This window comes from Olea europaea, chromosome 10 (assembly GCF_002742605.1).
Source record: "Olea europaea var. sylvestris chromosome 10, O_europaea_v1, whole genome shotgun sequence".
Taxonomy (NCBI): domain Eukaryota; kingdom Viridiplantae; phylum Streptophyta; class Magnoliopsida; order Lamiales; family Oleaceae; genus Olea; species Olea europaea.
Window position 1 is genome coordinate 31232189 of NC_036246.1, and position 72089 is coordinate 31304277.

The 72089-nt window shown below is 32.5% G+C and overlaps 6 protein-coding genes across 12 annotated transcripts in view; 3 read left to right on the forward strand and 3 right to left on the reverse strand.

Annotated features, from left to right (window-relative positions):
* Window positions 1-2035: 2035 nt before the first annotated feature.
* Window positions 2036-3671, forward strand: LOC111400541 (leucine-rich repeat extensin-like protein 3). The gene has a single exon (XM_023027946.1). It carries the CDS (start codon window positions 2266-2268, stop codon window positions 3652-3654), a length of 1389 nt encoding a protein of 462 aa, XP_022883714.1. The 5' UTR covers window positions 2036-2265; the 3' UTR covers window positions 3655-3671.
* Window positions 3672-21848: 18177 nt separating this feature from the next.
* Window positions 21849-30988, forward strand: LOC111401815. Of its 3 annotated transcripts, none has more exons than XM_023029730.1 (5): window positions 21849-22281; window positions 27543-27593; window positions 28400-28462; window positions 28557-28625; window positions 30384-30988. In XM_023029730.1, the coding sequence occupies exons 1-5, from the start codon at window positions 21979-21981 to the stop codon at window positions 30648-30650; spliced, it is 753 nt and encodes a 250-aa protein (XP_022885498.1). In that variant the 5' UTR covers window positions 21849-21978; the 3' UTR covers window positions 30651-30988. The 3 variants fall into 3 exon arrangements, with proteins under 3 accessions (XP_022885498.1, XP_022885499.1, XP_022885497.1); XM_023029729.1 differs by lacking the exon at window positions 21849-22281 and adding an exon at window positions 23559-23982; XM_023029731.1 differs by lacking the exons at window positions 21849-22281; window positions 27543-27593 and adding an exon at window positions 23558-23982.
* Window positions 30989-31723: 735 nt separating this feature from the next.
* Window positions 31724-34394, reverse strand: LOC111401816 (F-box/LRR-repeat protein 14). Its single transcript, XM_023029732.1, has 2 exons — window positions 34294-34394; window positions 31724-33376 (listed from the first exon to the last, which is right to left on the reverse strand). The coding sequence occupies exon 2, from the start codon at window positions 33322-33324 to the stop codon at window positions 31921-31923; it is 1404 nt and encodes a 467-aa protein (XP_022885500.1). The 5' UTR covers window positions 33325-33376; window positions 34294-34394; the 3' UTR covers window positions 31724-31920.
* An 8755-nt stretch (window positions 34395-43149) lies between these two features.
* LOC111401818 (protein FAR1-RELATED SEQUENCE 6) lies at window positions 43150-46590 on the reverse strand. 2 transcript variants are annotated; one of them, XM_023029733.1, is made up of 2 exons: window positions 46469-46590; window positions 43150-45444 (listed from the first exon to the last, which is right to left on the reverse strand). In XM_023029733.1, exon 2 carries the CDS (start codon window positions 45436-45438, stop codon window positions 43420-43422), a length of 2019 nt encoding a protein of 672 aa, XP_022885501.1. In that variant the 5' UTR covers window positions 45439-45444; window positions 46469-46590; the 3' UTR covers window positions 43150-43419. The 2 variants fall into 2 exon arrangements, with proteins under 2 accessions (XP_022885501.1, XP_022885502.1); XM_023029734.1 differs by lacking the exon at window positions 46469-46590 and adding an exon at window positions 45523-46448 and having other exon boundaries at window positions 43150-45460.
* A 9428-nt stretch (window positions 46591-56018) lies between these two features.
* Window positions 56019-60101, reverse strand: LOC111401819 (protein FAR1-RELATED SEQUENCE 6-like). Of its 2 annotated transcripts, XM_023029736.1 has the most exons (3): window positions 59941-60101; window positions 56826-58484; window positions 56539-56751 (listed from the first exon to the last, which is right to left on the reverse strand). In XM_023029736.1, exons 1-3 carry the CDS (start codon window positions 59959-59961, stop codon window positions 56668-56670), a joined length of 1764 nt encoding a protein of 587 aa, XP_022885504.1. In that variant the 5' UTR covers window positions 59962-60101; the 3' UTR covers window positions 56539-56667. The 2 variants fall into 2 exon arrangements, with proteins under 2 accessions (XP_022885503.1, XP_022885504.1); XM_023029735.1 differs by having other exon boundaries at window positions 56019-58484; window positions 59941-60099.
* A 10765-nt stretch (window positions 60102-70866) lies between these two features.
* LOC111401820 (factor of DNA methylation 1-like) overlaps window positions 70867-72089 on the forward strand; it is a 6393-nt gene continuing 5170 nt past the window's right edge. Inside the window, exon 1 of one of the 3 annotated variants that reach the window (XM_023029740.1) lies at window positions 70867-71014. The gene's annotated coding sequence lies outside the window, so the exon portion shown is untranslated. Of the gene's footprint in view, window positions 71049-72089 lie in introns of all 3 variants that reach the window. The other 2 variants (XM_023029739.1, XM_023029738.1) reach the window with 2 other exon arrangements.

Here is a 72089-nt window from a genome sequence, read left to right on the forward strand (position 1 = left end):
GATAGGTAAACAGTTGCAAAATTGAAGAGGATCCAATACTGATTTCAATTAAGATCCATTCGAGATTCTATACGTGTTGGGCAACTTAAATTTCTTCATTACAATACAAGTACAATCATACTATATGTACACTTTATTTGACATCAAACTTGACATTATTCCACGTGTCGCAACATGAGTGCCAAATTTTAAAATAACACACACTTTTCGGTCCGTTCACTTTTGAATTTCCAAGTGATGTAAAATTCCATGATTGTCACACAAGTAATCTTAATTTCATTGCAAGACATTACTCTAATCCACATGTTTGGAAACTATTTTAATTTCTATATTTAAAAAACTTATGCATATTAGATTCTACAATTTCAGTGTGTTAACTACATCAAAATATTACTTTATTCTTACCATTTGCGACTCCTTTCAATGTTTTTTTTATTAGTTTAGGAATTTAATACGATTTAAATTAAGTTACAATTGAAAAACAAAAATGAATATTGGGTGAGAGATGAAAGATTGTGAGAAAATTGTAGAAAAGAAATATGAATTCATAACCAGTTTTTTTTTTTTTTAATAAAATTTAGAATTTGGGGATTGGATTCGAAAATAAAAGAGAATTCAACAATTCTTTTACTTTTTTAATAATCAGGTCTATGAAGCCGGCACTTATAAGTTGGGGGACTAGAAAATAAACTTGGTTCAATTTATTCATTATGGCGGGTACCAGTGAGTTGAATTGACTATGGTTTTATCGTTCTGGCATGGATAGCCGACTAATTTTGATACCACTATTGTCCGACTAACCTGTTCATGTTTATATACTCCCTCTGTATTATAAAGATAATTCTTTTTTTTTTCATACAGATTAAAAAATTTTAATTAATGTAGTTAAAATTATAAATTTGATTATCATTTTTTCTAATATACTCCTACGTTAAAGCAATCAATATTCAAGATAATTAAATTATGCAAGAAATAATCAAGGTAATTAAACTAGTCTTGATACAAATCATTGTTTAATACAAGAATCAAAGCATTTAACATTACATAGTCATCCAATAAAAATACAACTGAAGAAATATCATGGAAGATGAATTTTTTTTTTTTTTTGGTTTTTCATTTATTGTTCCAACTACAACTGAATAATGTAGTGGTTTAATTTGTGATAACAAAGCACATTAAACTGGGACGTATTAGGAAACTAATATATTAACTACACTCTCAAACAAGAAAAAAGACTATAATTTGCGACATATGTAAAAAGAAGATAGGACTTTCTTTATAGGATGAAGTGAGTACTATTTACCATCATTGGTGTTAAATATTAGTTGAGGTTGCAATAATATGACATTAGCCTGTTTGATTCTCATTTTTTATCAAAATACTTTTTTTCTCTCTTCTTTTTAACCACACATTCTTCATTAAAATAATATTACATATAAATAAAAAAATTTCCTTATTTTTCATCCACAAATTCTCTATCAATCTACTATTCTAAAATTCATTATTTCATAAAAATAGGTGTCAAACACCCTCTTGATAAGAAATATAATTATATGAGTAGCTTAATTCTTTTTTTTATTCAACCTATCACATTTAAGGTGTCTAAATATGGAAAAGTAGCTTTTGTGTTTATTATTATTATTATTATTATTATTATTATTATTATTGTGCGCGCGCGCACGAATTGGATGAAGCATCAAACGCCCCCAGGGCACATCTCCAAGTGGTAAAAGAGGAGAGTGGAGAAATCCAGCTTTGCTTGAGACTGCTGCGTCAAGGGTTCGAATCCTGAAATATGGATTTGGCTCTTAGGTAAGTGCAAGTGTACAAGCAGCCTTCCACCCTGTACCCTTGGAGGCATAACCTGCGATTTACCTTCCTCACGATATTCCAGGACAGGGGTGATGGGGGACCCTTAAGGTTAGGGTTTAACCTTTTGGATGAAGCATCAAATACTAAAGCGAACTGTTACATTTAAGGTTTGTTGATGTCTAAATATGGCACATAAAACTAGGCCCCTGTTGAATTGAATTGTCCCCTCATCAAATGCAAAAAAATTTCTACACATACTTGAAAAACTAAAGTCTCCATTGAAATTCGCACCATTCAAGCTTAGCTGCAAATGTACTGGATGATCAATCGGTGCATTTATACACCACCATACCCTTCCATTCCAATTTATAACTCTGTGTGCATATATAAGGATTCATATAGAAAAAATGGAGCATAAAATTGGTAATTGTCGAAAGAGGAAGTAGAATAGGAATGAGAACAGATATAGTTATAGCGACTTTCTTAGCATTGCTTTTGATTAGTTCTAGCTTGGTAGAATCAACAACTTATCCAAAAGATAATCACAGTCAGACTAGGGAAGAAGAGGAAAAGAGAACGAGTCGAAGAAGTGGTAGCGCCAGCCGTGGAAGAGGGAGGACGAGGAGAGGCAGAGGTGGTGGTGGAAGATCGGGAGGTGGATCATCTAATTGTGATCCTTTGTTTCAATACTTATTTGGAAATTGTGGTCAATGGCCATTCCCACGTGAGGGGCCTAACAACCCGTTTCGGCCTAGGCCGAGGCCGTCGCCTCGCCGAACTCCGCCCCTACCACCGGGACTGCCGCCTCTAGTCCCTTCTCCTCCATCAATAGTGCTACCACCACCTTTGGTACCTTCACGACCACTTATACCTCTACCGCCACCTTTAGTAACTTCACCACCACCTATACCTCTACCGCCACCTTCACCGCCACTCATACCCCTCCCGCCACCTTCTTCACCACCTCCGGTGGCTGCCTCACCGCCACCGGTAGTGTCTTCACCTCCACCAGCCTCTCCTCCGCCTGCTTCTCCCCCACCAGCCTCTCCTCCACCTGCCTCTCCCCCACCAGCCTCTCCTCCACCATCTCCACCACCTACGCTATCACCTCCACCCCCTACACCACCTCCACCCCCATTAGTTCCCTCACCACCACCTCCGTCAGATTCCTCCCCACTTCCACCTGAAATTCCCATAGTATTCCCATCACCGCCGCCGCCGCTGGTTGCATCTCCACCACCTGACCAACCAGTCTTTCCATGGTTCTCACCTCCCGATTCAATCTCAAATTCTCCAGAACTGCCTATATTTTCTCCTCCACAAATACCTGACTTTCTTCTCACACCACCACCTCAGATAGACGTGCCACCATCTGAAGAAACTCCGGCACCACCGTTATTCCCCATTTTTCCCTCGCCACCAGATGAAACTACGCCGGAGCCACCTCTTTTCCCAATATTCACACCACCACAAGAGCCACCAGAAGTCTTCCTCCCGCCACCGAATGAATCTACGCCAGAGCCACCACTTTTTCCTATATTCACACCACCACAAGATCCGCCTGAATTGCCATTCACCTTCCCACCGATCACATTCAGTCCTCCACCAACTGATCCAGGTGCAATTACAACTCCAATAGTATTTCCGATCCCGCAAACACCGGATTTGTTCTTGCCACCACCCGTGATTGATAATCCCGATATACCGCAGACTCCGGTGCAGCCACTGCCATTTATAACTGCACCGCCATCACCGGAGGAGCAGCCAAAAGCGCCGTCGCTTCCATTCTTTCCTCCTGTTGAGTTTCCACCAAAACCCGAATCACCTCCATCCAAGGCATAAATTCTGTATTTCTAGCATGCAAGTGTTGTTATTTATTTATAGAATATTGTTTCATCTGTCCCCAATCTAATAGAAAAACTGCAACTTGACTCCGTGTTTTTATTTTTTCACCATTATTAAGCCCTTTGTTTTGTTTTGTGGGGATTAAAGTCAAAGTTAAAGTCAACAATTGATTTTAAATACATATATTCATGAAATTCGTAACTTTTCAATCACGCGTTTCATTCTCTTTTATAAAAATTTAATTTAATCCCCATTAAATAGGGTTCACACTTTTAAATTTGTAGCAAATCGACCAACTTTTAAGTTTGCTTCAAGTTGGATTGAAATTCTAAGGTGGCTGTTAAATATATATTTTATGATTAAAACCATGTTTAAGGATGAACTCATTAATTTTTTTATTCCCCATAATGAAAATTCGATACCAAATTCTCGTAAAAACAAGAACCTAATTTTTACCTTTTTAGTTTTCTCCCATGAGATCGAGAATTGATTATGAAATATTTTATTAATATTATGTTTTTATTTCTATTAATTTCTTTTATTTTGTTAATGTTGAGTTCAAAATCTATTGAAATCTAATATGTCACACCAGAATTTATAAGAAGTTCATTATATATATCTATAAGTTTGAAATCCATTCATATTCTTAATAGATACTTCTAATTGGCGAAATCTTTAAAAAGCACTAGTTATTAAAGACATAGATTAAATTGTTATAAAATCTGCAAAATCTAAGTTGAGGATACCTAGATTTTAATGAATTTTTAAAATTTAAGTTGATAACACAAGTTTATGCTAAGCAACAATAATATGATACGTCGATTCAATAAATATAATTAGCTTATAAAAATAATTTTAAAAAATTAACTAACATCAACCTTTGATTGTCGAATTTGGTGTCATATGGGCTTTGGAAATCTTAAGTTGGGTTCAATAAGAGCATCACTAGGCCCAATATGTTCATCAATGAAACAAACAACCCTAAAAGAAATTTCATCCGCCGATCAAACAAATATAAATTAATTAGTAGCCTATAATGGAAATTGGTCCCAACATATATCTCTCATAATAATAATGGGATGGCATGAACCCTATTTTTCTCAAAAAATCCGTTTTGAAATTGTAAAATATCAAATTATCGTTGAAAAATGTATTTTGATGGGAAAAATTTAGCTCAAACAAGGGCAATATGTTCTTTAAACGACAAACAAGAAAGAAGAATCAAGAATCTCATTATTTGACCCAAAAAAAAATTAATTAAAAAAATAATAAATAAAAGTCAAAGTTCCATTAAATTAAAAAAAATATATTAAGAAGTAGGGCATTCATGCATGCATCAAGGTGCCTAAATTCTTGTTGCATGCCACATTAATAATTACAACCTAAAAAGGTCAAAGGCTTGGATAAACAAAAAAGGCTCTTTGTTTGGTTATCATTTTATTTTGTTAAAATTTTTATTTTCAAAAAATATGTGATTAATAAGTATATAATGTTTATAGATCTTACAAAATGTATGATTGAAATTAATATTTTGAATGTGTTTGATTTCCATTTTTTTTAAAGTACATTTTTTTCTTTTCAACAGCACATTTTTTTAATAAAGTAATATTACACTTAAATCCAACTTTTTTTTAAATTTTTTAACTATACGTTTTCCATCAATCTACAATTCTAAAATACCTCATTTTTAAGAAATAGAATTTTAGAAGAAGAAAATGACACCCAAATGGAATCTATGATTCGATTCAATTAGGTCACTCAATTTAATTTGTTTGACATTTATGAATAAAATATCTAATTTTGATATTTTTGAGGGCATTAAGGTTTAGATAGTAAATTACGGCAAATTTGGATTCTTTCTTTTTTGTCCCTAACCTTTTACAAATAGGCCTATTCATGCATATTAATGAATTCCATGCATTTTTCCGTCAGTCAACTCAATTGAAACCGTGTGCTTTTGAAAATTAAGAAGGGCAAATTGTCATTTAAATAATGAAAAAATCCAAGGAAAATAAAATAATTAAAATTAGATTTTTAGTAGATTTTTGATAACAGTTAATTAAAAGTGTGGTGAAAAAGTTGTGCATCTTATTAAATATATAGTTAAAATAAATTGTTAACTTTAACTTAATGTTTTAATTTACTCTTTAGAATTTACTTTTTACCCTCTAAAAATCAGACAGAAATAGCCAATTAAATAAGTACATATCTACTACATTTATAATTTCAAATAATTTTGCCCACAATAATGTAGAAAAATAAAAATGATCGAAGCAAGAGTTTAACTCTTTCCCTTTGAAACGATAATGATCCACACTAGTGTTGACGATTCTTTGACACTCACCTCCTAAGATATAACGACCTCAAATTGTAATAGTAACACTTCAAATTACAAAACTCTACTAATGTTATGATCTTTTTGAACCGAAAGAGGACTTAAAATATGAAAGAAAATAATACTCGGATTGGAATGAGAACACAAAATAGTGCAAAAGATAAGAGAATAATAATTTTTTCATAGGAAGATTTGGAATGATTGAAATCCTTGATTTTTTGGGCTTCATATAGAAGTTGAAAAGTTGTGTGTCAAATGACACAACCCATGTCCAACAATTTAGACAGATAGGTTTGAAAAATTCCACCTTCTAGAAGCTAGACACATGTCAAGCACATAAACTTTAGGAGTTAATAAATAATATAAGTAAAGTATATTATTTAATTTAATAAAAATTATATAATTATATATACAGTCTAGGGCACACGACAAGTCCAATTCCAAGCCCAAATCTAAAACCACGACCAGGATCTTGCCTGACCCCTCCAACGGGTGCGGACTTGTTCAACCCACTAACATGTAACCTCTCTCCTTTTTGAAAATTATTGGTATCCATTGGATCAAAAAAATGTCAAACTCGACTTATATAAAGAAATCTTTTACCTTCTAGTTTTTTTTTTTCTGTGGGATTGGATACTTTTTTCAATTTTCCATCAATTTTAACTTTAACTTACTATAACTTTAAGTGATATTTTCGATCTTAATTTTTCATTCATCCGAAATTGATTTTGAAAAAAATAAATATACTATGTTAATCTACTTGTGGGGTAGAACACACTTGATCAAAGAAAATCTCGAGTCAATAATTGGAACCGACTCAAATAATTGGTTAAACCAACTCTAGAATTATCAATTTCGAACAACAAGACTCTAAGGGTTCGTTTGATTCCAGGAATGAAATTTAGGTGAAAATAAAAGGAATTTCAGGGAATTGAATTGTCCATAACTTGTTTTAATGGGAATTGTCAATTAAATGTATTTGATTAGTATAATTTTTTACTTGGAAAATATTGAAATTTTGGATTTTTTTTTATTTTCATTTGACTTTGTTTTTCATGAAAATTGTCTATTAAAAAGATAGAATTTGTTTCAATTATGTATAAAATTTATTTCAATTGTAAAAAAAAAAAAGGAAAATCAAAAACCACCAAACTCATGGGAAAAACAATTCCTCAAAAAGGTAGAAAAAGGGGTTACGTGAGGGTGTTGCCAAGAAAACCAATTGTCAAGAAAATTTGGTCAATCAAATATGTAAAAAGGTGAAAAATAAATTTCAATTTCCTAGGCCTAAATTATATTCATATTTAGGGCATTCTCTTCCTCATCGAAGCATTCAGATAGAGAATCAATGGATTTAAAAGTATTTGAATTGACTCAAATAAATAATTGGTACAAAGTTGAGGGACCATTATGATAAATAGTTACGGCACAGTCCACTTTGGAAAAGGAATCGACAATTAAGGAAAAAGAATATTTTGGCAATTAAAAGGTGGACTCCTAGTGGAATTAGGAAGAGGGTTGCGCCAATGCAATTAAAATTAGGACTTCTCATGCAATTAAAAATTTATTGGTAAATTGCGTATACACATTGCAAAGGGTCAACAAGACTAATGCTGGAAATTCTAGCAGCAAGAGAGAGAAAATTGGTCTCCAGAGAGAAGAAGTTTGGTTGGTCTAGTTTTTTAGGGAGATGTTGATAAGGTGAAATCCCCACCCCCCCCCCCCCCCACAAAAGCCAATCATAATAACTTAAGGCAAGAGATTTTAGGTCTACTTGCATAAACTTGATTGTGGGATTAGACATTGTCTCTTAACTAAGTTTATTGATTTCAAATGTTAGTAAATGAAAGGGATGTAGGACCTTACCTTCACGAATTTCACACTACTAAAACTTACCAATTGAGTTTGAATTATGAATAATATTATCTAGTATTAGTGATGTGAGTATACAATTATAGGTGACCACACTTGATAAATTCAATTAAATAAATCATATGATATTGTATTAGAGTGAATTTATCATATAATGTTACAGTAGCCATCTAAATTGATACCTGATATTAACGATGCTGAATAATTTTACTCTTCACATGTTATGGACTTAAACATTGAGGATATTCAATCAATTGATTTTATTTATGTCAAACAGCGCGTAGGTCATTTATTAATTGGGCTAAAAATCAAAATACAAGCTCATGAATTGAATGTGTCATCCCTTCCAAAATAAAATTATTTCCATTTAGATTTGAAATAATGTTACTAGCATATAATAGAGTTATATAATAATTTACCTATATATAACGTGTAAGAAAAAGAGTGGAGAAGTTATTTATTTATTTATTATTAATTTGGTTCAAGAAATTCTAACACAAATACATCTCACCACATCATGTGTATATAAATTATTATGTACATATAGTACATCATTAGATTAGTATTATCAAGTAAAAAGTGTATTTAGGAAATTTCAATCATATACTCATCTTAAATTATAATATATTTCAATGAATTTTTAGAATCAAATATGTCATTAATATTGATTGTTATATATCATCAATATATAAAAATACAAAGGACGTGTTTGATGTATCGAATGTGATTGAATGAATACGGTTAAAATAGAGGTCCGTATATTAAAATTATCTATTCAAATTCGTTGAACCCAAAATCCGTTAGTAAATGGCAAACGTTTACCCATACCCATTACATGATACAACATGCTTCTTTTTAAATCTCTCTTTCTTTGATCTCTTTGATGAGTATTGCTATTTATATAATTATATCGAGTGATTGCAGTAGTAATTATATGTAACATCTTACGTGGTATTGTATTATTAAAAGTTATTATTTTTTAAAATTATTAATATTATGCCACATAAGATGATGCACTATGAATAACATTATTGTAAATGATATTTACATATGCTATCAAAAAGGGAAAAAAAAATGTATTCCAATATCTTGTACATCGATTTGAGCCTCATTTTTATTTTTATTTTTTTGTTAAGAATGCATTAAATACTAGATTGACAAAGAATATGTGATTAAAATAATATAAGGAAAAGTTTGGGGTTGCATTTAATATTATTTTATTAAAAAATATGTGATTGAGAAGGAGATAAAGAAAAAAATATATTTTAAAAATAATGTGAATTAAACAAGAGTTGCGTCTAATAAATGAAAATAATTGATATATTTATTGTCCTTTAATGCATTAATTCCAAACCCATCAAATTCGCATCCAATCCCAAATGTCTTTCCTGTTCTATTCGAATGCATTTCACATTTGTAGTAGACAAGAATTGTGACGAAGTGGAAGAAACGCAGATTGGAGCTATCATGGAAAGAATTTTAGAGAGCTTTTGAAAAAGTTATGCAAACATAATAGGAAAGTTCATTAAAAGTAGTTCTGTTGAAGGTTACAATGTGGTACTCTCACGTGGAGAAAGTTGGATACCTACGAGAAAGAGTCAAAGATGAGTTTGGTAAATTCGGACACAAACGAAAGTTACCGAGCTTATGTCTTGAGTACTGACGTGGTAGGTCAAAGAAGTAAGATTCCGCCCTGTTTTACCTTCATTCTTTTCAAATTTTAATGTTGAAATAGTTTTTTTTTGAAGAATATATTGTTTTAAAAAGAATGAAAAAATTATAATTTTCATGTAATATTATTTTATGAAAAATTGTGTGATTGAAAATAAGAGAGAGGAAAAAATGAAAAAGAATGGAGGCCAAACAGGGGTGAAATAGCTTAAATAAGTCTCAATAACTTATAAATGTTAAGTTTGTAAAGTCCCGAGATCTTTTTTATCTTCATTATTTTATTCTTTTATAAAAATAGGCTCGAGATGTTATCAACATTTTCTTTGTCTAATTTAAGCAAAAATATCACTTTCATTAAGTATTGAAAATGCATAAAAATAGCAATTAAATAATGTGTACAAAATTCAATATGAAGATGTTCTTCAAATAAAAGTTTGACAATTATCTTTTCCAGAAATTTACTTGGCGATCCCATAAGTGTCACTCGGTCAATCTTCCACACATCCAAACGACCCGTTCTCATCTGAAATGTATTGTAATAGTGAGTATTTTGAAAACACTTAGTAAGAATACGTACACATTCTTATTCACATGATATAAATATAAAACTGACATAACATGTCGATATTTCTTAGACTTAGAGCTCAAGAAATTTCTTAAAAATTTTCATATCCCGTAGGATTTAACATCTTTGACCAAACGGTCCATCCCGTAGGATTTAACATTTTTTATCTAACGGTCCATCCAGAATAATTTAACATAGAGTTCGACCCGAAAACCTCATACCATTTTATGCAAAAAATTATATAAACATCAAGGAATAAAAATTTACTACTTTACACAATGTATTCTTATATCAATGACACCAAAAAAAAATCTGAAAATATGGCTTGTAGAATAAAAATATAAATTATTTCTAATAGATTGTGTGTAAGTGATTATATAGGGAGTGCACCCCTTTTTTTCTGGGAATTATAGTCTAGTTAGATCACCTATATCTAACATCTTATAAAAACGATAGTGAGAGATTACTGTAGATGCAACAATAAATTAATCCAATTTTACTGTGCGTGATGTCATTTTTCATTTTCGCATTTCTGAAGAATTTTGTTTATGATGATTTGACAAATGTTTTTTCACAAGCATCGTGCCATCACTTTTTAAAAAAAAATAATGATTCTAATATATATAAACTGCCATGAGAAAAAAAATCTCCGCACAGTACAGAGAGTTGGAGACTATCTCTCCGCACAGTGCGGAGCCATCTCTCCGCATTGGAGACTATCTCTCCGCACAGTGAGGAGCCATCTCTCCGCACTGTGCGGAGAGTTGGAGAGAACTCTCCGCACGATGCACTTCTCCAACTCTCCACACAGTGCAAAGAAATGGCTCCACACTCCTGCAAAGTGCGGAGAGACTTTTTTTTGGTAATTTTTTTCTTCTTTTTTTTTCTCCACGCTCTCTCGCTCTCTCTACTTTTCTTTATTTTTTAGGCAATATCTATTTTTCCCTACTTTTTCGACATAGTATATATAAACTACCATGAGCAAAAAAAAAAATTCGCCGCACAGTGTGAAGAGATTTTCTTTCTTTTTTGGGTAATTTTTTTCTTCTTTTTTTTTCCGCTCTCTCTCGCTCTCCCTACTTTTCTCAATATCTATTTTTCTCTACTTCTTCTTAATATATATAAACTGCCATGAGCAAAAATAAAAGGGCAATGAGGTAAAAAATTATGTTTATGAATGTTCTTCCACACGTATCGTGTCATTATCATTAAAAAAAATTTAATATATATAAACTGCCATAAAAAAAAAAAAAAAAAAAACTCCGCACTGTGGGGAGACCATCTCTCCATCTCTCCGCACAGTGCGGAGCCATTTTTTCATCTCTCCACACAGTTCGGAGAGATTTTATTTTTTACAGTAATTTTTTCTTTTTTTTTTTCACTCTCTTTCTCGCTTTCCCTACTTTTCTTCATTTCTTTAGGCAATATCTATTAATACAAACTGTCATGAGTGGAAAAAAAAAAAAAAGCTCTCCGCACTGTTTGGAGAGATTTTCTTTTTTTTTTTATCGGTAATTTTTTTCTTCTTTTTTCATTTTTTCCCACTCTCTCTCTCTCTCTCTCTCTCTCCCCCTACTTTTCTTCATTTCTTTACGCAATATCTATTTTTCCTTACTTCTTCACGTGACATCTATTTTCCCAACTTGTTTACGCAACATCCATTTATCTTTCTTCTCTCCTCCAATTTTCAACCCATTTCTTTTTCTCTCAAACTCCCCTCTTTCACCCAAATTGTAAATTTTTTGCTCAATTCATATTTTATCTCTTAACATGCCATGTATTGATAGTTTTACTATACTTTAGGTGTCGACGGCGATGAAGTAGTGGATCTTCGGTTTCTTGGATCCAAGAAGAGGTTTTGACCTAATTTTTTTTAAAACTTTTATGGTTTCATAGTAGAAAAAGCTTTTTGCTCGATGTTTGGTTTTCATTGATGATTATATAATTAAAATTTTGGGAATTTTATCATGCTCTTTTTACAGTTGTCGTAATAAATTTAATAAATTTCCTGAATGTTAAGCTTGATTTTTTGGCATCTTACAGTTTGGTGGTTGCCAGATGTATATTCCTTTACTAATGTGATTTTTCTGTTTTTAATGGTAGATTTCTTATATATTTTGGCTTTTCTTTTCCTTTTTCTACTATTTTTAATTATTTTTTAATCTTTCTTATCCTACCTCTTCTTTTAATCTTTCGTTTCTTTTTTTTTTTTTTTTTTTTTTTTATTTTTTTTTTAATCTTTCTTATCCTACCTCTTCTTTTAATCTTTCGTTTCTTTTTTTTTTTTTTTTTTTTTTTTTTTGTACTTTTACCTACAAGATTTTCTACTTTGTTTATCTAAGGTTAAATGTAGTCCTTCATTTGGGAGACGAGATATTTTTACTCTTAAGAATTTATTTTTACAGTTAAATGGATGAACACTTCTGCTGGAATAGCTTTCACATCACACACCTTAGATTTTGGAATTGTAAATGTATATTTTTTATTGCATTTTATTAATCATCTGCAATGCCTTTAAATTTCTCTGTTATGGGTGAATATTAGGTTTTTCATCAATATAACTCCATAGTACTTGTTTATTATCTGGACTAGCTATATGCTTTATGAGAAATATGAAAGAGTTGCATCAATACAGTTAAAAATTTTTGCTTCCCAAGGCAAGCATGTTGAACAATTATACAATTATCGGTTAGTTAAATTTACATTGCTATTCTGATATCATGTATTAGCAAGAATGAATTACTGCAGTCAGTAAAGAGAAGATGAAAGTTGTTTGATTTTTTGTTTCAAGGTACCTTAATATTTCATTGAATGACTATCCATATCTATAACAATTTTTTCAATTAAAAGTATTAAGAAGAGAACAAAAAAGTGAGTAAATGATATACTAAATGAAGTAAACTTGATATTTAATGCTGCGCAAAGTGGATGCTTCTATTTCATTTCTTGTCCACGTGCATTATGCTTCTCATTTAATTCAATTATTATAAGAATTCCTTTCTCATGAAGATTCGATAAGTTAATTTGTGTCTTTACGATGTTTTACTATGGATGAGTAACATATAACATAATTGCCTCCTAAAATTACATTTTCATTGTCGAATATGATGTCAGTGTTGAATATGTTGTTGCAATAACTGAGTAAAAAGATCCAGCATCTGCATTTGTTGAACTCTTTTACAAACATATCTCATACTCCCATACAACTAACTTGCAATTGAAAATTAATCTATCAAAATGTTTTTTCATATATCCTTGGATTCATTCACACGCAACTAACTTGCAATTGAGCAAAAATTATAATAGACCACTTGTTTCATTTTCAAGTTTGTTAGTTGAGATGATTTCTTGCAAGTTGTAGTTTTTGATCGATTGAGTTTGACCTTTTCATCAATTTTGCTAAAAATCATTGGACTAATCAGTGCTTAACTGGAATTATATTCCTATAATCTATGTACAATTGATGAGTCATTGTTTAGAATTCTTTTGTGATGCATCTGATGAAAGTTTAATAGAGAAAATGGGTCCCATTGTTTAGAAAGTTGATGAGTCACAAAGGATAGATTATTTAATTGAATAAAACAATGCATGTAGGCTCCAATATTTTCCTTGGCTTGGTGCAAGTGTTTTTTTGTCAATATCTGAAGAATTCCATACTACTCAGTTCAGACATCATGACATTACTAATACATTCAACTTTTCTCACATACTTGCCTAAACTAATCAAACACATACACTAGATAGTTTTTAATTTTTGGTTTAGAAGATAGTGATTTTTGAGATAGTATGAGCATTCTTCACTTTAGGTTTATTTAACTAACTGCAACATAAGTCTATGCGTGGGAATTTTATATATAGAGCAATGGCGAAGCAATAATACGCTCCCAAGACTCTTGAATAATGCAATAAATATTCAACATTTTTTTTAACATCTACAATTTCTACACTAATAAAAACACAATAAATACAACATTCGTGCAACGCATGTGACAAGGACTCGTATATATAATTTGGCATGTAACCTCAAGTTACCAAACCTCATATCAGTTTCAACATTTGAATTCCAAACACATTTGATGTAATTAGAACATTGATGAGATTAATTCGATTAATTGTTTTTAGATTTAATAGGCTAGGTATATTGTTTTCAATTTCCAACGTACCGATATGAATTAAATGAAAGTTTTGATTTATTATTTTATTATTATTTATATTTTGTTTATAAATAAAATATAAAATCTAGAATACTTTCTTTATAACAAAATAACTCGGTTATAACTAGTCTAAAAATTACTTTTTCTTGATTCCAAATTATATTATTTAACACAAGCGATAAAATGAGTATAATATTGATATATTTTATTAACTTCTAAAATACGTAAATATTCGATCCAAATAAGATTTACGGTAAATTCGAAGTACACATGCTTAAAATAAATTATCAATTTTTGGACTTTTAGTATGACGACAAATCTAAACATGAATTATTTCATTTGCTAAGTGACCCATATTAAGTTTAGGCCCATATGAAAAATAGTAAAAAAAGTTCGGAACGTTACAAAGTTAAATAATGTTGTCATGAACTAGAAAGTGTTTGATCGATTCAAATTTGATCAAAGCGATAGTTGCTGATTGCTGAGATGTGCAACGAATGTGCCAAACATTCAAGACAAAGCAATAATCTATCTCAAAAAGGAAAAACGAACGTAACAGATTCATTCACTATTCAGCCTTTTCCATTTACAAAATCCCTAATCATTCGCTTCAAATGTCAAAGGAAAAAGATCACTCATTTTGGTGACTTCAAGTTTCTATCATTGCTCTGTGTAAGAATATAGTCGCATAATGGTATTTAGATCCAACTACATCTAGAAGTACATGATGCGAAATTAAAATAATAACAAGTAACACGTCACGAATTATTATCTCTAGATGATTATTAAAATTAATGTGAAATTAAACCCTAAATAAACAATCACAAAATATAGATCAAAAGTAATAAAGCCAAAATGTAAAACATTACTAGAAATTGGTAATGTAGGAAAACCCCTTGAAGAACTCTCCATAGGAATCAAAAAATCCGAACAAACCTTGCCAAAATGATCCACTAGAAAAAAAATTACAATTGGTCTAGGTACAACTAAACCTTAATAGATTCTGACCACTCAACCTGTAAATCTTCGAACAACTCTTAGATTGTGTGACCCGCACTTTCCAACAACTCTGAATTTCTTTTCCATCCGCAAGAATCACCAAGAACGATCCTCGTTCAGTAACAATTGAAACTCCAGCTGTCATTTCCTAACTTCAAAACTTTGAAGGCTTATTTGAGAAGGTAAATGTGTTTTGAATTTTGATCTTTAGATCTTTTCTATTTTGATCTTTGGGTTGAATCAACACAACCTAACACCATTTACCCAATGATTTAATTCCCAAATTTCAACTCAAGAGCTTGTCATGCATGTTTTTTGAAACACGTGAAATCGGTAATACCACGTATAAAAGTAAGATGAAACAACAATTAAGACTAAGTAATATAAAACGCAACAAAACGTGTAACACTAAAGCAAGTAATACTAGTATATCAACAACTTAGATATTAAACATAACAAGTTGAGATATAGAATCTCAATAACAATATTGACAAAAAACTAAACACAATATCAATATTAACATTCCATCCAAAAATATAATAAATCCCCTTAACTCAAATATCTAAGTCAAAAATCGAATACAATATATCTACTTCTCGCTCTAACTCATATACTACTCTACTTTATGAAATAAATACACACACTTCCCCTTTTTGTCACGAATGACAAATGGAAACAAGTAATATAATTATGAATAACGTAAAGAGAAATGAGTAATAAAATATGCAAGTGGACAAACTATGCAAAATTATGCAGAAGATATGATGGGAGAAAACAAAATCTTTTTGAAATAACTTTTTTTTCATGGATTTTAAATATAAATCAAGTAATGAAAAGCTCAAATCACATGAATAAGTATTTACTTACTTATACATGCATAATTCATAAACAATGAACTTTTTCAACATACCTCTTTTAAACTTACTAGTCAAAGTTGAAAGTCAAAGTTGAATGTGAATTGCTCGTTATTTTAAAATACTTTATAATTGACGTAAAAGTAATATTTGGTCCCAATTTATTAGAGGATTTGACGAGTCTTGGAGGAATTAAAGAAAATCAAGTTTAACATAAAAATTTAAGAGACAAAAATTTACTAAAAAAACTCAACTTCTATTATTCAAATTTTTTGTAATAATGAAATATTATAAATGAGCAATCTTTTTATATTGCATTTGATACATAAAAATTAATTGTTAATACATAAATTTAAACATCCATTAAAATTTCTAAATACATAAATATGAATAAATTCATCTATAATAACTCTAGATTTATGTAATTCAAGATTTATCAAGTGAAAATTCATTGAATCTAGATTAATATGAATGTTGGTTAATTGAGAATTAATAACAAAAATTTCATAAACAACAATTGAACTATAGGGGATTAAAATCATCTAAAATATGATTCTTCCTTGATGTGATACTTTAATATAATAATTATAGATATGGAGTAAATCATATATGCAACCCATGTGTGAAAAAAAGTGCCATTAATCTCCTATAATCTAAACTCAAAACTGTATATCAATAAGACCTTTTAAATTAAAAAGCTCATATTTAATTTTTCATTGTATAACGTTTCTTTCTCCACTCATCTGCAGGAGTGCTCATGCACGCGCACATATTTTTTCCTCTCTTATTTTTTAGATCTTAAGTGTAGCCTTTTTTTTTATCAGGTTTTCTAAAATGATCCCTGTAATGTGCTTTAAGCTAATAACTTCCAAGTTTGATATCTATAGGGCACCAGGTTCTAAGATATCAAACACGTTTAATTACTCAAGTCATGAAGGTTAAAGAGAAAAGTACAAGACTTCTCACAATTTTTTTACGATAATTCAAATCTTTTTTTCTTCTTGGGAAATATACAAGAGTTTAGATCAATTAGTTAAAAGTCAATTCATATTCAAGGTTATCTTACCATATTGATGACCATCTTCCCAATTCTCATTTATACGGCTAAGACTCACTCACAAGAGTTTAATATGGGCGGTATAAATTATACATGAAGAAACATATACTAAGTATTCCAAATAATTTAATGGAAACTTTATTTACCATTCATTAATTTTACTATTACTTGATCACAAGATAACAAATCCATGGAAATTACTTTAAAGTGCTCTAATAATCAAAAACCCTGTTTCCTTTTTTAATTTTTTTAATAATGTTTTTAGTTTTAATTTTTTGCTTTTAAAAGGAATAGTGCAAAAAAAAAAAGATAGAAAGATAAGGAAAAAAAATAGAGTGCATTCACGATTATGTAGAAATCATGTACTTGTAGATGGATGACATATAGACCTACTCAATGAGGAATACAAGTGCTCTTATTATGAAAGCCAACATGAGCAATGCCATAATTTACAGCATCAATTTGATTAGATAGTTCACTCTTTTTGACCTAAATCTTCTAAGAAGAAAATGTAATCTTAGACAATTGAGTGATTATATTGGTCAAGTGACTTTCTTGAACAGTCAAGAATCTAATTTGAGTCCTAAGATCTTGTTTTTTTCCTAATCAAGGACTTACAACATCTAGGTCTAATGTGACCTAACTCACCAAAATTATGATAAGTAGGAACGAATTTAGGAGTAGTTCTAGGTCTAAAGTTTTGAACCTAGGTTAAGGAATCCTATGTTGCACAGTTAGTTTTTGTCCTAAAGCTCCTACATTCGTAGACTTGATAGAGGCAGATACAACCTTGTTTTCGAAGAGGAAACACTATGAGAATTTGTTTTATTAAAACCTAAACCTTTCCTATGCCCAGTTGGTTTATTCAAATCTAACATGTTGTCAAGCTTCTTAGAGCCACTAGAAAATAGATTGAAGTTGAGCATTAGATTGCTCAATATCACTCTTAAGAGTCTTATCATTAATTTCTTAGGATTCTTTTTCAACCCTCAACTCGTTCAATCTATTAGCCAACTCCTCACGTTTGACTTGTAGGCTCTCATTTTCTAAATCTAGTTCATGTAATTTCTTAAAGATGGAGGTATTAACCTTCTTCAACCGAAAGCTCTCTACATACACCTGGTTATAGGCCTTTTGTATATTCTAATGATCTCATAATTCTTCATTTGAAGAATCAGATTGTTCTATGTCCTCAAAGTGTCTCACTTTCCTCTACAGTTTCACTATTAATCGCATAAGCAAAAGGTGTATAATTCCCTTCCTCATCAAGATTGGAGTTCTCACTTTGATTGTCGAAGTTACTCTCGTTATCAGTGGGAGTAGCATTATGCCCAAAAACCCGACACTAATGACAACTTCCAAACCTCTTCCAAACATCTCTGGCATCACTTTCTTTTATCTTTCCTAGATTTAGTAGAGTCATCCTTATATCTCTTAGAAGACCTCTTACTATTCCTAAAGAATTTCCTCAAGTTATCTCCTCAACCTTTAGGGTGTCACCGTTAATCTCTTCCTTAAAAGTGTTTAGGGCTAAAAACTTTGTTTTTTTTTTTTTTTTAATTGGGGTGGGATGAGTTCATATGTTTGGAGAGATCCTACGAGTTTTTCAATTTTAATTGCATTTACGTCCCTGCTTTTTTCAATAGTAATAACTTTAGGTCTAAATCTTTCAGGTTGGGATCTCATTACTTTTCTGAAAATCTTAGCCTCGGATATTTGCTCACCTAGGTTGAAACTAGAATTCAGAATATCATTTAGATTAACATAGAATTCATTAAAGAATTCACCATCTTTCATCCTAATTTCTTCAAACCTAATGGTCAATATTTGTAGCTTGGAGTTTTTCACGATATTGTTCTCTCATGTATGGTTTCTAAAATATCTCAACCTTCTTTAGCAATCTTACACATAGATGTAATCTAAACTATTCAGGGGAGATAGCCATAAATATGGTATACATACCTCTACTACTTCAATTACACTCAGCAGGAAATTCAATGCTCAATATTAAATAGAATATATTAATTAAAGCTATCGATCAATGCGATATCTCTTTAAATGAATCCCTACATACATTGTCCAATGGGAAATTTTACTTGTATATAATTATTGCACATAATGGTGTCCATAATGTGATGTGACAATTATCTGGTTATTGATGTGCAAATTTGAATTAAAGATTAGATCCAATGTCACGTATAATTATGGACACCATTATGTAGACAATTATATACATGTAGCATTTCCCTTGTTCAATACTATATGTTTTGGCTAAAATAAAATGAATTCATCATGTTTGAGATGTTACTTGTGTTAGGAATCGTAATCAATTAGACCTTGGGGATGATAACAAGGTGAGGGTAAGGGTAAGAGTGAAGAATGGGTCGGAGCAAGATAACCTACATCCCACAAGTCGATCAAGATTTTCAGGGGATAAATTTAAAAATAAAAAAATGTTAACTAAGATTTGGGATGGAGACCATATTCTTCGTATCGGTTGCGATTCCCCGACATGCTAGGAAAATGGAAGGCAGGACGAGAGTGGGATATTTGTTAGCTGTATTGATACAACTCTCTTCATCCTCTACCTAGACATGGATTTTTTTGGAGGCAAATTGGAATCGGGATTAAAATATTTTTATTTTTATCTTGTTTCTCTATTTATTAATTTTGTAAAAACATATTAATAAAAATAAAGTGAAAAAAATTGGATGAGTTAAGGCAAGAACCATGTTTCGAATTGGTTGATTAACCAAGGTCAAGAAAGGACAACACGAGGCGAATGGAAGCAAGACATTTCATCATCCATAATCTGGTGTATAAGGATAAAGGTATTTGTCTAGTTAGAATAAATTAGATATGGACATGATTCAATTTGGCTCAGTCTCATTTCAAAGAGAATCAAATCGAACTGAATTGAACTAAGAATTATTGATTATCTAATAAATGGAACCATGTCTAAATTTATTCATATAAACGAACCAAAATCAAACGGTCTATTTTGGTCATGTACCATAACAAAAATCTTCAATGCTTAAAACAACACAACATAAATCTAACAGAAAAATGACAGGCTTCACCTTAGTTCTTACAAAATTACAAGTATAGTCCAAATAAAAATAAATAACAAGCTGTCTAATACAATTCGTTCACCAATGTATTCAAATAAAAAGATAAGCACATACAAATTTCATTTCCATCCCATTGATTCCCTCGCTTAAGCCTTCAAATTAGCAGAAAAAATGAAAAATGAAATATTAACTAAAAGTAATAAAAAAATATTTTTTCTAGTATTATAGTACTCCTTTCGATGAATTATACATAATCGAAATAATTTTATTTAGATGAAACTAATTTTTGAATACTGCCATTATTTATTTGATTTTTTAAGTTTGTACCCTTATTTTGAAAAATTGCTTAGAACCGTATATTTAAAATCTTGGGATAATTCCAAAGGAGGATGTTAACTATTTCATAGATTTGAAATCATGGGGTTCACCATCCATAGATCAAGTTATACCCATTATAGTAAATTTGTGATGTAAAAAAATTAAGAGGTTCGATTTTTTGATTCTTCATCTAAAATTGAGAATTAAATCAAATTCATTGGTTTTCAATTATAATATACGTCAATCAACTTAACCTAGAAAAATCGAACTAATCACTCCATTTGATTTGGATCCATTTTGAGACAGGCCGATTCAAAATTATGTCCAGTCTTAGAGGGTATTTGGTAGAGATTAAAATTAGATTTTTTAGTAGATTGTGATAAAAAATTTTGAAATGTATGATTGAACAGTTGTGAAATCCATGGAAAATATGATTAATATTAACGGTCTGCTTGATTGCTAAGATGAAACTTGGGTGAAAAGAAAATGAATTCTAGGGAATTGAATTACATAGAAATTGTTTTTCTGAGAATTGTAAATTATTGTGTTTGATTGATATACTTTTTCACGTGAAAAATGTTGAAGTAAAAGTGTTTTTGGTGTTTGTTTGGCTTTGTTTTATATGAAAATTGTCAATTTAAAGGATATTTACTTCTACCATTGTTCCTAGAATTTGTTTTCATTGCCAACAAAAAAAACGGAAAAAAAATCAAAAAATCATCTATATTTTGGTGTTCGTTTGACTTTATTTTACATGAAAATTGTCAATTTCAGAGATATCTTCCTTTACAATTGTTCCTAAAATTTGTTCTCATTGCCAACAATAAAAAAAAAAGTGGAAAATCAAAAACCACCTACCCCTAGGAAAATAAAAGGTGGAAAATCATGCTTTAAGATGTTGTGGCTAGAAATTCATGGAAAATCAATTCCCTGAAAAATTTTGTCAATCAAACAGGCCAAAAATGAAAATTCGAATTCGAATTCCAAATTCCATGAAAAATTTCGTGCAATCAAATAGGGCCTAATTATTTAACTTTGATTTAGACTAAAATTAAATTTTAATTTGTACCAAATAAAAAAGTTCGTGCAATCAAACGGGGCCTAATTATTTAATTTTGATTTAAATTAAAATTAAATTTTAATCTGTACCAAATGCGCTCTAAAATAAATCATAAATACGGTGGAAATATAGAGTCAATCCTTCGAAAACAATTACCCCACCCCCACCCAGAAGCAGTTGTGAACAGGCATCTCATCACAAAAGTACACAGATAAATATATATATCATGTCATAGTACCACATTTATTATCATACTTTTCCTCCACATTTTCCTTTGCCACCACCATTCCTTCTCCTTCTTCTCTCCCAAATTTCTACATATATCTCTGCGTATAACTGTCTCTATATTACGGTAAACAAGAGATATGAGTGAGGACGAAGAGTGGGTAAAAACGGCGATGATTGATGACTTGATGGTGGTGGAGCTCCTTATGCGGCTAAACCAATCTCAACATCCGCCGCCTCCGCCGTCGGGGGAGATTAAGCAGCTTAAGTGGAGCGTCCGTCAACGCCGGTCCAGACCTGCCACAGTTAAGCCGGCTACCAGAGCCAGCCCTACGACGCCACTGTCATGGAGCGGTGGTGCCACCTCTCTCAGTGGCGGCTCTGGTGGCCGTGACGAATCCAGTCATTCTCCTCCCAAACTCTCTCACCATGAAAGATCTAAGGTTTGTAGCACAAAATATATTATACTCTATATATTTAGATACAGATTACAATAGATATTACATAATCTATACCGACAACCGGTTACTTTTCCGGCGGACGGCGTGTTCTTTGCCACCGGAGTGTCTTTTCGTTTTTCTCTCCATTAGAGTCTCGGGTCAGTTCCCAATGGTTGCGGAATTTGTTTATGGACGGAATTACCCTTGGAAATTTACTGCCACGCGCCTAGGAGAATCAGATTCAGCTTTATAGGTTTAGTTATTAGCTTGACCATTGCTGTCTATCACCGGTACACACGACCATTGGACTGCTTAGGCTTTTAGGCTGTGAATATTTTGTTGACCAAAATACCCTTCCAAGTTTTTGTCTCGTCTTTGGGTGATAAATTAGTGCCCTGTTTGACCCATTAATTTTCATTCCATTCCATTACATTTCATTTTATCACTCTTATATTAAACGTAAATTGAAAATTTTCTCTTCTTTTTCAATCACTCATTTTTCAAAAAAATACTATTTCACCCATTTTCATTGCTAGATCGCACACTTTCAATTAATATTACATATCAAACCCGACCTTTATTTTAGCTCATTTTAGTTGGTTCTTTCTTTGGTCAATTTTCTACCCACCTGCTGGACCTCATTACTCTGCGTATTCCTGTCAATCCTATGAGGTTGCCCAATTACAAAATTAACCCTATATATTGAAAGGCTAAATGCGTCATTTGACTCATTCCTTCTTGAATTGGCCAATAAAGTGTCTAAGGAAAGTCCTTGGGGTCACCCAGCCTTCAGCCATCCAAGTCAAACTTTCCTCCACAAAATTACCTCATTAATCTCGATGGAATTGGATGACAGTGAAGAGTGAGGGGTATTTCGGTCAATTCAATTAGTAGGGTGTTGTTATGCTACCTGTTTATACGGTGGCGTGTTTTCGTGGCAAGATAGGTATGCGTTCAGTTTGGTGGTGTGTTGTGAGTGGTTGTACACTTTATTAAGAACTTTCCACTTTTATATTATGGGGAATAATATATTGTGGTTCGGACCAATTTAGCTAAACATGCACCCTCAAAATCTAGTTATTATCCATATCTTCTTGTCCTTATTTTCCAACCATCTCATGCCACTCGTACACAACGAATGCGAACATTTCGAAGCACGGCACCCACTGTACCAAGTTATTTTATCATGTGAATGAATCCACAACTAAATAAAGTAGTGAGAAATATCTCATCACAAAAGTACACAGATAAATATATATATCATGTCATAGTACCACATTTATTATTATACTTTTCCTCCACATTTTCCTTTGCCACCACCATTCCTTCTCCTTCTTCTCTCCCAAATTTCTACATATATCTCTGCGTATAACTGTCTCTATATTACGGTAAACAAGAGATATGAGTGAGGACGAAGAGTGGGTAAAAACGGCGATGATTGATGACTTGATGGTGGTGGAGCTCCTTATGCGGCTAAACCAATCTCAACATCCGCCGCCTCCGCCGTCGGGGGAGATTAAGCAGCTTAAGTGGAGCGTCCGTCAACGCCGGTCCAGACCTGCCACAGTTAAGCCGGCTACCAGAGCCAGCCCTACGACGCCACTGTCATGGAGCGGTGGTGCCACCTCTCTCAGTGGCGGCTCTGGTGGCCGTGACGAATCCAGTCATTCTCCTCCCAAACTCTCTCACCATGAAAGATCTAAGGTTTGTAGCACAAAATATATTATACTCTATATATTTAGATACAGATTACAATAGATATTACATAATCTATACCGACAACCGGTTACTTTTCCGGCGGACGGCGTGTTCTTTGCCACCGGAGTGTCTTTTCGTTTTTCTCTCCATTAGAGTCTCGGGTCAGTTCCCAATGGTTGCGGAATTTGTTTATGGACGGAATTACCCTTGGAAATTTACTGCCACGCGCCTAGGAGAATCAGATTCAGCTTTATAGGTTTAGTTATTAGCTTGACCATTGCTGTCTATCACCGGTACACACGACCATTGGACTGCTTAGGCTTTTAGGCTGTGAATATTTTGTTGACCAAAATACCCTTCCAAGTTTTTGTCTCGTCTTTGGGTGATAAATTAGTGCCCTGTTTGACCCATTAATTTTATTTTCATTCCATTACATTTCATTTTATCACTCTTATATTAAACGTAAATTGAAAATTTTCCCTTTTTTTGCAATCACTCATTTTTCAAAAAAATACTATTTCACCCATTTTCATTGCTAGATCGCACACTTTCAATTAATATTACATATCAAACCCGACCTTTATTTTAGCTCATTTTAGTTGGTTCTTTCTTTGGTCAATTTTCTACCCACCTGCTGGACCTCATTACTATGCGTATTCCTGTCAATCCTATGAGGTTGCCCAATTACAAAATTAACCCTATATATTGAAAGGCTAAATGCGTCATTTGACTCATTCCTTCTTGAATTGGCCAATAAAGTGTCTAAGGAAAGTCCTTGGGGTCACCCAGCCTTCAGCCATCCAAGTCAAACTTTCCTCCACAAAATTACCTCATTAATCTCGATGGAATTGGATGACAATGAAGAGTGAGGGGTATTTCGGTCAATTCAATTAGTAGGGTGTTGTTATGCTACCTGTTTATACGGTGGCGTGTTTTCGTGGCAAGATAGGTATGCGTTCAGTTTGGTGGTGTGTTGTGAGTGGTTGTACACTTTATTAAGAACTTTCCACTTTTATATTATGGGGAATAATATATTGTGGTTCGGACCAATTTAGCTAAACATGCACCCTCAAAATCTAGTTATTATCCATATCTTCTTGTCCTTATTTTCCAACCATCTCATGCCACTCGTACACAACGAATGCGAACATTTCGAAGCACGGCACCCACTGTACCAAGTTATTTTATCATGTGAATGAATCCACAACTAAATAAAGTAGTGAGAAATATCTCGTGGAATCAAATGACGATATTTCTTAATCGCTCAAGTCACAAGGCTTGTGACGATGAGTGAAGACTGATTCGGTATCCGTAATATTATGATTTGAAGGAATAAGTTCCTGTACGACTTTGACGGGGAAGTGTACAGGTACTGAGATGGGCAGAATGTTTTAAAATTATTTTTTGATCAAACAAATGTTGTCATCTGGCAACATTTAACACCATCTGCCAAATCTGTTTGTACACCTAGCGTGGCTGCATGGTTCTGATTGGAATGGGCAGCCTCTATACAGAATCCTTCACTAAATTTTTTAGCTAAAGTATCTGGCCTGCCCCCACGTATACAATATTAAATAAAAGAGTATTACTACATTAGTTATGCCCGAGTGCAGCTGGCCCTATGTTGCCCTGGTAAACAAGAATAATCCTAAATTAAATTACTAATGAGACAAAAATGGGTTAGCTGGACTTGGAATAAGGGGGTGAGGAAAAAAATCGAAAAATCGATTAAATCAATCAAACTAAATCGAGTCGGGTCGGTTTGGGGTTGGTTTGATCCAAAAAAATGGCTTGGTTCGATTACTTTTAACCATTAAAAAGTCGAGTTGAATTGATTTCGGTTTAAGCAACCAACCCGCTAATACATTTTTCTTATATATATATATATTTCATTTTAAAATTCATCTTTTTAAATGTAAAAAACAAAATAATAAAAAATATATATAATTTTTTCTCAAGTAAATTGTTTACCGTTTATATTTTTCTACCAAAATTACAAATATCAAAAGAAAAGAAAACAAGAAGAAGTGTTTTATGTAAACTTCAAATTTAGATTATAGCATTTTTTTCTTTAAGTTTGGTGTAATTGTTTGTTGGTGTGTTTGTGTGTGGGTGTGTGTGTGTATATATATATGTATGTATGTATATGTATATGATTTGAGAAAATCGATCCTTTACCATTTACATTATATATATTATTGATATGCATTACGCAAGAAAAAATATATATGTATAGAAAAACAAATTTTTTAACTCAAAATAGATAGGCAATTTTCTCGCGCACCAATGTCTAAACCGATTAACCAAACTTCGGTTCGGTTCGGTTGCAAAGGTTGGATTGGGTCTGCTTGGTCAACTCAAACTGATCAAATCGGTTTCGATTTTGGATTGGGCTCAAAAATCAATCCAATCGGAACCATGCCCAGGTTTACTTGAAATGACAGCTTTGATACAACCATTCTTTCTATACTACATTATGTATGTCGTATGATATAGCTGTAAATCTTGTATCAGGTTAAATTTATACAAATTGGAGACTAATTTTTTTTAATCTTTATGTTCAAAAGGTGATGATTAGGGCTGCAATTGCTATGCATGACAGCAATATTATGTTCATTTATATATTTTGCGGGTCCAAAAGAGGAAAATTTTGGATTTTGGTCTAATAAGTGTAATTTACCTGGGGGCTTCAAAATAACGTGTAGAAAGCGAAGTTTGTTGCAAAATATATGACAGATTGTATAGAATGAATTTAGCTTCGATGATGGAGGGATGGTGTGGGGGTGGGGACCTAACAACCAAACATGATAGTATTTACCAAATCTAAAATTTCAAATCCCAACTAATTCTTTTACTTACCTTTCTCATTTTTATTTATTTATTATTATTTTTTCTATCAATTTGATGTTTTCTTTTATTTGATGATATTTACGATATCTAGAGCTTGCTTGGGTATCTACATAGTTACATAAATATTAAATTACACGTGACTTCATGTGTTCCTTAGAAACATGATTCCTGGGATGTCGGTTAACGTGTAGAACAAATTTCACATGCACCCACTCCCAACTCTTTTTGAGGGAAGAGCTGTGGCTGTAATGTTTGAGAAATGTTGTTAGATCACAATAACTGGCCAAATTGACAATATTTTTGGTGGGTGATGTCTCATTTAAATCCTTTTTGGCTTGTTTTGAAGATACTGTATAGTACTCCGGCAATATTAAGGACTAAAAATATAAGCTAAAGACATATTTATTGTACCGTCCACTATCATCTAAACTAATATGATTTACTAAACATGCACCTATGGACTGAAATTTAGGAGGAATGTTTGTCCAGATTTTTGTAAAGGGACAATTTTAGCAGCTGTCACATGAGACGAGTGCGTGCTTAGAAGTGGGTCCTAGCTCTTGGGTTTCTCGTCTTCAAATTCACTGTGTAATTATGTTTATCAACTCGTTGTGCGTGCTTATTGACAGTAAATTGAAGTTCATGAGACTACCAACAAACTAAATCTGCGTTGTTCCGCATGATTGCATGCTAATTGTTTCTTATATACATTGCAGATTAATAATAGTAGTGAAAAATCAGCCATCAAGAGATCAAGAAAGAAGAAGGTGATTATCATGCTATTTATTGAGCTCATGAAGTGTATATTGGTCTTAACACGCTGTACTCACGTTTTTGTAATGCCCAGTTGAGATATTTCTAACGGTCCAATCATTGGGATACCCAAAACTGTTTCTTAGTTCCTAAAACATTAGTTGTCATTCAATTATTCAAAGTTTTCACAGAACATTCGGCTGATGTTGTGAAAACTGTTACGGTTAAATATAGATCGATCAGAATTTATATACTACTCATAATAGGGAGTTATCTTGCCCATTCATTTCTAATATATTGATATAATTAGAATCCTATATATTTGACAAAGTTGTCGGCATTGTTTTCCGAGTTGATTCCCATGCAGGAGAAATATATAATTTAATTAATTCAAAGAATCTTAACATATCTGGTAAAGTTATCAGCATTATTTTCTGAATTGATGCCCCATGTAGGGGAACATGATCTTACATTCTGCTTATATTTGACTGTTGGAATATTCTTAATCAATTTGTTACTCTATTCTACTCGAATATGCAATTCTTATTACTTAGAAAAACAGATCACCAAGAAATTTTGAGAAGCGTACGAGGGGAAATTTTTCTAGAAAATTCATTACAGTTTGCATTTTTGTACGAGACTGAAATGCTCAAATTGCTAGAGGTGTTTCTTCATGCCAAAAAAATATGTATATATATTATTGGATGAATTTTATTTTATTTTATTTTTTTACCTAAAGAAAGAAGAACGCAAAATTAGCATTTTAGTTGTTCCTTTCACAAAGTCTTATTATGGTACTTCTCTTGGTTTTGATTTGCAGAACTTAACTGAACTGAAAGAAGAGGTGGACTTGCTGAGTAAGGAAAGGAGAGAATTGAAGAGGGTACTTTTCTTAATTTTGCTCCGTGTACTGATTAACATAAATTTGCAAATTCTCCTACCTATGAAATGGCATCAAAACAACTATTTCTACACAGGAAATATCAGCTTTACGAGTCAATCTGGAGAAACAAAGGGTTACTAATGTAAGCTTGAAGAAAATGAAGGTGCGATTATCACAGTTCACTTTGATATTGTGTCATCCATTTCCATTACATCTGATATATGAAGAAGTCTGATAGACTTGCTTGCATTATTCATTTTTGAATCCACTGACCTGCTAGACGTTTAAATGTATAGTGTGTGACTTATATGACCCCTGTCAGTGTCCTGGAAATGCTCAAATTAATGATCTTCTTTCGCTAAAACTCTATCCTGCTACCTATAGATGGCTGGCCTACTGCTGCCCACAAGGAACTGTAGTGATCTGATTTTGTGCTGTGTATCAGTGTATATTATCTGAATTTCTGTACTTGATATGCCCAAGGAACTGCAGTGATCTGGTTTTTTGCTGTGTCTGTGTATAGTATCTTAACTTCTGCACTTGCAACACCCAAGCAATATTGCATGCTACATACATAGAAGTGATATCGGAACATCTAGTTCCGTGTACCACTTAGCCCCTATTTGGTTTAGCTAAAAAATTTTATAAAAATCTAACTCAAAGTAAGTAATATATTTTAACCATACATTTCATAGAACTCGCAACTTTTATTGACTTTTCAACCACACATTTCATTAATTTATTATGAAAATTCACAAAAAATCTGATTTACTGACAAACCAAACCGGGGCTTAATTTGGCAATTTCTTGATTTTATACTTACAAGAACACTGGGCAGATAGCTGAATGTAGAATAGAACGTGGACCAAAACTGCACCAAAAATATCGATGGAAGAGTTCTTGAAACTATTTATTTCTTTTGTTTTATACTTGTTCTCACTATTGTGTAGACCTAAAGTATGCTGCAATCTAGTCTTGTGTTTATCAGAGTGACGTGATCTCAGTACTAGACATTAAAAGATAGAGGAGTAGATCAAACTAGCATGGCTTGTATGATTGTGTAGACCAAAAGAATGATGCAATCTAGTGTCGTTTGTTCATAAATAATCTCGAAACTATCTATTTTTTTTGTTTTATACTTGTTTTCACTATTGAGTAGACCTAAAGGATGATGCAATCTAGAGTCTTGTGTTTATAAATGTGACGTGATCTTGGTACAAGATATTAAAAGATGGAGTAGACCAAAACCTGCATGGCCTGTTATGATTGATAAGAATCTAAATGCTTTGGATACTCATTTGGATCTAGTAATTAACATATGAGATGAGTGGCGACATATCATCTATGTATCATCTATGTAGTCAACCAATTGTTTGTAACGAAATTTAGCTTATGTTTGGCTCATGTTTATAAATTGTTTATAAATACTCAAGCCACTTTTTATCCCCGGAGATTTTGAGGGACTCACAAACACTATCCACATATTTACCTTTGGTTTCTATCTATGTATAATTTTTAAACTGTTTATTGTTTTATACTTGTTCGAAAAATTTTACTATTGGCTTCGTAGTTCATTCCAAAACTCTCCATTTTTCCTTTCATGGTTGCATATTGTAATTTGTTAAGAGACATTTTTAGTACTTTTGCTGTGATATCATGATTTTTTTTTTACTTTGTGCATTTGCATTCTTTACTGGCTCTCTCATCTTTGGACATCACCATATTAGGTTCATCGGGTTCAAACATGAAATTCTTTTCAGTTTCTTCATGCAAGCTTGTCCTGTTAATACTGTCAACTGCCAAACCACAATAAGAATGCTAAACATTGAACAGAGAAACTAAGAAAATGAAATGTTTAAGAGCAATGTCGTGCATCTGATGTTTTGTTACATTCTGAAACTCGTGTTATTCTTCTGAACAGATGGAATTGCAACCACTTATGGAACAAGGAACAACAGCTCTGTCTGAGACAACAGTTTCTGGCCGAGTTCAGGAAAACATTGCATCTTGTCAACCAATCATTCCTATTACACCGTCCCCAATTATCTCCAAAAACATTGATGGGCTGCAATTCCCTGCATCAGACGACTCTCCTGAAACAAAGGCAGTTGCGGCTGCCGAGGGTAAATTCATGCTTCCAGATCTAAATATCACATTCGACGAGGAATCTGGATATGAAGTCAGCTAGTGGAAAGTCTCCTCACGAGTTAGACAAATATAACCAACTACACCTATACTTAGTAAGGGATAGTCTTGCATTCTAGGATGAAATATTGTAACTGTATTATAGGGAACTAATTAGCCTCTCAAGGATCTATTCTTTTCGTTAATTTCATGAAGTTGCTGAGGATTAGTGTAAAAATCCTAATTAGATACAGCCATATTCTCCTCATAGCTTTAAACTAGTCCAGTTCATTTGGGCGATTCAACATTCCTTGTATTTTCTTTCCGGGAATGTGTGGGTGTAATCCATCTTGTGCTACAGTTTTTAGATGTATGGTAAACAATGAGTCTTATTTCCAAGGATGTGCAGAATTTTCCTTCACAAAATCTGGCCAGAATCCTCACTGAATGTCAAAAAATTAACCACCCACCCCACCAATGTGTCTTCTATAAAACATCCGTGATAAAAAATTATGTACGTGTAGTGCAACTCTATTTCCAATAATTTCAAGGTAGGGTTCTAATTCTTTGAGCTCCATTTTATTGTAAGAATAAATTTTGGAGTAGTAGATTGATAAAGACTGTATGATTAAAAAATAATAAAAAATTTATATTTGCGTTTAATATTATTTTATAGAAAAATGTGTGATTAAAAAGAAGAGAAAAATATATTTTAAACATAATTAGAATCGAACAAGAGCATAGTTAATACGAGCTTGTATGTCTCCCATTTTGGGAGAAAATATAGAGTTTTGAATAGTAATTTTTGAAAAATGTGTGGTTGAAATTTTAAAAAACTTTATTGGTTTGTATATAGAATATTTTAATTATATGAATTATATGGTAGAGAATGATACTGTAGCAAATAATTTATTGTGTTAAACGATGACAAACAAGGGCTACATTATAACTTCATCTGCAGTACTTGTTTGGATTTATAGCACGTTTGGCTTATCTTAAAAGCTGAAACATGGGTTCCTCTCAGCTTATTTTGACAGCATCTAGAGTGATACTGTCGAAATAAACTGGCTTCAGAGTATTAGCGGCCAAACATGCTCAACTCCAGGCACTATAGGAATCTAAATGTAATGCAACCTATAAACGTCACGTCGAGTCCAAGGAATCAAATATGTACAAAATGTCTTCACAACTACATATTTTGTCTATGAATGGACTAAATCGAACACAGGCATGTATACTTTTCAATGAATATTCCAACTGAAATTCTCCATAGGAAATAAGATATTATAAACCATACAACAAATAAGATATTATAATCATTTCAATTTCGACGCTCAGTACATCCACGACAGGTCTTGCTTGAATGTAACCAACTTAGCAGCCCCGTGAACGCCCCTTTCTGATATCTGTGGGCAGTCATCGACTGCTAGAAGTTCTAACTTGTGTGATCCGACAAGTGGCCTTAATCCATCATCCGTAACTCCTAAACATTTGCTAAGCTTTAAAATACACAGCTTCGGAAATTGCGCTACAAGCTGTAGTCCCTCGTCAGTAATCTCTTGGCATCGAGTGAGTTCTAATATACGAAGGTATTCAGCCGAACATAGTGCTTCCATTCCAACATCATTAAAGGAGTATACGTGATCCAATGCAAGTTCTTTTATGGGGCACCTTTGTATTAGACTAAGAATTCCATGTAAAGTAAATGAGGAAAATGAAGGAAACTCACCATCGGAGAAAGATAACCTCACTGATTCGAGATGTGAGCAAGTCTCTGCCACTGCCTTCAAACTTTCATCTGTTAATCTTATTGGATTGTTCATCAAAAGAGGGAGCGAAAAATCTGATGGAACTCGGAGGGAAATCGAACGAAGATTGCTCGACTTACGAGCCATACGTATAATGTCACAGTCTCGTACCCCAACACACATATCTAAGTGAATTTTTTCCAAGTTCTTGCATTTCCCCAACACACATGCAAGACCTCTACCAGGACTAATGATACTATTCACCAAGTTGAGCTCAAGCATGTTATCACACGGAATCCACTGCTTTTGCCATTGATCTACGGCTAACCGATCATAAACCTTCATGTAACGGTAATTAGCATCCACCTCAAATTGCAAGCGCTTTAATTTGAGCCAACTCGGCCCGAGCTTGATTAAATCACCTTCTCCTATTACCCTACAATTCTTGATGCAAAGATCTTCAATTGTTTCAAGCTTGCCAAGATATTCGAGCCACTCCATGCTGCTAACATTAAGACAACGAATAAGGTGAAGCAACCTAAGGTTTTTGCATCCTACCACAAGAGATAATATCCCACAGCCACTTATTCTCGGAGTGAAATTTAATTTCAAAGCAGAAAGATGGGAGCAAGAAGCAAGGCGGCTTAAACCCGCATCGGTGATAAACGTACAATAACTTAAATTGAGATCTTTTAGATATGGGCAGCTGCTCGAAAGAATGCAAAGCCCTTGATCATCCAACTGTTTCCCTAATCTTGACATCCAACCCGAGTAAGAGATTTCCACTTTTTCCAAGTTCCGAAATCTGTTGCACAGAGTAGCCAATGCTTCATTGGCAGGGTCCAATCCACAGCCAACTCTGATAGATTTTCTCTGCTCGTTATCTAATTTATGAACACGTTTACAAGTCAACGAAACAGAGTTTTTATCAACTGTTTTCTTTATTCTTCCTAAAATGTCCCAAACTACTTCATCAGGCAAATCATCCATTGAAATCAGACTTCTATTATCAATGAGAGGAGAACAACGGCAGTAGCATAACCTGAACAATGAAAAAGGCAACTCATAAGTTAAATATTCTAAACTCAGGAAAAGTATCCTCTCTGAAATTATTCCATACAATAGAGCCAACATATTGATTGAAAACACGTTGGAGATTATATGTGCTTCACTGATTCAAGAAAAAGAATGCAATTGGAAGGTTTAAATATAAAACTCCAAATCTACTTATTCTGTTTCAGACAATTATTGCTTGTTTGGTGAGATTAACAATCTAGTCATGTATGCTACGGCGTACCAAACATGCAATTAGAGGAAGGGTAATACAATAAAAAAAATTGATCCAACTCCCCACTCATTTCTGCTTCACCTAACGATGAATACTAGACAGCCCCTTTACTCAAAAAATTGGCTTCCTCCTTCCTATGGTAATGCCAATATATGAATCGTGGAAATAAAGACTTGTCGATTCTGTTATTGTAGATGAACACCTTATGCTGTTATTGGAAGACATGTAAAATCTGATTGCTCCATATTTAAATAAGCAAATAACGTTCACATTGCTAAAAAATAACTTAATTTTTATTTATTAGGAACCAAGGACAACCAGATATGATTTAAATGCACAGTGAATATCAGAAAAAGGATAACAATAAACCAGTAAATTGCTTGGAACTCTAATTCGATAATAATATAAACAACCGGAACTGGAAATGGTAAAATCGATTTGAAAGAGAAATAAACGAGCACATATCATCATCAAATTAATGAACCATCAAGAATCAATCCAATAATTATTATAAGCAGGCATTATCAAAATCCCAAATTGGAATTCCAACAAAAGGAATAGTTAAAAAAAAAAATTTAATTCAGAAGAGGTCAATGGAATAAAATTTAGGGGAAATCGAAGGCAGAAATCCATGGGCAAAATACAATTATATTAAAAAGAATTGAATTTACCAGGGATGGAGAAGAAGAGAATTCGCGGATGCAAATGATGATCTGAAAAATTATGCTTACGGATAGATATTTGTAGATATTTCTTTTTGAATGAATTATTGATATTTCCTTCGACCCCTTGTCCAAGGAGCCATTGTAATTTGTAAGGCAAAAGAATTTTGGCACAAATGGTCCTCTAACGTTTTCCCTTAGTGTGATTTTGATCCCTAATCTATATTTTCTTGACATTGATGTTCTCAATCTATCAATTTCAAGCACAAAAGGTACTTTTTGACAGAATTCATCAACATTGCCGTTAGTTTTGCACATTGCTTTCACTTCCATTTGATTCCAAAAGTGAATTTGTCAAACATATTGAATTCCAATTGTATTTTAATGTTTAATATCAATTTTTTCAGCTCGCATTAACTGTTGAAAACTTATTATTTAATTTCACGATAAATAAAATTCTCGCATTTGTAGTCGTCATTTTGTTTTCATTAATATGTTAATCGAAGATTTTTGTCACATTTTCATTGTCTTATTTTAGGAATATTACTAATCTTTGATGGGATTTTTTCTTTTTAAATGATTTCCTTAGCAGTGTTTAAAATTTATTAAGAACCTGTTTGAGAGTAATTTTGAGAATTAATTTTTTGACCGTTAGGAGAAAATTGGGGTCCACCCGTGAGAAAAGAAGTCAAATATGACGATTGAAATAGTGAAATAACGGTCAAAAAATCAATTTTTTGGGAGAAAAAATCGCTCCCAAACAAGCCCTAACATCTTAGGATACAAAATATGCACCAACTTAAATAGGTTGGGAACAAAATTTCTATCTCCAAAAGTTAAAAAATCATTTAACATTTATTGGACTGATAGGAAACCCATAAGATAAAATATTTTTCATTCATAAATTATTGAAGTGAAATACATATTACAATTCAATCTAAACCTTTAACCATTCCCTTCTTCATCCACATCATAACATCTCCGCAAATAAAACCCAAAACCAAAATCTTCCAAAGAACTTCCTTTTCTTACTCTTCATGTGCATGCTTTTTTCTTGTAACCATTCACAATTTTGTCACAACGATACTCTCAAAATGCTTTGATTATATTAAAAAAAGAAACCATTAAAACCAAGATATCGAAAAGATACGTGTAATTTATGGAAGAAAACAACTAAACTTGCCCCATGTTCTGACAATAAGTGGAATATGACAATTCTTCCAAGACTTAACCCACTCACACAACCTTTCAACACATCCACAATATTCACAAGATTTAATTAATCTTATCTGATCTTTTTCTTATTTTATTTAAAATTTGCTTACAATCTATTGATTCTTACTTGTTTTGATGGTTATATTTGTAATAAGAACATGACTTAACTCAAGTGATAAAAACAAAGTCTTACCAGATCATTGACCTCGTTTTAAGTTTCCTTTGAGGGAAAGAATGAAAGTCACAAAAAGTTACAAGTGTCATATTATTGTAACATTGTTAAAAGAATGTATGTTATCGAATGCAAGCTCTTGTATTGGGCACTTTTGAGCAAGATCGAGGATCCCGTGTAAACTAAACTAAGAAAATGAAGGAAACTTAGAGTCGGAGAAGGAGAACCATCCTAATTCTAGTCAGGTCCGGTCTTATGATTGTCGGGGCTCGAGGCGAAGTCCAAAAATTAGGGCCCCAAAATCAACGTAAATGCAAAAAATTCAACAATATATTATGCAACATATTGCTAATTTAAAACTTAATATTAAAACAACAAATAAATATCTCAATCATCTCACAATTAATGTAAAAAAAACTATTTTCATTTTCTTTCTTTTAATATTTAAAAAACTTTTGGACCAAAATAGGCCCCTATGGTTTTGGGCCTGAGGCACAGGCCTCATTTGCTTGGCCATAGGATCGGCCGTTATTCTAGTACAAGCAAGATTCGGCCACTACCTTTAAACTTTCGTCTAATCTTATTAGATAGTTCATCAAAAGAAGGAGCGAGAGATTTGATGTAACTTGAAGAGAAAGCCAAACAAAGATTGCTCAATTTACTAGCCATACTTGTAATACCGGCAAGTTCAATCATGGAATTACAATGGAGGATGTTCAAGTCGCTCATCTTATGATGCGGCGAAGCAGTGCCAAATAAGAGCGGTTGTACAGAACAAGCGGTGCCTCCAGGGTTTCATTACCAAGTTTTTGGCAGGTTTGACCTGAATTGGCAGTTCTACCCTTCTTAGGTTATTGATCAATTCCAAAAATAAATTCCTTTTAACTAGGTTGAAGAACGAAATCGTAAAATCGAAGCATAACCACTTTTTTAAAATCGTTCCATTGGGTCCATGTGGATCCATCATCATTTTGATTTTAAATCGAACCAAACTGTTTTAAAGAGATTTGGTTTAAATTTCAATATTTGCAAAACATTTTAAACTGTCAAATCATCTATAAATGAATTATGAAAATAAATTTATTTAAATTGTATTCAAACCAATCAAAACTAAATACATTCCAATTAAAAAGATGCATCCATAATAGGTATAACCCAATTAAACTCAATACCCAAATAAACAATTATCCATTTGAATTAATTAATTAAAGCATACCTAAATACCCATCAATAGTCAAAACTATGAATACAAAACGCTCAAATTGGTGAAGTGGTGAATAACTATTGCTGAACCATATTAGTCGACCACTCATTACAATTGAGTAGACAAAATCTAGATTTTTATTCAAACTCACACATTTTTTCCTTATACTGATAGTTTTCTTCAATTTCAACTAAATTTCCAAGTTAGTTTATCCAATTTTTTTTTTATTTTTTTTGTTAATTATTTGCTTTTGTTTTAATTTGTATTGATCTCCCTTAAATGTTTAGCAAACATCATTTTTTTTTTTGGTTTATTTGCATTCAATTTCCTAATCAGGTCATTCAATTAATTATTTATATAATAACTTAATTTTTAGGTTCTACTGTTAATTGCTAGAATGATTTGGTGGATAATTTAAATGTTCGTTTTGAAGATTTGATCAATGAGACTTTTGACATATTAATTTTGAGAAAATTGAATGCAAGAAACCATTATATTATCAATCCTACAGAGAACTGATTGCAAATTCGTTGATCCTTCATCCAACACAATAATTGTCATTCAGCGGAGAACCAAAATTATTTCAAGTTCAAAGGAAGCAAAATAGTGTGTTTATGCTTCCTTTTCTGTTTTAGTAAGAAAAGAGTGAATTGAGAAAATAGTAAAAATGGTATATGGAAACACAAAACCTTTGATTCTAACCACAGAATGTGTAACCGTAGATGCTCATGAAACAAGTAACTAGAATCTACCTTCCTTTTATGTCCAAGCAAAGCTAACAAATTTATAATAGACTTGGCAATAAAAATGAAAATTAGGCAACTCCAAGCTGAAAAAAGTTCATGTACAAAAGATTCAAGAACTAAAACTCATCAAGGCCATGGTCCACATAGGAACGGACAAGATTACGCAACTCTATTTAGGTACTCTGAAACACCATTTTTCCAAAGTTTTATAATATTACTTTCGAGAACTGATAGACTATGGTAATATCAATCCATCAGACGATTAATTGTTATAGTTGAATAAAAAATCCCGAGTCCTATACAATATTCGTTGATTGAAACTTGACGTGGTCTAAAATTATAAATGGAAATTGGATATTATATGCAGATATAAGAAACAAATGACATTCATAAAATAGCGAGTGGTCATTAAAATGTGATGATATGTTCCTCTCGCTTAACTAGTATCAATCAATCAAAAGCAAAGCGAGAAGGGTTTAACGCAATGGAAAAATTGAAGGGGGAGATCCCTCCAGCTCAATTACTTGATGCCCATCGTAGACATTGTCCCACATCGACTTTGCACTTAAGTGTTCACGTGTTTATATGTTATGTTCAACCAATAATGGTTGGGTAGCTGAGTAAGCCGTCACCATGATACCACGGTCCACTTAAAAAAAGAACTGGAATAAATCTTCAAAAATCCAAAAATGGCGACTTACTCGACTACCTTTTGAGTAAATAAGAAAGATTGACTTGAAGTCAACAACAACCACAAGAATTACCTTTTTAAATCGAAGAATTATAAATCCTTCCATTACTTACTTTCCATTCTTTCACTAATGGGGTTTCATTTTTCAAATAAAAATTATGCTTTTGGCAAAATTACCTACCAAACAGGCCAAATTTAGGAGGAAAAGTAGAATAATATTATTTGCAATTGTTCACAGTTATAGTTGTCTTACGTGGTATTCATTAGGCGCTTACTGATTAGATGAATTAATGTGATAGTTTTTATTACCTTATGCATTAAATCACTAACCACCACATGTATGTCATGTAAAACGACTACAATAATGAACAATTGCAAATAGTATTATTCAAGGCAAGTAAACACAAGAAATAACACCATAGAAACCGCACACTGCTCAATTTTTAGAATAATGTCATTTGTAGTTGTTCATTACTACGGTTGTTCTACATGGCATACATGTGATCATTAGTGATTTGATGCATGAGACAATAAAAAACTATCATATTAATACATCAAATTTCTTTTTATTTTCAATACACAAAGGCAAGCTATCTATTGTAGCTTACGGTTATTATATGAATATAATATATGGAAACCAACTAATTTATACAAGTTTGAGCTCACTTGAGCCATATAATTTAGTTTGGTTTTACACTGTATTATTAGAGATTAAGGGGCGTATTAAATTTAGTTTTTCAAATGCTTTCATAGAGACTTTTTGTAAGTGAGGGACTTCTATAGGGTTCGTGAACTTTTATTAACTTTTATAGTTTATATAAAGGGAAGAGTTCACAAATCAAGTTTTACCTATGCATAATGCAAAATTCAAGTTACAAGTTTCATTAATACAAAAATCAGGTTTTAACTAATTAATCAAAAATATTTATTAAATAATGATGACAAAGTCATAGTTGTACGATTAATGATCACAGATTCACAATTATAAGTCATAGGTTTATTTACTGGTAACATATTATCAAATTAATTGGTCATAGATTTTTTCAAGGTCACAAATCAAAAAATTATAAATTATAAATGGTCAAAAATTCAAAAAATTATAGGTTACGGGTCATATATTTTTAAATTTGATGGTCACAAATTACTTTTTTAATCAAAAAATGATCGAATTTTAAAGTCACGGATTAATACAGTCACAGGGAACCAAATAGTTGGTCACAGACGCCAAATACCTGATCCCGATCCACCATAATGCTTGATCACAAACACTATCCCGACCATAACACCATCACAACCACCACCAACACCACCACCATTACCACCATGAAAACCACCACCTCCCGACAAAAACAAACCAAAACACATCACCAATATCGCCACTGCGACGGCACCAACCGAACAACGTATATAATTGGTCACAAACACTACCAACACCATTGAAACCAAGCACCAACTTATCACTGTAGTAACATCGCCACTAACACTTGCACCACCAACAATTCAACCACCCCATCGACACTACCACCAGCCTTTCATCTCCAACACATCACAACTACGATCACCACTGCTAACGCAAGCACCGCCGCTACCATCACTACTACCGCCGTCCTACCTAGATCCACCGCATCACCATCGCCACATCGTCACCCCCACAACGTCATCAAAACTACCCAAAGGTGATAATATTATTTGTGATCCAGAGTTGGGCATTCTTGCCAAAAGTTGCGCAACAAAAGTGTGTGGGATAATTCCCAATAGGCGGTTGTGTGGTTTTGGTAAGCATTCCTAGGTAGAAATCGCGCAGCAGCGGCACTCCTAGGCAAAATATAACATCTCCATCGCGCTCTTGCAGTGATGCTTATCTTCTTGCAGTGGCACTGGTCTTCAAAGTGTCGCTGCTACAGTGCAAAGTCATGAACACTACCGGCAAGGAATTTTTCACGGCTATTGTGATGGAGAGACGGGAGAGACTAAGAGAGAAGAGAGGGTAGAGAGAGAGAAATGGTAAGGAAAAAATTGATTAGGGCTTGAAATAATTTGGGGGAATATTTAATATTTAAATATTATATTGATACCTAATTTATTAATAGTGAAATATCAACCCTAATTTTTGAATTGTGACTTTTGGACACTTGGAATTATGTAATTTTCCCTTATATAAAGCCCTCGTTTGAGCCCTATTTTTTCTATTGAAATGCATTCTTCAACAGTTATTTGACCACATTTCAATCATGTATATTTTTAATAACATAATATTATACGTAAACTTAAAACTTTTCTTTACTTTTTAACCACACACGAGTGTATCTCTGGGTAAGTATTTCATTATCTCTATATAAATGTAGATGTGTTAAGATGGCAAAATACCTCACCTCGCATGTCCAACTCCTCATAGCCTCGACTCATTTTATCGTCGGGGTGAAAATGTGATCCTTTCCCACAACTATCCTCAATTTTATATATATATTTGAAATTTTGTTGATTTTATAGTTTAAAGTACATTTAAAAAGTTAATAAATAAGTAATGAGTGAAATTTTTTAACCTATGCTCCATCAGGGATGGATCTAGACGACTTGGATTAGGGGATCACACATAAAAGTTATAGGGTACCTTCTACAAAAATAAAAAAAAAGAAGAAGAAGAAGCTAAACAATTTTTTTTATTTATTTATTTTTTTCAAAATCTAGAGGGTCACTTGACCCTGTAAACCCCCCCTCTCCCAAGCCCACCCCTGTGCTCCATCCTCACCTTGACTCTGAAAAATTCTTGACAGGACAAGGCAAGGAGGCCTTCTTAATGGCATTCCAAAGAGGATAAATCTGATGTGCCAAAAAAATCTTGACATAGGGGCTGACAGATTACTCACAATGTTGGGGCCCGCATAAATAAAATATTTGAAGGAAGAAGTGGCCCCACTATCCAAATGTGAGGATTTGTCAAAGCTTCTGGTGCTCCTCTTCTGGCATTGCAACACTGCCCTTCCAAAGATATGCACATCTATATACATAAATGTAAAATCTATCTTTAAAAAGTCTGCTTAAATTGGAGATCATTGTTTTACTCTTCTAGTCCTATTTGAAGAGAAAGATTGTGTCGAGCTTGGGTCTTGGTTCTCTAAATTCGTGAGAGCCTTGTTTATTTTTGGAAAATTAATCGGAAAAAATATCAAAGACTGAATCTCACATTTTCTGGACGAATTTTATTAGACTGTTATAAAAACAAAACAAAAGTTAATTTGACACATCTACTTCTAAACCTTTTCAGTATTGTTGCATAGCCTAGGATGACACATCACCTCTATATAGAGGTTTGAGAGAAGAGTATAGCTGGATGATGACCATGTATGTGGAGGTAAGGGTTGGAAAAAAAGAAAAAAAAGAGAGTAAAAAGTGGAGGCATTACACTAGAAGTATAACGGAGTATTGGTGGTAGAGTGACGATACTGTCAATTTTTAAATAAAATGATGTACGTGAAAAGGGAATTAGCATACAATTACATCATTGTCCGCAAATTATATCTAAAATTTTCCTAATAACAATTTTGTGGGAATTACTAGATCATGTAAATATGCTGTAAGGTAGTCAAAATTTTGAAAAATGTATTCTGATTTCGAGTGTGCAAAGCAAGAGGGCAAGAGTCTAGAACCATTAGATCACTGCCACGGTTCATTTGGAAATCCAAGAAAAGAAAAATTTATTGTAGCATGCAATTACGTTTCGTCTGGGTGGATGAATAACATTCTCTATAATTTTTTGAGAGCTGAATTTCACAAATGGTTACTACTGTTTGTGCAGAACTTCAAGTTGACATTAATTTTAGATTGCTTAGGTCTCTCTCAATCCTTTTGTCCTCCCTCAAAATTCCAAAAATTATACTTCTTTGACTATAATTTATGATTCTGTCCAACAAAGAGAAAAATCACGCTCATGTCGATCAATAGAGTTCTTACATACGTTCATTCTTCACACGAGCACAAGAGAATGTCAATTAGAATAGATCTCACGGACATTTGGGACCAATAACGGATTTAGGGAGTTGGCTTGGACTATAAGCCATGCCGGCTCCAACCAAATTACTTTTTAAACGTATGATTTTTATTTTTATTTTTTATTTTTACACATTAACTCAGTTTAAAAGATTTTTAAATTTAATCTCGACTCCATCTTTATCTGGGACGATTAGTGGGGTTGAACAAATGGGCAAGAACCTTAGATTTTGACCTATTTGGCCCTTGTTTGATCAACTGATTTGTGGTGGGGTTAGGAGTCTAAAATGATTTTTGAAATACCATTTTAAAATGAAACTCAAAAATGCGATTTAGTTAAGTTGCATTTTAAATCTAACAATTGTTACATTTTAAAAGTCACATAAGCGTCTACTATTGCCTTGACCAACACAAGTGTTCAATCTTGAGGTCCATCTTAACAGGTTATCATCATTAGAAGGAGTCATCAAAGCCCTTACATGTTGGTTATATCTTTGTTAAGTATTCGGGATGGAATTTATCTCTTAATATGTCCCCAATGTGGAGAATTGTTTAAGTGAATCAATTCTAATATTCGTATGGTCGTTTGAATCTTAATAGAATCAAATTGTTGGTTTAAGCTTAAAGAAATCCGATGCTAGATTAAGTCTTGAATATCTATCTTAAAATGTCAACATTATATAGACTAATACAAACTCTTACATGTTGATTAAAATCCTGATAAGCGTTCAGTGTGGAATTCATCCTTTAATAATAAGGTACCAGAATAAATTGAAGATTATTGATTTCATTAAAACAAATTAAAGTTGGATAATTCAATTGACCTTTTAATGGAAGTTAGGGACCAAAATGCAATTAAGCCTTCCTTTTTTGGTTATTTTTACTGATTTAGAAGATCAACCAAATAAGAAAAATACAGAGGAGGTATAATTTCTAAACCAAGACAACTAAAGCCACAATCAGCTGAAGTTATGGGTACCTAGAAAAAAAGAAAAAACGGTTACATGTAACCAGTTAAATTGCTTCTTCCAGCATTGTATCATACATAGAGCTGGAAGTACTCTTATGTTCTACTGGCCCGGCACTAAAAGAATTCACATCAATACACTACACGAGGTCTTTATTTGTGTTTGCCTCCAACGTCGTGAACTCTATCCAACGACTCTTCAAATGCTCGTAATGCAACCTTATAATGGTCTAGAGAGATCACCCCCTCCTGCACCACTTGCAATGCACTTCTGTACAATTGATTGAAGCGTTGCACCCGTTCACCAGCATCAGTAGTACTCAACCCATGATTTGGTATAAATAAACGCTTGTAATCCTTTTTCCACCGCGATAATATGTATTTTGATGGGATCTCCTCTATCCCATTGAAGTTGAGTACACTCAATGCATGTCGGCATAAGTAGCCATAGAAGTTGAAGCAACTGCAAATGCAACAAACTTCGGCTGCCACTCGATTGTACAAAACTTCATAATCCCTAACTTCTCTCCGGTTTCCTTCACTGAGAACCCTTTCCTTCACTAGAAAAATCATAACCGGTCCATCAATATGTATCTGTGTAGTACTGAAACAAGAATACATTTCCTCAACCTCCAACTGAAATTTTTTGAATATTTCTGGAGTATATACCTTGGACACCTGCAACTCAAATGCACATCTTGTTTTCAATTCGGGACTTGAGCTCCTTGAATTTGAATCTGCAGTGGCTTCTTCCTTGTGCTTTTTTTGCAACGCTAATTCATACTTGTCAAGAAATTCTTTCAATGGAGTTTGCTTGTGCACGTACTTATCAAAAAACGCATTTAAGGTCTCGCCGGGTCTTGCAGTTGCCATTCCCAAAAAAACGGTGTCCTTTACACAAACAGGAGCCCACATAGCTCGATCCTCGTATAATGACCTAAGCCACTCGTTATCACCTACTCCAAAATGCTGGATCATAAATCCCCATGCTGCATCAAAATCACAAGGCTTCAGAGTCTCGTAAACTCCTTTAAGCAATGCCTTTCTTATAGCGTCGTAGTTTCGCAGTCCACCCAATTTCTCGGGAACTTTTCTCATAATGTGTGACAAACTAAATCGATGATGAGACTTTGGAAACACATCGGCCACCACACTCTTCAAAACCTTGCATCTGTCTGTGATAATGGTTTGTGGGGATTGTCCGGATGTGCATGTAAGCCATGCTTTGAATAGCCAATTGTAAGAGTCCATTGTCTCACCTGCAAGCATGCCACAACCAAGTAAAACGGATTGACCATGGTGATTTATGCCAACAAATGACACGAGGGGGATCTCGTATTTGTTTGACAAACAAGTATTGTCCAAAAACAAAACATCACTGAAGTAACTGCTTGTGGCCCTAGATCTAGCATCCATCCAGAAGACATTCCTCAAACACCCTTCATCATTGAGATCCATCAAGTAAAAAAAATTTGGGTTCGTCAACTGCATTCGACAAAAGTAATTATAAATTGCTTGTGTGTCACCTTTTCTTAAATTCAAGTGATCAGGACGATCACATGAAGTTCTGACCTTTGTTTGGACTAAATTTGAGGTCTCATAACCTCCTGCATCAATCACTACGGCCCGGTACAGTCTCACTGGTTGCATGTCCGATTCAGAGTTCGTCTGTATTTTCCTCTTGGTTCTGGCAGCCATCATTTTACTCGACTTGAACCCTTTTGAACCTAACAAATGGTTGTGCTCGAGAGTAACTTCAAGTATCCGCCACCTTTTAGAATCCAATAACCTCATCCTTATCATTGCAGGACAACCAGTTCTTGTTTCCTTCCGCAAATGGTTTACATCTTTAACTCTTTTAAAACCCTGGCTACTGCAACAAAGTACAGCACCATATTTCTCTCTGCTATTTCTTTTAAACCACGAGTTTTTTACTCTCACACTAAATCCAACCTCTCTGGCATAACAATTATAATAATTGTAAGCATCGTCGTAGGACTCAAACTCCATTCCTATAGCAGGGGCAACGAATTCTTTCCTTCCTTCATGTTTGTTTCCATCATGAATTCCATTTTGATCCTCTAGTGCTGTTTTCTCGTCATCTATTTCTCGCAGAGTCTGACAACTTCGTGTATCTGTTGAAACCTCAGTGCAAAGAGAAGTTTCTTCCATATGAAACTGAAAAAGAAAAATAAGATGTCAAAAAAGCATAAAGAGTTTAGAAAAAAATAAAAAAATATATATTACTGGCAAGTATGAAGATATATTGTGCTATCTGCATTCTTTTGTTTTATACTTGTTCTCACTATTGTGTATACCTAAATATTCTAAACTCAGGAAAAGTAACCTCTCTGAAATTATTCCATACAATAGAGCCAAATTTTGAATATATACACGTTGCGTTGGAAATTATACGTGCTTCACTGATTCAAGAAAAAGACTGCAATTGGAAGATTTAAATACAAAACTCCAAATCTTCTTATTTTGCTTCAGAAAATTATTGCTTGTTTGGTGACATTAAGAATCTAGTCGTGTATGATACAGCGTACCAAACAAGCAATTAGAGGAAGGGTAATACACCAAACAAATTGATCCAACTCCCCAATCATTTCTGCTTCACCCAAGGATGAATACTATCACAAAAATATACAGCCCCTTTACTCAAAAAATTGGCTTCCTCCTTACTATGGTGATGCCAATATAAGAATCATCGAAATAAAGATTCGTCGATTCTGTTATTGTAGATGCACGCCTTAAAAATCCAAGTGCCCCATATTTTTAAATAAGCAAATAATGTTCACAGTGCTTAAAAATAACTAAACTTTTATTTATTTGGAACCAAGGACAACCAAATATGATTTAAATGCACTGCGAAATTCTGAAAAAGGATAACAATAAACCAGTAAATTGCTCGGAAACTCTAATTCTACAATAATATAAACAACCAGAACTGGAAACGGTAAAATGGATTTGAAAGAGAAATAAACGAGCGCATATCATCATCAAATTAATGACCCATCAAGAATCAATCCAATAATTATTATAATCAGGCATTATCAAAATCCCAAATTGGAATTCGAACGAAAGGAATAGTAAAAAAACATATTTAACTCAGAAGAGGTCAATGGAATAAAATTTAGGGGAAATCGAAGGCAGAAATCCATGGGAAAAATACAATTATATTAAAAAGAATTGAATTTACCAGGATGGGGAACAAGAGAATTCGCGGACGCAAATGATGATCTGAAAAATTATGCTTACGTATAGATATTTGTAGATATTTCTTTTTGAATGAATTTTTGATATTTCCTTCGACCCCTTGCCTGAGGAGCCATTGTAATTCGCAAGGCATAAGAATTTTGGCGCAAATGGTCCCTTAACGTTTTCCCTTTGTGTGATTTTGATCCCTAATCCATATTTTCTTGACATTGATGTTCTCAAACTATCAATTTCATGCACAAAAGGCCCTTTTTGACAGAATTCGTCAAAATTGCCTTTAGTTCTGCACATGGCTTTCACCTCCATTTGATTCCAAAAGTATATTTGTCATTGTATTTTGATGTTTAATATCAATTTTTTTTCAGCCTGCATTAACTGTTGAAAACTTATTATCTAATTTTACAATAAATAAAAGGGAAAAATTGCAGCATCGATCCCAAACTTTTTCAATTTTTTCAACCTTTACTCTAACTTTTATTTTGTACTGACGAAGGTCCCCAACCTTTCATAAATATGCAGTTGGAGTCCAAATTGATGGATTTGACCGTTAGTTGACAAGAAAAATTAAAATTTCACCATTTTGGACCAATTTAAAAAGGGTATAACAGTACTTTACATTTTTCTCATATTAAATAAATTAAAAATATATAACCCCCAACACCCTACCCATACTCGTATCCGAAAATAGTAGATGGTCGGGACCATTGTCGAAGACAATCAAGGCAGCGAGAAAAACCCTTGGAATTAAGACTCAAGGTGAACGGATTATCACTTGGATCTAAGATGGTCAGCACTGTCGTTGTGTGTGAGAATCATCAATTATCGCTCAACAATGCAAGTAGTTCCTTCACCTTCAATGCTTAAAACACTTGTCTTCTTTCCACCACAGTGGTACAACCACTTCTACAGTAGTTTGCTGTGGGGTTTTTTTTGTGAAATTGAGTGGGGAATGCTGTGGTTTGCTATGGGTTTTTTTGTGAAATTTAGTGGGGGATCCTATGGTTTGGGAAATTAAGCATGGAAATTTGGGGGGTTGCTTGGTTTGCTATGGGATTTCTTGGTTTTTTCTGTGGAGGGTGCTTCCACCGGTAGTAGGGGAAGTGGTGAGGGGGGAAGTGGTTGCGACGATGACAATGTGGTCGAAGGTGGCGGTGATGGCGGGGTGGTAGTCTCGCCGAGAGAAGAAGGAGAAAGTTTTTGATGGATTTATATATTATTTGTATTTTTTTGTTTTTTAATTTAATTAAATAACTTGTTTTATATTTAATATGAAAAAGAATGCAAAATACTTTATAAGTTGATCCAAATTGGTCAAATTTTGACTTTTCTGATCAACAACGGTCCATTTGGTCTCCAACTCCATATTTATGAAAGGTTAAAGACTTTCGTTAGCACAAAATGAAGGTTAGAGTAAAGTCTGCAAAAATTAAAAAGATTTGGGATCACTGCTGCAATTTTCTCTAAATAAAAGTCTCTCATTTGTATTCGTCGTTTTGTTTCCGTTAATATGTTAATCGAAAATTTATTGTCACGTTCTCGTTGTGTCTTGTTTTAGGAATATCTAATCTTTTGATGGGATTTCTTTTTTTCTTTTTAAATTATTTCCTTAGTAGTGTTTTAAAATTATTAACATCTTAGGATGCAAAAATAGGCAGGGCATTATATAGTTCGTTGGTTTGATGATAAATAACAATACAATCTAAACCTTTAACCGTTCACTTCTTCATCCACATCATAACATCTCCTCAACTAAAACCCAAAAACCAAAATCTTCCAAGGATCTTCCTTTTCTTACTCTTCATGTGCATGCTTTTTTCTTGGAACCCACATCTGTACAAATTGGGATCCATTTTCTCTTCATTACTTGAAAAGGATAAGCTTCTATTTTTATTGTCACTATAAAATTTTATACATAACTGAGTTAAGAGAAAATAAAATCGACTCCATACATATATCGGTAGGAGAAAAGAGCTTGGTTTGATAAATTTGCCCTTGGCCAAATATGAAGGTGAGAATCATACGAACTATTGGCAGTATTGGACCACTTGGGCACGAAATGTTTATGTGGAGGATGTACGTGCCAAGAAATAAATATTAGGGACCAAAATTGCGTGGAGAGCAAAAGTTAGGTACCGCTCGAATCTTTTTTCTTTTTTTTTTTAAATCGAAAAATTGAGGACGGATATCTTATTTATTGAAATAAATATGTGTGTGTTGTAAATGGTAAGTTTATTAATGTTTGTTAGTGAATGATAATTTTACCCCTGCACCCTAGAAATTATTATCATTGTGTTCCTGATTCTTACTTATAAATATAAGGCTCTGGTTCTTAATAAAATATACAAAAGTCTATTGATTTCTCTCTATTTTTTTCTTTCTTTTTTTCTTTTTTCATAACACTTATCAGCACGATAGTTTAATTTTTTAAGGTTTAGTAATTGTAGTAATTTTTTTTATAAGCATAAATATTTATCACATATCTCAAAATTAATTTGGTAACATATGAATTCTTTCGATGTGCATATACATCAGAACCAAGTTGCTTATTCCCCTTTACTTTCATTGATATGCATATTAATTTTAATTCACATTTGTATGTTTAATTTGTACACATATTAATTTATGTTTTTTGATTCATACACAATCAATTTTGTCACATTAATCCTATCTTTTGAATTTGCCACATATTAGTCTTACGTCTGATTTTTGTATATGTGGAATTCAGGTGCATGTTTAATATCGTTTGCATGTTGATAAAAGAGTTAGTCAATTTTGTTAAATTCTATATATGGAGATTCTTTTTTTCTAATACATGTTTGGTAATTAATTTTTCTATATAAATTCATATCATGTCTATGTTGTGATTAAATATTTTTAGATACTATTATATAAACTTTAAATTAATAATTTACCATATTGTTGCTCCAAAAGTAGCATAATATTATAATTAATATTTTAGATCTATCTATTATAAATAATTTATTGTTGCTCCTGAAGTAGAACAACATTATTAATATTCTGAAAGAATATTACTCGCTTATGAAGAGCACGCTATTACAATTTCAATAATACAGAAGAATATTGACTCAATATTCCTAAAAAAAACATAATTTAAATTATATTTATTTTTAACGAATATGGTGTTGATATTCTCGAATAAGTACAACTCACGTTATATAAATACTCCAGAAGAATATTTCATTGCTACTCATGTAGAGCACAAATTTTAATATTATATTGTTTAGCTCGAAAAGTAGAACGAATCATTAATGTCAATATTTCAGAAGAATATTATATTTATACCCTTGAAGATTATATATCTAATTGTGCTCCTGAAGACAGCACAATTTTACATAAAAAATTTGTGTTGATGTTCCAAAAAATCACAACATTATTAATATTTTAAAAAAGAATATTAATTGTTTCAAAAGAATATGATATTATAATTTCAATCTTCTTGAAGTATATTGATCGGCTCAATGTAAAATCACGAATTAAAATAATCTATTTATTTAAGTGTCCATTCTTCTGCATGCGAATTTAAATATTGATGTTCTGGTTAGATTTTATTTTTCTTGGAGGACATAATGATATAAGATCTAATATAAAATTATATTTTTACTCGTGAAGAGTTACATAATTATTATTGTAAACTATAATATGTTATTGTTGTCAAAGAGTATGACATTAAAAAATTTCATATTTTAGAAAAATATTGATTTATTGTTCTTGAAAAAGCAATAATAAAATATAATATGATCTCACAATAACACATTATAATTTTCATTATTATTCTAGTTAGATTTTACTTACTCTCAAAAAGTATAATTACATACAATCTAACATAAATTATATCTTTACTCTTAAAGAGTAAATTTTTGTATAGTTTATTATAATAATATTTGATTGTTCCCAAAGAGTTTGAATTATAATTTTTAATATTCCAGAAGAATATTGACATATTGCTTTTAAATAAGTAATAATAATTAAAAGAAAATACAATGTGCTTTCAAAGCAGCGCATATTTAATTTTAAATTCATGTTTATCCCTGAAAGAAAACATATAACTAATGTCGTGAAAACTTTTATTAGTTTGACTACTTGAATGATATATGATTATATAATATTTAATCATATTCTTCAAAATTAAATAATTGAATTATATCTTATATTGAACCAGAAGCGATCTACAATGATGCAAAATTAAAAAATTTAAATGGATATTCAATGAAGAACCAGAAGATTTTTTCAATCCAATGAATTTCTATATATCGTTTATTCTCTTTATCTACAATTATCATTAAACATTACAAGCTAAAATAAGGGTTGAATTTCCTATATTTTTGAAAAATTAATTAGGGTGATATATGGGGTCCCGTCACCCACCACGTTGACTGATAAGTGTAGTTTCTACACTTATTTGGGATCTTAAATAATGATATTTTGTTATTTTTTGAACGGATTAGTACCTGATTTGTTATTTATTTCTTTTATTAGGAAAAATTCATGTTTCAAAGAAGAATTGAAAAAAAGAGCGAAAAATAGCTAAATGAAGCAAATCCAAAGTAAGTGGACCAAAGTGTAAATATCTAATGGTCGATTTGGACCACAAAAGATACTTTGAAGATTGATAGGAGTCAATTGAATGCAAATTAGAGTCAAAAAGGAAAGGGATATGATTAGAATATTACCATAAATCGACTTCCAATCATATATGATATTTTCAAGATTTTTGGTCAACTTGAGACCCATTTTTCGGATGGAGAATGTTTGAATTGGAAAATTTGTATTTCTAGAAGAATTGTAGATCTTTTAATTAGCTTTCCAATGCACTTTGAATCACCTGAATTGGACACCGAAAGAGAAAGTTATGATCAAAATACTGAAAACTGTGCAGAGACAAAATTATGTGCGCGCGAAGACAACTTTCCTTATTTGATTCAAACTCTTTTGGAAGACAATTTAGACGTGAATTTTGACCTAATTTTATCATATAAATACAAGATATGGGTAGCAATGAAAGGGTATCTTTCTTGCATCTTCATACACAATAGTTTCATCAAATTCATCAAGAACAAGGGGCCAATTGCTATATTTTGAGAGAGAAGATCAAGCCATAGCAAGGAATTGAAATTCAATCACATCGAGTTTTGAAAAATTCAACTTTGGACGTGAAGATCAACATCTTTTGTATTCTTTCATAATTCGGGTGATATTTTTCTATTATTCTTCTTGTAATTTATATATTAATATGCTATGCTAGTTTTTCATTGTATTGGATGAATGATGAACCCTATCGTTTGTTTATTTTAATTCAAGAAAATTAATTTAGTATTTCATGATTTTTTTCTTGATTGGTTTTACATTCCCATTGAACTATTTAATTGTTTGATCACCAATTAGATAGTAAATTGTTTTTGTAGTGTAGGAATACTCACACTAAGTCTAGAACGCGGTAAAATCAACACATGGACAATCGGTTTTAGGAATAATATTTATGACATGTGCAATCATGTGTGATAAATCCTGTGAATCAATGCATGTTTTTCATATGAATTCGGACTAGGAATAGGATCAGGTCGTGTTAAACATATGTTTAATATATCTTGGGAAAGAATATTGAATAAAAGTGGATTATCGATTGTCTTGAATGCATAAATTTACTAGATTATAAATTAAGAGTTGAATTAAATGGTAATAGGGGGATTCACGATTCCAATACAAATATTCACATATTAAATAAATATTTTATTTGCTTTTTTAATTTAAGATTAGCATAGAAAACAAACAGATCACAACTTTTTTGATTTTATATTACTTCGAATTTAGTAAAAGCTACTTAACTAAGTATTAGACCTTATTTCTCGTGGGAACGATACTCTTAACTCACAAATTTTATTACTTGTACGACGATCCCGTACACTTGCGGGTTTCACACGAACAAGTTTTTGGCGCCGTTGTCGGGGAATAACGGATTAAATTTTAGTTTAGTAGTTTATATTGGATTCAATTTTTTTCACTTTATTATTATTATTATTATTATTATTATTATTATTATTATTATTTGTTGAATTTAGCTACCCACCCCGATCTCTCTTATTTGGTATTCTTTTCAGGTGTTGTTCAGTAGTATATGCAAGATTCTAACACAGATATAGTAGAATTATTTTTGCAATAATTAATCTCGACATGGACGATGAGGAAGAAGATATATATTGTGAGTTTTGCTATGAAGTGCATTATACTGGCTACTGCTTGTATACATGCATTGACCCAGGAAGGCTCAAGCTCTTGCGATTTCAACAATACTTGCGATGTCGAAGATTAGCATTTGACAATGCTAATGAAGACTACATGCCTGTGGGTGAGTGTGTCCCTTCAAACACGCTTGTTGGAGTTGGTCCTTCCATGTTGAACGAGGAGGTACTTGCAAAATACTACACTGATCTTGCCAAGTTAGATGAAAATAAAATGTGCGTGAGAGATGGCATATTTTGGATCGAATTTAAAAGGTAGGGGTATAATCCAGTCGAGAAGTTTGAAAGAAAAGAGTTTCCATTGTCCGTGGATGTAGATTGTGACCCAGTCATTCAACCCAAGGAGATATCAATTATGGAAGACGAGAACGAAGACGATGAAAGTTCAATTACAAATGAACAAAATAAAGGGAAGGTAATTAATGAAGAAGATGTTAACTCACACTCCGTTGACTTTATTGATTGCCCTACCATTGAATTTGTAATTAAACTCGAAGAGGAGGAAGAAGTCTACACAGTTGAACTTGAATCAGATAAGATAGGCAAGTCATATAACATTGGAAGGGACATTGCTAAAATTTGTAGAAGCAACGAAGAGTGGATCAAAATCAAAAGGGGCAAACTAAGCAAGGCATCAAAAGCGTTCTTCAAAATTTCATGATGTCGAAACAATAAAGTCAAGCTAAAGACTATAAATAAGCGCTTGTTGGGAGGCAACCCAATCTTTCTATCCCTTTTATTTATTTTGCTTTCTAGTTATAGGATAATTTAGTTTATTTTTATGGTTTTAATTAGGGAATTATCATCTATATCCCATTTTTCCTTAGGTTACTAGTTGATTTATTGATGTTTGAGCCAAGTAACACTTGTTCAAGATCTTTTGTGTCTTAATGCTTTATTTATCCGCATTGTGCAGGAACATGACGTTGTGAAACACTTGAACCAACCATTACCAAAGAAACAATGAGAAACAAGGAAAAGCTAGACATTGAATTTCATTACCATATCAGGGGAGTCTTTTCTTCATTTTTCCCCCACCCCTTATATGCGAACATAGGATTTAAGACATTGAGGACAATGTCTAATTTAAGTTTGGGGGTGAAAAACATGAGTTTTCATTTGTTTTGTGTGTTTTTGTGTGTGTTTTATTGTTTTAAATATTAAAAATACAAAAAGATAAAACAAAAAAAAAAATTGAAAATTTTCAAAAATATTTTCTTTTTTTGTGCTTATGTGAGTTAGTTAACCTGGCTGGTAATAATGTATATATTGAATTATGAATTGATCTATGAATGGTGAATAGGTTGCATACTTAAGTTAATTTTTACTTTTCCATGTGAAGTTGATATATATTTAGCACATGAATTAAGTTAAGCATTGTGTAAGAATGAGTTGATTTCATAATTGGATAGGTTGAAATAACGGACCATAGATGCTAAACCAAAAACGACTATATTTTACATCCTTAGACCAAATTTAGAATAGTTTGGAGGATTTCACTGTTATAAAAAGATTTTGAGATAAATAGAGATTCCATGTGTGAAACCAAAAAAAAAAAAAAAATCTTGTGTGGATTGTCTAAGGTCAATAGGATGAAATTTGGTAAAAGTCTCAAGTTAGAAGTTGGTTTACTTGGATGAGTGTTTAATAAGGGATATTGCACTAATCAAGGTATAAAAAAAAATTATTTTATTTGAAAATTTCTCTTTGTAGCCTTTATGACTCAAGTTATTAAACCTGTAAGGTTGTTAAAACCTGGTGCCCTAAACTCAACTGACTTCGGAGTCATCGGCCTAAACCTCGCTTAAGGGGTCATTTAGAAAGTTTAAGGGAGAGAATGCTGCAAAAAAAAAATGTTTAAATAAAAATTGAAAAAAAAAAAAAGAGAAGGAAAAAATTGGTGCATGAAACAGAATACGCACTGGATGCCTTGATTAAGTCCCAAACACTTGTTTAAGAAAATTGACTTTTGATAAAGGATTATTAGCCCCGTTGAGTTCTGGAGATTGAAGCAATCAAATTATGGAGAATCTTTATTTATTCATATATCGACTTACAGATAGTGAGATTTACTTAAACTAGAGAGGTGGGGATGGTATAAAAATTCAACCTTAGGTCACACATTTGAAAATAACAAAAAGAATAAGTTTGGGAGTATGTGAGTTTTTCGAGTAATGAAAGGACATATTTGACCATTGAGGGTCGAGAATTGAAACTACTTGTGAAATCATGATGCTATGCTTAATTCTCCACACACACACACACACACGTCAATTTTACATTTGGAAAAATAGATTTTAATTTCTGTATTGTGATTTTGAAGCTGTGCATGGATTTAATTTTATGATTTCAATCCTGAGATAAAAAGCCAGTTTAGCTAGCTAAATCCTTTTACATTGCTTGATTGACTGGCCATCAATTAGGTAATTAGCACTGTATGTTTGTGTGTTTGCTGGATTTTAGTTTTGTTTGAGGACAAACAAAGATTCAAGTTTGGGGGTTTGATAAGTGTAGTTTCTACACTTATTTGGGATCTTAAATAATGATATTTTGTTATTATTTGAACGGATTAGTACCTGATTTGTTATTTATTACTTTTATTAGGAAAAGTTCATGTTTTAAAGAAGAATTGAAAAAAAGAGCGAAAAATGGTTAAATGAAGCAAATCCAAAGTAAGTGGGCCAAAGTGTAAATATCTAATGGTTGATTTGTCCCAGGTCAATGATTTTGTCGTAGCGATACTCTCGAAATGCTTTGATTATATTTAAGAAAAAAAAATTAAAACCAAGAAATCGAAAAGATATGTGAAATTCAAGGAAGAAAACAACAAAGCTTGCCCAAGTTTGGACATTAATTGGAGTATGACAATTTTTCCGAGACTTAATACACACTCACACAACCTTTCAACACATCCACAATATTCACAAAATTTAATTAATCTTATCTGATCTTTTTCTCATTTTACTTAAAATTTGCTTACGATCTATTGATTCTTAATTGGTTTTAGGGTTATATTTAGGGTAATTGACACAAAACGTCCCNAAAAAAAAAAAAAAAAAAAAAAAAAAAAAAAAAAAAAATAAAGTTAATTGACAATTATCATACTATTGTAACATTTTTAAAAGAATGTACGTCATCTAATACAAGCTCTCGAATTGGGCACTTTGGTACATGATCAAGGATACTGTGTAAACTAAACCAAGGAAACCAAGGAAACTCAGAGTCAGAGATGGGGAACCACCCTAATTCAAGCTTAAGCAAGATTCGGCCACCGCCTTTAAACTTTCGTCTATTCTTATTAGATAGTTCATCAGAAGAGAGAGCGAGAAATCTGATGGAGCTTAAGGGACAGCCAAACGAAGATTGCTCGATTTACTAGCCATACTTATAACATCGGCCAGTTCAATTATGGAATTACAAGGAAGGAGTTTAAGTCCCTCATTTTATGACGACGTTAACTTTATCTTAGTCCAAATTGGACAACAAGTTTGTTTTAAGTTCATATTAGCCACTCAATTAAAATCCGTTAGTTTTTCTAATGAAATATCTGGGGATGGAAGATGGTGGCATCAACGGGGACATCTCCCATGACAAACATTCTGTTAGAAAAATAATAGATTATAACTGAGTGACACTCAAATTCAAACAAAAAGCGACTTCAGTAGTAGTGATTACTCTGTAACAAAATAAACAGTGTTTATTTACTGTATAAATTGCAATACTTACAATGAGTTATAGATAATCCTCTTGGAGATGAACCTTGTTGAGTATCTCATTCAGAGCTTGCAACGTAAACTTGTATCTATCATATGATTTCCTCCCTGCCTCTGCAACCTTCACAACACTTTTATACAAATTATCATATCTATGAACAGGGCTATTGATATCAATACCGTTCCTTCCATAGTCGTAAATATAGGCACGCTTAATGTCCTTTCGCCATCGTGTAAGAATGTACTGTGGTGGAATCTCCTCTAAACCAATTTGGCTGATGACACTCAACGCATGCCTGCACAAATAACCCTTGAAATTGAATAATCCGCACAAACAAATAACCTCTGCAGCGGAAGTATTGTATGTGACCTCGTAATTTCTAGTCACCCTCGAGTTTTCCTCGACTTGAATGTCTTCCTTAACAAGGTAAGTCACAACTGGGCCGTCTATATTTATTTGTCTTGTGCTGTAACTAGAGTACATTCCCTCTATTTCATCTTGAAACTTCTTCATTATGTCGTTCGTGTACAATTTTGATAGCTGCAACTCAAAATAAAATCTCGACTTTATTACGCAACTGGAGTTCATGGATTCTAAATCACACAGTGCTTCTCTTTTGTAAGCTTCCTGCACAGCTTTATCGTAGCTATTAAGAAAATCTTTTATAGAAGTTTGTCGATCCAGGTATCCTTCAAAAGGAGAAGCCAAACTCTCGTCCTGTTTCAAAGGAAACGCTCCAGCGAAAAAGGTCTCCTTCAAATAGACCGGGGCCCACTGCTTACGGTCTTCGTATAATGCTTGAAGCCATTTATGGTCCCCCATCCCATGTCGCCGCACCATCTCGTTCCAAGATGCTTCAAACTCATCTGCTCTCAGTGAATGATAAACCGCACTAGTAAATGCCATTCTTATTGAATCATATTCCTGCAATCCTTCCAGTTCATCCGGAACCTTCTTCATAATATTAGGCAAAGAAAAACCATGAAAAGCTCTAGGAAAAACTTCCATAACAGCATTTTTCAAAGATTTACTTTGGTCAGTAATGATAGTCTGTGGAGGTCGTCCAACCATATATGTAATCCATGCCCTAAAGAGCCATATAAATGAATCTATAGCGTCGTTTGCCACTAAACCACAGCCGAATAACACAGACTGTCCATGATGATTGATGCCAGTAAATACCAGCAGTGGCACCTCGTATTTGTCCGACAAACTTCTCGTGTCAATCATCATCACATCTCCAAAATAACCATACGCAGCCCTGCACCTTGCTTCAGCCCAAAACACATTCCGCAAGTGGCCTTTCTCATCGAGATCCATTACGTAGAAGAAATTTGGATCCATTAACTGCATATGAGCAAAAAAGTTCAACATTTCTTGTGCATCCCCTGGTTTAAGGTTCAATTGGTTGTTCGGCAGATCAACATCATTCCTCAATACACCTTCGTCAAAATTTAAGATCCCGCTATCTTCTGAATCAATGACGACTGTCCTAAACAGCCTGATGTTTGGAACTTCGTCAGCATTATCCATCAGCAAAGGTCGTTTACTTCCAAGACCCATCATCCTATGAGATTTATAAAATTTCCCACTTATTGGATTCATTAAATGATTATGGTCCAGCTCAACCTCTATAATTCTCCACCTCTTATTCTCCATCAACCTGTACTTTATCATTGCAGGACAGCCAGTCCGAGTTTCAGGTCTCGGCCGATTGGCCTCGCTTTTCTTCTTGAAACCTGCACTGCTGCAACTTAATTTCCCTCGATATTTTTCCTTGCTCTTTCTATACCAAGTATTACTCACCCGGACACCAAACCCTTGTTCTTTTGCGTAACAATTATAGAAGTAATAAACATCATCATAGGACTCAAATTCCATTCCAACAGATGGAGGCAAAGGATTCTCTCCCTGCATAACATTACCATTCTGGCCAACATACTCAGTCATTGCGCATTCTCCATCAATCTCAAATTCCTCGACCTCATCATCATATACAGGTTCTCTATTGAGGGAAACTTCATCCATCTAGTCGAGATGAAACAAAAATGGAAAATAAGAACCGGTGAGTACTAAATGAGATGACATCAGAATTTAATATGGAAACAAAAATAAAGAGGCTTAGCTTTGCTTCTAAAAATAAATCAGACACGTGAGTTAGTCAGCCTGTTTGCCGGCACTAGATAATTTAGGCTTAATTTATCGACACGGGAAAATAGATCAGCTAGCAAGTCCATAAGGAGAAAAAAAGTAACAACACATAATGCCAATTTAAGAGGATAAATGGAAGTTGAATCTGGCTAATAGCTTTCAACATACAACAAACTACAAATTTGAAGTCAGCTACACGAACTCAATTTCGCCAATCTGTTGAATTCATGACTAGGATTAGCTGGAAGATCTAAAGCGAGTAAAACCTTAACAATCACAACAAACTATGTTAGTTTTGGTCGAAGATCAACACTTAACCTATGAGGGGGAAACTAAACAGCAAAAAGGTGAAAACAAGAAATCCTCTTCATTTACGTTCCAATAAAATATTGTACACTTCAATAAGGAAAGAGAGTAAACAGAATTTTATTTCATGATAATTGCATGGCAAATAAATTCTCTAACAGAATTAAGCCCTTGTTTGGTTTTGCTAACAATACATTTTAGTAGATTTTGATAAAAAATTGATGAAATGTGTGGTTGAGAAGTTGATAAAAGTTGCTGGTACCATGAAATGTGTGACTGAAAATGAGTTTGAAGAAAAATGAATTTTAGAAAATGGAGCCCAAACCAGTGTTAAATGTTAGGAAAGTAATAAGAGAATAATGCCGGTTATTCAGCATAGACAAACCACACTAAGGAAGCAGGCTGGGGAAGTTTCAAAGCAGTCAAGAGAGTATCCTTTGCTGCAGGAAGAAGGTGATGGAACCTGGTTGTGCATAAGCTTGGTGATGTTTTATAGGGGAAAGTTGATGGCACCATAGTCGAGATTAAATTACAAGCTATGTATAGAGCTCCCATTTCCCTCATTGGTATCCTTAATGATCATACAACAATGATACACAGACTACCAATTCTAACCTTAGAGGTCATATTTATAACTTATTAAATTTCACAAAACCATTTTTTTTTTCCAATTTCCATAATTTTATTACCACAAGGAAGATCCTGCCACGAAAAAATAATTGGTATGTGCATCTGAACAAGCTCTGCCTGACAAGAGTTTCGTTTCAGCCGCAATTGGAAGAAATTTAACACTGTTCATTGTTCAATTGTGCATAATACTTACAAAATACTCTTAATTGAATAATTAATCACACATAATGATACAATCAGTAGAAAAACCCTAACATACAACAGATTAATCCCAGAGCCTCAGACTCGAATACATTTCAAAAGATAATCATTCTTCGTCCAACCTTAGCTAAATTAAGCCCCTAGTAAAATAACGATCAGAATTATTTAATTATGATTAATAACTAAGTGCGCTTACAGTGGAGATGGTACAATTCATTGGCGTCGGGGAATGATGCGGCGGAGCAGTGCCAAATAAGAGTGGTTGTACAGAACCAGCGGTGCCTCCAGGGTTTCATTAACAAGTTTATGGCAGGTTTGACCTGAATTCTCAGTTATACCCTTCTTAGCTTATTGAAGAATTCCAAAAGTACTTTCCTTCTAGCCAGGTTGAATATCGAAATTGCCAAATCGTAAAATTGAATTGTAACCACTTTTTAAAAATCATTAGTTTGGATCCACGTGGATTGGTTGTCATTTTAATTTTGAATCGAAATAAGTTGCTTCGAAGGGATTTGATTTAGATTTCAATATTTTCAAATTATTTCTCTGCCAACCTGTTTACAAATGAATTATGAAAATAAATTAATTCAAATTATATTAAAACCAATCAAAACTAAATACATCTTAGTAAAAAAAGATACATTCATAGTAAATACAACCCAATTAAATTCAATACCTAAATAAGCAAATATCCATTCGAATTAATTCATTAAAACATACCCAAATTCCCATAAATAGTCAAAACTGTGAATACAAAACCCTCAAATTGGTGAAGTGGTGAACAACTATTACTGAACCATATTAATTGACCACTCATTACAATTGAGTAGACAAAATCTAGATTTTAATTCAAAGACGCACATTTTTTTCCTTCTACTAATAGTTTTCTTGAATTTCGACTAAATTTCCAAGTTAGTTTATCCAATTTTATTTTTTTTTTGTTTTTTTGGTAATTATTTGCTTTTGTTTTAATTTGAGTTGATCTCCCTTAAATGTTTAGCAAACATCAATTTTTTGGTTTATTTGCATTCAATTTCCTAACCAGGTCATTCAACAAATTATTTATATTTTAACTTAATTTTTAGGTTCTAGTGCTAATTGTTAGAATGAATTGGTGGATAATTTAAATGGTCATTTTGAAGATTTGATCAATGATTCTTTTGACATATTGATTTTGCGAAAATTGAATGCAAAGAAATACAAGATTATCCTCTAAAATTGTTATAGTTGTGTTAGCCATTAAATATTACAGTTGTTTTTAGGCCTACATTCTCTATTAGTGGTCTAATTCTAGATTTCTTCATAAGTTCGTTGAATGCAAATATGGTTGATGTGGAGATTTGCCTTAAAAATTGGTTGCAAAGTGACAAGGAACCTATAATGATTCGTCAATATTTGGACGAAGTAGAAGCATCAAATGATTCATAAAAAGTTATATAGGGTATTTATCGTATTTTATCTTTCTATTCATTTTTCTTTTATTAGTTGCTTTATATCATTTAAATGTAATCGGTTAATTTATTTATTATATTATTCTCTTTATGGAGAGAATGAATCACGTATTACTATTGCAGATGATGCGTCAATTAGTTATGAATAAGACGTTAAAATGATTCAATCATGTTGTCACATTGTAATGATTAGAATTATAGAACTTTAAATTGTAATATTTTAATGATATTATTTATGTTTTAACATGAAATTTTAGACTAATATTTATTGTTGAACTTTTTGATATATGTTATATATTTTTTTTTTGTTACATCATGGTTTTAAATCGAACCAAACCAAAAAGTGGTTTGGATTGATTTTGTTTAGAAATTGAAGTGTTTTTCTTTGGTTTGAAAGCTTTAAATTGTTTGGCTTGAAAAATTGTCACAACCTGCTCAAATCAAACCATGTTCTCTCTTGCTTTTAGCTCCGAAATTTCTGGAAATTGTAATATAAATTACATAACTCCTATAGTGTCTTTCAAATAGTGAAAAATTTCTTATACTCTCAGAGTATGAACTATTCAATACTCTCCTTTACTATTTGGTTGACATGTCTATTAAATTTGGACCTACTTTTACCTGGAGATAATGAATGAATAATATACGTCAAGTAAACATTGGAGGAGAGTACTAAATTCCGTGTTTGAGTAACATTAAAAAGTTTCTCCTACTAGAGATAGCACTAAGACAGGATGACCTTCTCCGTCCTTCACCCCGTGGGGAATTTGAGGATGGTGGGTGGAGAGAGAGGGCGAGACAAGATTCAAGCAGGACGAAAATAAAATATTTCTTTAATCTTTCATTTTACTTATTTATTTTTAATTCTTAAAATAACATATAAAATAAAATATAAATAATAATCGGGCATGGACCATATTCGCTGTCCCAATCATATTACTTACAATAAGCAGAGCATTTTGTCTGCCGGAGTATTCGGGATGGAGGTATCTAACCTTCGAATACAAGAAACCAATCTATTATCAATCCTACAGAGAACTGATTGCAAATTCGTTAGTATTTTAATACCAGTAATTAATTAAAAATATAGTCATTCCAAGTTCAAATACAGTAAAATTGTGTGTTTCATCCTTCCTTTTCTGTTTTAGTAAGAAAAGAGTGAATTGAAAAAATAGTAAAAATGGTTTATGGAAACCCAGAACCTTTGATTCTAACCACAGAAAGTGTAGCCGTAGATGCTCATGAAACAAGTAACTAGAATCTACCTTCTTTTTACGTCCAAGCAAAGCCAACAAGTTTATAATAGACTCGGGAATAAAAATAAAAATTAGGCAACTCCAAACTGAACAGAGTTCATGTACAACAGTACAAATGATTCAAGGACTCAAACTCATCGAGGCCATGGTCCACATAGGAAAGGACAAGATTACACTACTCTATTTAGGTACTTTGAAACACAGTTTTTCAAACTTTTTTAGTATTACTTTCAAGAACTGATAAACTATGGTAATATCAATCCATCGGACGATTAATTGTTCTAGTTTAAGAAAAAATCCCCGGTCCTATACAATATTCGTTGATTGAAACTTGACGTGGTCTCAAATTATAAATAGAAAATGGAAATTATAGTGCGGATATAAGAAACAAATGACATTCATAAAATAGTGAGTGGTCATTAAAATATTATGATATGTTTTCTCGCTTAACTAGTATCAATCAATCAAAAGCAAAGTGAGAAAGGCTGTACGCGATGGAAGAATTGAAGGGGGAGATCCTTCCAACACAATGACTTGATACCCATCGTCGACATTGTCCCACATCGACTTTGCACTTAAGTGTTCACGTGTTTATATGTTATGTTCAACCAATAATGACTGGGTAGCCAAGTAAGTCGTCACCATGATACCACAGTCCACTTAAAAAAAAGAACCGGAATAAATCTTCAAAAATCCAAAAAATGGCGACTTACTCGACTACCTTTTGAGTAAATAAGAAAGATTGACTTGAAGGTGTTAAGAATTTCCTTTTCAAATCAATGAATTATAAATCCTTTACTTACTTTCCATTCTTACACTAATGGGGTTTTATTTTCAAATAAAAATTATGCTTTTGGCAAAATTACCCACCAAATAAACCAATTTTAGGAGGAAAAGTAGAGTAATGCTATTTGCAGTCGCTCGCTGTCATAATTGTTTTACATAATGTACATTTGACGTTTAATACTTTGATACATTAATGTGGTAATTTTTTTTATTGTCTTATGCATTAAATCATTAATCACCTCATGTATGTAGGGATGTCAAACGACTGAAATTGAAGATGATGATGTCGAAATAATGAATTTATTTTAAGACATTAATACATTTAGATATGGTGCAATTGCAATGTGTTCATCTAGTGACATGTCGTCTACACTTGCATCTCATCAAACATCGGCCTTAACTCAAAATGTGATGTCTGCCGAATTAATTGATTACTTCAATCATAATATACTAACAAACAGAACAATTAAAAAAAGTTCAAAAAAAGTAATTGAATTTTAGCGAAAGTATGAAAGACGCTGGCCAATTGTTTCTGTAATTGCGAAGATTTGCTGATACCTCCGGTTAGCACTGTTGTTTCGAAGTCTGCTTTTAGTGCAGGTAAAAGAGTTTTGATCGATGTTTTGGAAGCGTTAATGTGCGTAAAGGATTGCAGGACGTTCATTTTCGACTACAAGATAAATACGTTGAAATTGCATGTCGTCGGGTAAGCGATATTTGATTTAATTATATTAATCAAAATTTCTTATTTTTTAATTGTTAAATTTAATTTTCTTTAAAAAGTGTATAGTTACAACAAGTTGTTCGTGTACAATTTTTAACTCCGCCTACTCAAAATTGATGTAGTCGATCCCAAACCCGAATAAAGGAGGAGGGTTTACATTTTATCTGCTTTAAAAAGAAATAAAAAAATGTATTTTTTGTAAATGTACTTCAAAAAATAATTCGTTTTCATTACATAAATATTTTATACTTTATGAAAAAATATTACAATATGATAGAAATTAAAAAAAAAAGTCTCTTCATTAAATTATTTTTTAAAAATGAATTAAATTATTTGTGTTTTTTTAATACTTTTTATTTTTTTTTAAAAAAGTGTCTTCATTAAATTATTTGTATTTTTTTGTATTTAAAAAAAAAATTGACGAGCTCGCGAGCCAAAGCTCGGCTAGGTTCACGAGCTCGGACGAGCCACGAGCTTGTGGACCGAGCCGAGCTTGCCCAAAATGAACGAGCCGAGCTCAAGCTTAGCTCGTTCGAAATGAGCCATGAGTGCGAGCGCGAGCCGAGCTCATGAGGTTGCGGGCTGAGCCGACTCGACCTGACCCATTGACATCCCTACATGTATGCCAGTAGGGGCGACTACGATAATAAGCAATTGTAAATAGCATTATTCGAGGAAAGTAAACACTAGAAACAACACCATAGAAGCTGCACACTGCTTAATTTTTAGAATAATGATATTTGCAGTCGTTAATTATTGTAGTTGTCTTAAGTGATATATATGTGATTGTTAGTGATTTGATGTACGAGACAATAAAAAATTACACATTGTTGCATCAAATTTCTTTTTATTTTGAATATAATATATGGAAACCGACTAATTTATACAGGTTTGAGCTCACTTGAGGCAAATAATTTAGTTAGGATTTTTATACTGTATTATTAGAGATTAAGGGGTGCATTTAATTTAGTTTTTCAAATGCTTTCGTAGACTTTTTGTAAGTGATGAACTTTTATAGGGTTGTTAGTTGTGAACTTCTCTTAACTTTTATAGTTTATATAAAGTTCTTGTTTGAGCTCTATTTTTTTTTTTAACAAAATACATTATTTAATAGTAATTTTGACGACTTTTAATCATATATTTTTTAATAACATAATATTATACGTAAATCCAAACTTTTTTTCTATTTTTTTATCCACACACAGGTGTATCTCTGTGTAAGTGATTCATTATTTCCATATAATTGTAAATGTGTTAAGATGGCAAAATACCTCACCTCGCACGTCCCGCTCATCATAGCCTTGACTCATTTTATCATCAGGGGTGAAAATGGAAATGTGATCCTCTCCTCGAACTGCCCTCAATTTTAATTTTTAATTTTTTTTTCAAATTTTATTGATTTTATAATTTAAAGTTCATTTAAAAAGTTAATAAATAAGTAATGACGGAAATTTTTAAATCTATCCTCCATACTTACCTTGACTCCAAAAATTCTTGATGGGACAAGGCAGGGAGGCCATCTCGATGGCATTCCTAAGATATGCGCATTAGATATATAAACGTAAAATCAATCTTAAGAAAGTCGGCTTAAATTGAGAATCATTGTTTCTCTTCTAGTCCTATCAGAAGAGAAAGATTGTGTCGAGCCTGGGTCTTGGTTCTCTGAATTCGTGAAAGCCTTGTTTATTTTTGGAAAATTAATAGTAAAAAATAGCAAAGACGCATTTTCTGGATGAAATTTATTTGACTGTTCTAAAAACAAAACAAAACTCAATTTTGACACATCTATACCTACAGCTTGTTTGGGAGCGATTTTTTGCCCCAAAAAATTAATTTTTGAAATATTATTTTACTATTTCAGTCATCATATTTGACTTCTTCTCTCACAGGTGGACCCCACTTTTCTCCTAACGATCAAAAAATTAATTTTCAAAATCACTCCCAAACAGCTCCTAAACCTTTTCATTGTAGTTGCATAGCTTAGGATGACACATCACCTCTATTTAGAGGTTTGTGAGAAGAGTAGGGCTGGATGATGACCATGTCGGGATAGTCAAGTTCAAAGGTAAGTGTTGAAAAAAAGGAAAATAATAATAATAATAATAAAGTGGTGGCATTAGACTAGGCCCTTGTTTGAGCTCCATTCTTTTGAAAAAATACATTTTTTAACAGTATTTTGATATCATTTCAACCGCACATTTTTCAATAAAATAATATTATATGTAAATTCAAAAAATTTTCTTATTTATTAACCACACATTTCTCATCAATACACTTCAAAAAATCATTCTACACCCAAAAAATTGGGCTCAAACAAGGGCTAGAAGTATAATAGAGTATTAGTGGTGGAGTGACGATATTGTCAATTTTTAAATAAAATTATATACGTAAAAAGGAAAGGAGCATACAATTACATTATTGTCCGCAAATTATATATAAAATTTTCCCGATAAAAATTTAGTGGGAATTACTAGATCATGTAAATATCCCGTAATCTAGTCAAAATTTTGAAAAAATGTATTCTAATTTCTAGCGTGCAAAGCAAGAGGGCAAGAGTCTAGAACCACTGGATCACTGCCAGTCTGCCACGGTTCATTTGGAAATCCAAAAAAAGAAAAATTCATTGTAGTATGCATTTAAGTTTCATCTGGGTGGATAAATGACATTCTCTATAATTTTTTGAGAGCTAAATTTCACAAATGGTTACTACTGTTTGCACAGATCTTCAAGTTTACATTAGTTTTAGATTGCTTAGATCTCTCTAAATCCTTTTGTCCTCCCTCAAAATTCCAAAAATTATACTTCTTTAACTATAATTTATGATTCTATCCAACAAAGTGAATCCATTAAGCTCAGATCTTAACATGGTATCAGTTCGATCCGATTAAGACTAAAAAAATGAACATATGGATTTCGAAATTAATTTGTTCAAATGAATCATTATCTTGCAAAGACATATTAAGAGATATAATTTCACATCAATTTTACACTTAAGTGTTCATGTGTTTGGTTCGTAGGACTCAAACTCCATCCCTACAGCAGGCACGACGAATTCTCTCCTTCCTTCATGATTGTTTCCATCATGAATTTCATTTGGGCCCTGATTCATGTTCAGGAGCCCTTTTCCATTCCATTTTGATCCTCTAGTGCTGTTTTCTCGTCACCTGTTTTGGGCAGAGTCTGACAACCTTTTTATATGTTGAGACCTTAGTGCACAGAGAAGTTTATTCCACAACTATGCTACATTACTACAAAGTTTGACACATTGATTGACACAATATACTCACATAGGAGGTCGGCATTATTTTATTCGTACGGGACCCACACCTCGACTGTGAGTGTGGTGTCATCCTTTATGTCAACCATTATCTTTGTTTGGCATTTTCCTTTCTTCCATACGAAATGAAAAAAAAAAAATGTCAAAAAATGCATAGCAGAGTTTAGAATCACAAAAAATAAAAAAAATAAAATAAAAGAAGGCTGCCAAGGATGAAGATATATTGTGCTATCTGCATTCTTCATATTTTACGACTTCCGAGTTGTAAACCATCACATTTTCCTAAATTTCCTATATTGTGCATTTAGTAACTAATGAGGCTTTGCCTGTAGATTCCCAAAAATCCTTAGGATATTTCATTTATTTACTCCCAGATAGCTCAACTCATTGAGTGATGCTATGTGTACAAAGGAAGTTGACAAACATGAGTTGCTAAGATCTATATCACTCATTTCAAAATAAGATTTTGAAATTAAAACAAATCGAAGGCCTAGATCTTGTTAACACCTATTTTGTCAATAAACTTTGTCTACCTACTTTGCACAAGTAGATTAATTGCAACTCATTAATTATCCTTCTTTGTTTACTGTGCATAGTTAGGTTCTCAATAAACACCATTTTTATGGAAAAAAGAATTTTAGAATGATAAATTAATGGAGAATGTGTGGATGAAAAGTTTTTGATTTACGTGTAATATTATTTTAATAAAAAATGTGTGGTCGAAAAGAAGAGAAATAAAACTGTATTTTGAGAAAAATGGGAATCAAACGGGGCAAAGATTTAGCTTCTTTTCTTATTGAATTCAATACTATCCAATTCACCCTACCAAACATATAGCAAAATTACTGGCTCAGAAGAAAAAAATAAATAAAGCAAATGTGCAATTTATTCTCTCATACAAAATTTGTTCTAGTAACTAAAAATTTCTCCAAATAAAAAGTCACTAAAAAGCAGCGCACTCATTTATTAAAAAAGGACTGTCAAATTCACTCCAGAAAATTAATTCAAAATAAAAATGAGAATTAGAAAAGTTCGGTTTCCATCAAAGTATCAATTCCTTTGATGAAAAATTAAGAAAGAAAAACAGAAAATAGATAATTTCCTCAATCAAATAGAAGCACAAACAAATTCACCCTAATCATCCAATCTTGCAATTCATGTATGAAATTCCTCTAAATATCTAAAGATTCCGAACATTCCACATTTAAGATCAAAACATTACTCGTAAATCCAAAAAATTCGGATCTTGTAACCTTGAAATACTAAATATTCAAACCCTTAAATCAACCGAATTATATTTTTGAAATTTGATTCTATTTCCTCATTTGGTTTAGATAAAATAGAGAGAAAGTAATCGAATGACTTAAATAAGAGTAACTAGAACAACCACGAAGTACATAAATAAAAAAAAATCTAAATATAATAAATATGTCCTTATTTTACCTTTAAAAAAATATTTTTCCCCTTTTTCTAAAAAAAATAAAAATAAAAATCACTCAACTAATAGGATCCATGAAGTTGATGCTATCCTGTTTTTAAAAAAATATGGTGATGCTATTTAGCCCATGTTTGAGCTCCATTATAATTATTTTTTTGGGAAAAAAAAATGTATTTTGTAATAGTGACTTTTCGAATAATGTATGCTAAAGAAGAAAAAAAAATTCGAATTTAAGTGTAATATTATTTTATTGAATAATAGAGAAAAATGTATTTTAAAATTAATAAAACCTAAAGAATCTTTTCTTTTTTATCAGTCCTCTCTCTTCTATGGAGGACCGAAAATCATAAATCATACTCCGATTTAGTTTTTTTAGAGCCATTTTTATGTAAAAATGCATTTTGAAATAATAAATTGATGGAAAATATGTGGTTAAAAAATAAGGAAATTTTTTTTATTTACTTGTGATATTATTTTAATGAAAAATGTATAATTGAAAAGAAGAAAGAGAAAAATACATTTTGAAAAAAATGGGTACCAAACAGGATCTAAATTTCGTCACTTCTATCATCTATTGTACCCGAAACTAATCATAATTACTCGGTTGACACCCAGTTCCATATCCATAACCTATTGTCCCCAAATTAATAATAGTTAATTATTTAACAACTGTATCATGTGTTTGTTTGGTATTAGTTTTAAGTATTTATAAACAGCAGATCGTATGAAATATATGAATAATAAATGATAATAAATTGTAATTAAATGTGTAGATAAAAAATATATTTGACCAGTTTAATAAAAAGGTCAAGGTTTAGCAAACCTACTCCATAATCGATTTTAGTATAATTCACTATGTGGTAATCTAAATTTGAAAATGATGGAATCATGTAGACGAAGATGTATCTAGATTAAAAGTTTATAAACTTTTTATTATTATTTCAAAATTTTACAACGTAGCATAGTGATAAGTCATCGTACTACACAACAATTATATGAAAGATTCCTTGCATTTTAACCGTAAATCAAGTAATTGTCATCAATTTAAAAGATATCAAGTGATTGAAACTATAAATAAAAATTTAGGGATTCAATTAAAATTAAAATGAAGTTTAGTGACCTAACTGAATTTTTTTCTAAAGTTTAGTTCCACAAATACTATTTAACTAATAAAAATTAATTAGTAAAATATATAGAACATGAAAAAGAGTCAGACATATGTTTGAACTCCAATTTTTACAATAGATTTTATTAAAATTATAATTTTTAAGAATGTGACTCAAAATAAGATTATTTTGGAGCTATCTAGAAAACTATTTTTATTAAGATAAAATACATTTAAAAATGAATTTGAAGAAAATTAAGTCATGGGCTCAATATCAACATCAAGTGGTGCTCGCTAAGATTCAAACTCCCTCCACTCACTCGTATTCCCACCATTACAACCACCACTATTGTCATTGCTACAACCAATGTGATGCCCCTCTCTCCTCCCTTTATCCCCACACTTCAACTCCTCGAATTCTCCCCACCTTCTCCTCCTCCACTTCATCATCTCACTGCACCAACTCTAGATTATTCATGAACAAAAGATTTAGAATGACGATTGGTATTGTTGCCAAGGCTGCAGAAGTAGATGAAGACAAGTCAATATTATATCGTTTGGAATTTGTAATTGATAATCTATAGTTTGACAAGACTGAGACGACAAGCTCCACTCCTACGACCTATATAAGAGGGAATATGTGCAACAAAATGGATCGAGCCGAGTGAATTTTCTATAATATGTTTAAGAAAATTATTTAGCAATACCACAATCTCATTTTTTTCTCAGGTTCGAGACAGCAATACTCTTATTTTATTAAAAAAATTAAGTTAATTTAAAAGTATCACATCATAGTTATCGTTCCATTTCCATCGAATATAATCCAGAAATCTTTGAAATTATTTATTTCTAAATTTACAATCGTAGTCTTAACAAAACTTGATTAGAACTTTTATTCTCTATTTTTATTGGATCATGCTACATTATCATAAAGTTTGACACGTTGTTTGACAAAACACACTTACATGATAGGTCGACATTATTTTATTTGCACGAAACCCATGCCTCGACTGCGAGTGCTGTGTCAAGCAATATGCTCATTTGGCTTAATCCATTTTTATTTCTCAACAGCTTTTATCCCGCGATGTTTACTATTGGAATGAATACAATACGGACTTGGGACCCACCTGAAATGCGTGCATTTACAGTTTTCTTTGTTGCACCTCAGTAGACCGTCAGTGACACTGACGAAACCCCGACTGAGCATTTGCCATTTTCATTTCAGAATTCTAGGTATCGTCGTCTCCGTTGAGATTACCAGCCGGCGGTAGTTCCTTTTTTTACTTTTGAGTCGGCGTTCTGTTCTCAGTTTCTATTTAATTTGTATGAACAAATACCTTGTTTGCTTTTCTTCCATTCTCCATGGTGTGGTTTTGCATGTGCTGGTGGAGTCGACTCGGAGTGCACAGAATAAAGGCATTTCTTTCCTTTTTTAGCCGTGCTTCCGAGTCAACTCTGTCTCGACTCGTGTTTCAGTGTTTTTACTTGGTTCTTACTTTTTCTCATTTGTGCAAAAATTTAGAAAATGGAGGGAGACCATAAGTGTACACATCTTATTCATCTATTCTTACTTTACATTATTTTTAGTTTCTTCTGTGAGACCGTGCACTGTTTTCTATAAAGCTCATAGAATAATTAGATCTTTGTTTGGATTTGTTGTTGTTGTTGTGCTGACTGTAATGTTTCCTCTATGGGGTTGAATGAACACCCATTTTCGAATTTGAATATTAAGGCTGTTTAATTTCAGTATTTTGATTGCTTACGCAACCCTTGATTCTTTCTTTTTGTGATTTGTGCAAAAACTTGGAAAATGGAGGAGAAATCTAAGTACATTCACGTTTTATTTTTCTGAGGAGATCACTTTTTTAAATTTTAGTATTTGACCTTCAAAAACAAGGACCTTATAAAAACATATGCCCTGTGCTTTTTTGTTCCATTAAACTATTAGCAAAAGCAACCTACGTCAGCTATATCTGCTGTAATGTTTCCTCTATGGGGTTGAATGAACACCCATTTTCGAATTTGAATATTAAGGCTGTTTAATTTCAGTATTTTGATTGTTACGCAACCCTTGATTCTTTCTTTTTGTGATTTGTGCAAAAACTTGGAAAATGGAGGAGAAATCTAAGTACATTCACGTTTTATTTTTCTGAGGAGATCACTTTTTTAAATTTTAGTATTTTACCTTCAAAAACAAGGACCTTATAAAAACATATGCCCTGTGCTTTTTTGTTCCATTAAACTATTAGCAAAAGCAACCTACGTCAGCTATATCTACTTCTAGAGTATGTATATAAGCAAGCATCAT

What these genes read in the sequence shown, in the direction of transcription:
- LOC111401815 (XM_023029730.1), top strand. Translation starts at nt 21,979, where the DNA reads ATGAGTGAGGACGAAGAGTGGGTAAAAACGGCGATGATTGATGACTTG. An exon ending in CTCACCATGAAAGATCTAAG is followed by an intron (nt 22,282 to 27,542) that starts GTTTGTAGCACA and finishes TATACATTGCAG; the next exon opens with ATTAATAATAGTAGTGAAAA. An exon ending in TAAGCTTGAAGAAAATGAAG is followed by an intron (nt 28,626 to 30,383) that starts GTGCGATTATCA and finishes TCTTCTGAACAG; the next exon opens with ATGGAATTGCAACCACTTAT.
- LOC111401816 (XM_023029732.1), bottom strand. Translation starts at nt 33,324, where the DNA reads ATGGATGATTTGCCTGATGAAGTAGTTTGGGACATTTTAGGAAGAATA.
- LOC111401819 (XM_023029735.1), bottom strand. Translation starts at nt 59,961, where the DNA reads ATGAATTGTACCATCTCCACT. An exon ending in TGAATTGTACCATCTCCACT is followed by an intron (nt 58,485 to 59,940) that starts GTAAGCGCACTT and finishes CATCTCGACTAG; the next exon opens with ATGGATGAAGTTTCCCTCAA.
- LOC111400541 (XM_023027946.1), top strand. Translation starts at nt 2,266, where the DNA reads ATGAGAACAGATATAGTTATAGCGACTTTCTTAGCATTGCTTTTGATT.
- LOC111401818 (XM_023029733.1), bottom strand. Translation starts at nt 45,438, where the DNA reads ATGGAAGAAACTTCTCTTTGCACTGAGGTTTCAACAGATACACGAAGT.